This window comes from Dasypus novemcinctus, chromosome 27 (assembly GCF_030445035.2).
Source record: "Dasypus novemcinctus isolate mDasNov1 chromosome 27, mDasNov1.1.hap2, whole genome shotgun sequence".
NCBI classification, from domain to species: Eukaryota; Metazoa; Chordata; class Mammalia; order Cingulata; family Dasypodidae; genus Dasypus; species Dasypus novemcinctus.
In genome coordinates this window covers 24,899,558-24,971,646 of record NC_080699.1, presented here as the reverse complement: position 1 = coordinate 24,971,646, position 72,089 = coordinate 24,899,558, and the positions used below count along the sequence as shown (strand labels likewise).

Here is a 72,089-nt window from a genome sequence, read left to right as displayed (position 1 = left end):
CTCCTCAGGATAGGCACTGTGCTAGATGCCAGGGACATGTGTCGCCCCGTGGCTTACTCTGGGTACCTGTTCTTACTCTGGGGGCTTACTTCCATCTTGTCCCTCGATTATTTCTACCACTGTCCCAATCTAGGAGTTTATTCTCTTGTTTGTCCTTAACATCCTGCTTCAACCCTCCTCCTTTCTAATCCACACTGCCTGAATAATTTTTCCAGTCATAGCACTGTCCTGTTGCAGGGCCTTTAATGATTTCTCTATTACCTACCCCCATGTCTCTTCAGAATAAGGAGGAGGACCCTGGGACCCCCTCACCCCAAACCCCATGAGAGTCAGGTTGGGCCTTTTGACCCTTCAGGTGACTGTTGACATAATGCTCCTCTTAGGATTTTTTTGTCTTTGCATTTCTTGATTCTTCTCATCATTCAAGTTTCAGCTTAACTGTTCCCTTCTCAGAGATGCCCTCCCTCACCAGGCTATTTAAAGGCGTTGCTCCCCTGGGTCACTCTTTACTTCTATCCAGAATTATCTTATTTGTGTGCTTGCTGCCCATGCCCTTTTAAGCAGCAAGTCCAACTCAAATCCTCTTCCACCACTGAGCTTTGCTGATTCATCCCAACTGCTCCGTTGTGCTCTCTACTGCTTTCAGCTCTTTTGGTGCTAAGGTGATGCGATTCAGTTTGTCCAGAACAGCCTGGGTTTATGCCTTGGTTTTTCCAGGGTAATTAATAATCATGCTCCCTTTCATTCTCAAAAGTATCCCAATTCAGACAATAAATTATAAAGTTATTGTATTTATAGCCTTGTATCATAGCCATCTGTACTCAGGCCTTATTTCTAAGCTCATTGAGGTCAGGATCAAAGTCATGTTCATCTTTCTTTTGCCAATAACACCTAGTAAGTTATATTGTATAAATATAGCAGAAACTCAGGAAGTGTTTGTTAAGTTGGAGTGGATCAAAGGTTAAAATAAGAATGTATGTGAAGAGTTTAGTACAATATTCAACACATAGTAAGTGTGTTAGGTTAAAAAGATAGTTCAATAAATGTTACTTTCCCCTCCTCCAGATGACTCCAGACCAATTGGCTCCCAAGCTCTTTATTTATAGACTGTGCCACACAATTTAGTATGCAAGAATGTATCAGCTTGTTTGCTTTTATTTCTTTTTTGTGATCTTGTATCTTCTACTAGATTGGAAGCTCTCTGAGGGTGGGTACTGTGTCTATAATTCTCCATTCCACAGCGCAGAATTTAGTTCTTATTTATCAGTTGGTTGATATCCAGGTGCCCAGTACTTATTTGCAGGAAAGAGTGAAATGATGACAGTAGTAAGAAATATTGGCTTAGGTACCCACAGTCAGAGGCACCAGGCTCCAAGAGCACCCTCCCAGCTTAGAGGTCATGTCTCCGTGTCCTTCCAGCCAGCAAAAGTGGGAACTTCAGATGTCTCTGCTCCTAACATGTTCAGTACCTAAAAGGATACAGGCTAAAATGATCAAGTAATCTTATGCAAGAGTATCATGTCTTTTGGAAGTTGGGGAAGAATGAAAAGTATGCATAGTGCTGAAGTCTGACTTTGGAGTAATAAGACCTGGGTTTGAATTCCTAAGCTATTTAACCTCAATAAGCCTGTTTTCTCAATTGTGAAGTGAGGATGAGGCATCTGCCCCATAGGGTGGCTATTGGAGGAGTAAATGAGAAATTTATGTAAAATGCTTAGAGTAGGGCCTGACTCATTGCAAGCCTCAATAAACTATAGCTATTTTTATAGTGGACAATCTGGGTAGCTTCAAAGCCGGTTTCGATGCTAAAAGTGGGGCTAGCTGAAAATAAAATTAAGTTCTCAAATTTTTAGTTAAATCATGTTTCTAGTGCCATGTTTCATGTTTCAACCGTCCATTCTTTTGTTCACTCAATATTCATTCATTTACTCTAGACTAGGTATACAAAAAAATGCTTTCTAAGTGCTGTTGACTGGATGATAGAATAAAAATGAATTACTTAGGGGAAATGAAGACATTGGGGGCTATGCCCTCAGTGATATCTGGAGGTGCAACTCCAGCTGCCTCACTTTCTGGAACACAGCTGAGAATATAGAGCATACCCTCAAACCTACGAACCCATTACTCACTTGCAACAGATGACCGCCTCATAATTTGGTGGAGAAAATTGAGGTCAGAGAGTTCAGAGTTTCCCAATTTCCCTTCTCCGCCTCTAGACTTACTTTCCAAAGAACCTAGCCTAACTTCCTTCCCTAATAGCTTTCCCACAACCCCATGCCACGTTAATCATCCTCACCTCTCGCCTACCATTGTGCAAATTGCTACCACTGTGCAAAATGCTTTGAACCAGAGTTATTTCGGTTATGGGTTTGTTTCCCACACTGAGTTCCCCTAGAACTGGCTCTATTTAAGCCTAACACCTTGTACATAGCCTGGTTTTTGCTGGGTGCTTAGTAAATGCTCATTGAATGGATTCTTGAATCAAACTCCTTTCATTTAGTCTCCTCTTCAAAAATAACCCCTCTGGGAAGCACATGTGGCTCAAGCAGTTGGCTTCCTGCCTACCACATGGGAGGTCCCAGGTTTGGTTCTTAGTGCCTCCTAAAGAAGACAAGCAAGGCAGCGAGCTGATGCAACAGGCTGGCACAGTGAGCTCATGCAACAAGGTGATGCAACAAGGAGACACAATGAAAGACACAACAAGCAGGGAGTGGAGGTGGCTCAAGCAATTGGGTGCCTCCCTCTCACACGGGAGTTCCCAGGTTCTGTTCCCAGTGCCTCCTACAAAGAAGATGAGCAGACACAGAGAGCACACAATGAGCAGACAGTGAGCCCAAACAATGAGGGGGGGTGGGGGTAAATAAATAAAATAAATCTTAAAAAAAAGAAATAACCCTTCTAAGAAACCTACACATTATCCTAGATCTTTCCCTCATCTTCCATATGCAACCTATCACCAAGTCCTATGGATTTGATCTCTGAAATATTTTCTGAATCTGTCCATTCACCATTGCCCTATTGCTCCACCCTCATCCAAACAGCGTTGTCATTCTCTGGCCTGTCTACAGTAGAGTCTTAACCTGAGCTCTCTGTTTGCCCTCTTGCTTTACTCCATACAGCCTGACAGTTTTTAAGCGAAAATGAAAGCATCACTACCCTGTTTTCAATAGTTTCCCAGTAAGCTGAAAAGATGCTCCAAATTCCTTAGTCTCTGCAGATGGGCATGAACTGACCCTGCCTACCCCTCCAGCTTCAGCTTGTGCCATTCTACTCCCTCGTGCTACCCTGGCCACAGTGACCTTGTGACGTTCTTGAGTCAGTTGAGCTCTTGCCCTCCTCAGGACCTTTCTAAATACTGTTTTCCTAGTCTGAATCTCTCTTCTCCCCTCTCCTCACACGGCTAGCTCCTTTTTATCCTTTCGGTCTCCAAGTAAATGTCATTCCCTCAGACACTCCACCTCCCCACCCCACCTAGTCTCTGTCACAGGATCCATTTATTTTCTTCATAACGAGGATCATGTGCCCTGACTACTTATTTCTCCGTTAAGTGTTTTTGTTGTCTTCCTTGTCAGAATATAAGCTTCAAGAGAGCAGGGACCAAGTAGTCTGTATTCCCCATTATATCCCAAGGGACAGCCCCTAGAGCAAAGACTGTACTAAACAAACATTTACAAGTAAACACCTGGGTCCCCATCACTAGCCTCGATGGCAAATCCTTCACTTCTTCAATGTAGGTATCACTCCCTGGACCAAAATACTCTTCCCGAGACCTTGACTTCTCTCTCAAGCTACTGCCCTATTTTCCTTTCTTTACACTGCTGAAGAGGAATGGATTGTCTGTACAGTCTTCATCAACTCCCACTCTGTGAAAAGGCTCTCACGAGTATCATCAAGGACCTCTTTGTTGTTAAACCCAATGACATATGCTCCAGTTCTCAGCCTACTTGGCTATTCCAAAAGCACATTTCTTCAATTTTGTCCTGCAGAACACTAGTCCCTTGAGCTGCTCTGGTGAAAAACTATACTCCAGGCTCTTCCTTTATACCCTTTTATAGTACCCTGTGTTTCAACTCTGTAGCATTTAACACAATTGAAGTTAATTAATTTCTATAATTAGTTAACATCTGACTTTCTTGAGAGAGGTAAACTCTTGAGGGCAGGAACCATTTCTGTTTTGTTACAGCTCTAGCTCCAGAATTCCTAAAAGATATTTAATATTTGTTGAATTGAGTTAATGAATGAATGAATGTTTCCTTCTGGGAAATCCACAATGAGAATTAACCTATTAAATGTGAAATCCTACATGAGAGAAATTTGTTCACATTTATTGAGGGCAGGATTTCCCAGACTCTACTGCCCATAGCTCCCTTTGCTCCCCCACACCCCCAGGGGAATACCACAAAACTTCCCAGGAGATTCTGTGACGCACACATTGGAACGTGTTGGCTCTCCTGCATCTGACACTATTTCTCCATGTTTCCCTCCCTCGGCTCCCAGGACTCCATCTTTCCTGATTCTCTTTCCTCCTTTGAAGGTTAGCTCTCCTGACTGGCTTCACCAGCCATTAGCAGGGCGACAGCCACCAAGTCCCATAGTCCCAAGCTTGTGTTCCCAGCTCACGACCATATGTCCATCTGCTCTGGCTCCCTCACTGGGAAGCGCCCCCCTCAACAAGACCCCTGTTTTTCTTTTCTTTTTTTAAGATTTATTTATTTATTTCTCCCCCTCCCTCCATTGTCTGCTCTCTCTGTCCATTCACTGTGTGTTCTTCTGTGTCTCCTTGTATTCTCATTAGGCGGCTCTGGGAACTGATTCTGGGACCTTCCAGAGTGGAAGAGAGGTGATCATTCTCGTGTGCCACCTCAGCTCCCTGGTCTGCTGTGTCTTATCATCTCTCCTCTCTGTCTCTTTTTGCTGTGTCATTTTGCTGTGCCAGCCCTCTGTGGGTCAGCACTCCTGCGCAGGGCAGCACTCCTGCATGGAACAGCACCCTTGCGTGGGCCAGCACTCCGCGTGGGCCAGCTTGCCACACAGGCCAGCTTGCCTTCACCAGGCGGCCTTGGGCATCGAACCCTGGACCTCCTATATAGCAGATGGAAGCTCAATTGCTTGAGCCACATCCGCTTCCCTCCCCTGCTCTTCTTGCATTGTGTATCTAATTAATGGTATCACCAGCTATCTAAGTCAGAAACCTGGGGGGCTTGTCCTTGATTCTTCTCATTATCTCTGAATTAAATCAATCTACTTTAATTAAAAAATATCATTTACAACTAAGCTCTTTTCTCTATATCCACTGTTATTATCTATTGCATGCATTATTGCAACAGCCTTCAGAACGTTCTCTCATATACCAATCCCCGTTCCAGTCTACCCTTCGCACTGCTATTAGAAGTGGCTTCCTAAAACAAATTTACCTGTGACGTTCCCCAGCCTGAAGACCCTGCTAGTTCAGGTTTTCCATAGGATTAAATCCAAGCCTCATAGATTGGCATACAAGGTGATTTCTCCCAATCTTTCCAACCTTAGTGCCTGCCTACCCCCCCCCCCCACAGAATCCTCTTTCCCTGTCTCCCTTGTGGCCCCGCTCTATAGAACTTAGGTTCAATTTAATATTAACAGGATATCCACTATGTGTCAAGAACTATACTTGGCTCTGGCAAACAAATATGAATGAAAACGAATACCTGACTTTAAGGAGCTTACATTCTAGTAGTAGCGAAGATAGACATAAAAACAAATGTAGGGAGAAGACAACCAGCAAGATGGCAGGGGAGTAAGGAGCTTCTAGAGTCAGCTCCTGCTACAGGGCAGTCAGTAAACACCCAGAGCAATCAGAGTTAGCTGGAGCACCTGTTTGGGGCTTCAGGAGGCCAGAAGGGCATCCTGCAACATCCTTGAAGGAATGGAAGGAGGAGGCTGCCCATTTGCAGAGAAGACTCGTAAGTAGAGCGCTCCATGCCAGGGAGGCCAGTGCCCATCCTCCACTGGAGGCACAAGCCCCCTCAGGAGCTGTTCCGCAGCTGGAACCGAAAGCTCCCAAAATGGGGAAGAAGAGACGGTTGGGCACCAATTTCAGCTACTGGTGAGTAAATTCAGCAGGCTAAAGTATAATCCTGAGAACAGCGGAAGTTTGAGCCTGTCCAAGTAGAAAGAGGCCAGGAGCCACCATCTTAACTCCACGCCTGGCATGAGGGGAAGCAGGGCAGACTGAGAATTACAGTTCTGGTGGGGACTGGCTTCTTTCCATCCTGGTCAGATTGTAGGCCTAGCCTAAGCTCCAGTGCTACCTCCGACAGGGAGGAAGCTGGGGGACCTGCATCAGCCTCTCCGGGAAATTGCCAGCCAAGCTGCAGAGGCCGATGATTGTCCTACTCTGGTGGCACAAGCCACCCCAGGAGCTGTTCTGTGATTGGAATTGGAAGCTCCATTTCCCAAAAACAGGGGAGGAGGAGATGGTTGGCTGCTGATTCCAGGTACTGGTAGACTCAGATGGCTAAGGAATAACCCAAGGAACAGCTGGGATGTGAATCTGTCCAAGCTGGAAAGGAAAGAGGCCAGTGGCCACCATTTTGACTCCGCCCCCAGCCAGAGGGGATGTCTGGCTGCCCAAATATCACAATGACAGTAGGAACCAGTTTCTTTCACCCAGATCAGCCTGCAGCCCTAGCCTAGGCTTCAGCCCTGCCTCTGGCGGGGAGAAGGCTGGGTAGCTCAGCTCCAGGTAATGCTGGGTACCTTTGGCTGCCACAAACTGAATAATCTGAAATCTACCAGGGCAACTGCGGTCATCTTGGACCCGCACTGCATAGATTGCTGCTCACACCTGCAGCTCCATTCTCACCCCTTTCTCAGGGGAGAAAGGGATGTGAAGCTTTATCAGTCTCTCTGGGCAACTACGGTCTAGGCCTGCATGACTTGGATTAAGCCACACAACTGTGACTCTGTCCCTACCTCTGGAAAAGGAGAAGCTTCATCCGTCCCTGGGGCAATGAGGGCAACTTGAGCCTCCACAGTTCATAGCACCGATTACATCCTTGGCTCCTACCGCAAAACCAGCAAGGGAGAAAGGGCAGGAAGCCCTAAAGTAAAGAGAAAAATTTGCACCCAGAATAAATACTCTAGTAAGCCAGTTGCCAAGACACCAACCAAAAATTACAATCCACACCAAGAAACAGGAAGCTATGGCCCAGTTAAAGGAACAAGATAAGCCTCCAGATGACATGAAGGAGTTCAGACAACTAATCATAGATGTTCAAACAAATCTCCTTAATAAATTCAATGAGATGGCTAAAGAGATTAAGGATATTAAGAAGACACTGGATGAGCACAAAGAAGAATTTGAAAGTGTGCATAGAAAAATAGCAGATCTTATGGGAATGAAAGGCACAATAAGTGAAATTTAAAAAAAACACTGGAATCATATAATAGCAGATTTGAGGAGGCAGAAGAAAGGATTGGTGAGCTTAAAGAAATGGCCTCTGAAAGTGAACATACAAAAGAACAGATGAAGAAAAGAATGGAAAAAATTGAACAAGGTCCCAGGGAACTAAACAACATCAAGAGATGTGCAAACATCTCCTGTCATGGGTGTCCCAGAAGGAGAAGAGAAGGGAAAAAGGGCAGAAGGAATATTTAAAGAAATAATGTTAGAAAATTTCCCAACCCTATGAAGGACATAGATATCTATGTCCAAGAAGCACAATGTACTCCCATCCAAAAAAAATCTGAATAGACCAACTCCAAGACACACACTAATGAGAATGTCAAATGCCAAAGACAAGGAGAGAATTCTGAGAACAGCAAGAGAAAAGCAATCCATAACATATAAGGGATACCCAATAAGATTAAGTGCTGATTTCTCACCAGGAACCATGGAGGCAAGAAGACAGTGGTCTGATATATTTAAGGTACTGTGAGAAAAACTTCCAGTCAAGAATTTTAAATCCAGCAAGACTGTCTTTCAAAAATGAGGGCAAGATTAGAATATTTACAGATAAACAGAAACTGAGAGACTTTCTAAGCAAGAGACCAGATTTTCATGAAATACTAAAGAATGTGCTAGAGCCTGAAAAGAAAAGACAGGAGAGAGATGCCTAAAAGAGAGTCTAGAAATAAAAGATTATTATCAATAAAAGTAACTGAAAGTGTCAAAAGAGTGGTGAAAATAAAATATGACAGATAAAACTCAAATAGGAATAAACTTAACCAATGATGTAAAGCACTTGTATTCAGAAAACTGCAACCCAATGTTAAAAGAAATAAAAAATTTCCTAAATAACTGGAAGAACATTCCATGCTCATGGATTGGAGGACTAAATATCATTAAGATGTCAATTCTACTCAAATTGATATACAGATTCAATGCAACCCTGGTAAAAATTTCACCAGCATTTAAAAAATAAAATTGGAAACACAATTATCAAATTTATTTGGAAGGGTAAGGGGTCCTGAATAGCCAGAAACATCATAAAAGGAAAAGCGAACCCTCATCTCCGGAGTTTACATCATACTACCAAGCTATAGTGGTAAAAACAGCATGGTACTGGCATAAAGACAGACATATAGACCAATGGAACCAAACTGATGGCTCAGAAACAGACCTTCACATATGGTCAAGTGATTTTTGACTAGCCTGTTAAACTCACACAGCTTGGGCAGATCAGTCCAATCAGCAAAATGGTGCTGAAAGAACTGGATATCCATAGCCAAAAGAAGGAAAGAGGACCTCTATCTCATACCTTATCCAAAAATTAACTCAAAATGGATCAAAAACCTAAAAATAAAAGCAAGAACCATAAAACTTCTAGAAGAAATTGTAGGAAAATATCTTCAAGACCTGGTGGTAGGTGATGGATTATTAATGGAGATAAGAGAAGGACTGAGATGGACTAATGATGTTTAATATATGTAGAAGTTTTAATTAGCTTTACTGTAAAAGTGTGGAAATGTAGAGAATGGATGGTAACAAATACTGAGTAATAGCTAGTTTATAAATGGGGATGTGGCTGAAAATAGTCTAGGGATGTAAATGCCAATTGACAGAATGCTAGAGAATAATCTAGGAACTGAATAGCACAGTAAACCAAGAGGTGGATGAGAATTGTGGTTGATGGTACAGATGCAAGAGTGTCCTTTGTGAGCTAGAGCAAATGTATATCACTACTGCAGGGTGTTGGGAACGCATGGGAAAAATAAACTGGAGTGACCTATGGACTGTGTTTAACAGTAATAATATAATATTCTTGTATCTATGCCAAAGATGTACTGTGTTGATAATGGGGCAGTATGGAAAATGTGAGCCAAATGTATACTATGGACATGGTAACAATCAGATATTATCTTATCTGTAACAAATGTTCCATCAGTGTGGTGTGTTGATAGAGGGGTGTTGTTTGGGAATTCTACACATGTGCATGATTGTTTTATAAGTTTACAACTTCTATCATAAAAAATATATTTAAAAAAAAATAATAGGGTGGGTTGGGGAAAAACACACCAAATGTAAGATAAGGACTATGATTAGTCATAAGATTTTGACAATATTTTTTCATAATTTATAATGAACACTTCATGACAATGCAAGGTGCTGGTGGAGGGGTGAGGTATAGGACCCCTGTATGATGTTATGCATGTATGCTTTGTAAGTTCACAACTTTTACTATACACTTAATTGTTTATATATTTTATATATAAATGATATAAAGAATAATAATAGGGAGGGTTAGGGGAAATACTTTGGTTAGTAGTAATATTTGACAATGTTCTTTAATCATTAGTTAAAAAGGTTTAACAACAATGTAAGGTGTTCGTGGTAGGGTGAGTTATGAGAGTTCTGTATGATGTTATATATGTTTGCTTTGTAAGTTCACAACTATTACTATACACTTACTGTTTATGTATGTTTGTGTGTGGGTTATATATTGTAATAAATTAACTTTAAAATATATACATATTATTATGGTAAAAAAACAACAACAAACAAATGTAGGGAAGCAGATGTGGCTCAAGCAATTTGGCTCCCATCTACCATATAGGGGGTCCAGGGTTTGATGCCCAGGGCCTCCTGGTGAAGGCAAACTGGCCCATGCGGTGAGCTGGCCCACGCAGAGTGCCACCCCATGCAGGAGTGCCAGCTAACGTGAATAGCTGATGCAGCAAGATGACGCAACAAAGAGACACAGGGAGAGAGAATAAGAGGCTTAGCAGACCAGGGAGCTGAGGTGGCGCAAGAAAATGATCACCTCTCTCCTACTCTGGAAGGTCCCAGGATTGGTTCCTGGAGCTGCCTAATGAGAATACAAGCAGACACAGAAGAACACACAGTGAATGAACACAGAGAGCAGACAAGGAGAGAAGGGGGGAGAAATAAATAAAGCAAAACAAAACATAGAAAAAACAAATGTAATACAATGATGCATTCTTGTATTCTGTAATATGCTGTAAAAAGAAATACAGACAAGATAGTGTTACTATGGCTAAGAGACTTAAAATGGAGTCCCAAGGCCATTCCGGCCTTTCACTCTTACGCACACCTCAGCCAGCTATCACAAACTGCCAAAGAGTGCAGAGCCACAAGCAACAATGTACCCCAAAACCCAAAGGACATTGGAACACCATAAACACACAGTCACACTGAGACACAACACCGAACAGAAAAAAAGAAATCAGTAAACTAACCTGAAGAACATTTGAAGCACCCCAAATCAATCAAACAACTTATATAATCTTTTTCTTTACAAACCCTTGCCTGGAAGCACCAAGACGGGACACAATTTGGGTTGCTAGCTGAATCTGTCCTCCCCAAACTGCACTTCTAAGACTCCCAATAAATGCCTTTTGCTGCCTCGCAGCTCAGTGTGTTATTTCTCAGTTGACAGTACCAAGCCGAGGAGTGCTGAGGAGGGAGCCATTAATTCTGCAAGGGGGCAGGGCTGCAGTGTTTCAGGGAAGGTGTCACAGATCAAATCCTGAGCAGGACTTTGAAGGTTGAACAGGAATTGATCAGGTGGCCTGAGGAAGGAAGAGCATGCCTGGCAGAGCCAAGAGCTGGGGAGGGGGAGGGGACCCCACAGGCGGCTAAGGTGTGGATGTGTGTGTGGGGAGAGAGGTGAGAGCTGGAGCTGAAGGGCCAATTAAGCCTGTGCATCAGACTGTTGTAATTTGTAATGTAATTTGTACATTTCCTGTAAGTGAAAGGGAACTGCTGAAGATGTTGAGGATGAGGGTGACTTAATGGGACTTCAGGAGTATAACTCTGACAGCTGAGCAGAGGATAGATCAGATGAGGTCAGTTAGGAGGAGCTATCAATGGACGCTCATCATTTCTCACTTAAACAATTGCAAGTACCTCCTCCCTGAATTCCTTGGTCCCTCTAATCTCCCCAGCAAGAAGGTTGAAGAAGAGAGGGCAGATTTGGAGACAAAGAGTAAGTGAAACACACACAGTGAATGGACAGAGAGCAGACAACTGGGGGGGGGGGGGGGGGGAAGGGAAGAGAAATTTAAAAAAAAAACCAGTAAGTGAAAGGACAGGACATGGGGATAGACTGGATTTGGGGACAAGGGGTTGAATAATGTCTAGATTTCTATGTCTGTAGACCTGGTAAAATTGGAGGCAACAGCAATTATCAGAGGAAATCTAGGAGGAAAAACAGGTTTTAGGAGTAGAAGGTAAGTAGTACTTTCAGAGATGGATAAGGTGAGTGCTGGGGCTGCAGTGCCCCTCGGGTATTCACGTGGAGACATGGGCCTCCAGGCTCAGGGGAAAGGTCAGGAGTGGAGACAGGGGAGCTGTCCTCTGCATAGAGAGGACAAGTAAAACAACAGCAGTGGTTTCTATTGGATTAACATACGTTCTTGCTAATAATTCAATGTAGATCTGAAAATGAATTTTCTTAGAAGCATTATACTTATTGTACTCTATTGCTTTATGTCTCATTTTAAATTGAGCATTATTAGGGGAGCACAGTATTTGCAATTCTGCCAATATCTATAGAGGCCTGTTGCCATTTTTGTCTTAGGAACTTTTTGTCCCCAAGAAAGGAATACATGTTTTTCCCGAGATTGTGTCATGTATTCTTGGTTATCACAATACCTCATGGCTTTGGGGCTTTGAATTGGTGTGAATTGTGTGAAAAAGATGATACATTCTGTGAGATCTTCACTAGATAAAAATGTATGCTCAGTTGTGTGCATACACACACAGGACCTAGAAGTTTATGTCAAACTAAACTGCTTGTGATTCTGGATGACTTTATTTATTTATTTATTTTATTCCCCTCCCTCCCCCTTGCCACTTGCTTGCTGTCTGCTCTCTGTGTCTATTTGCTGTGTGCTCTTCTGTGTTTTTTTACTTGTCTCCCTTTTTGTTGCGTCACCTTGCTGAGTTGGCTCTTTGTGGTGCTTGCGGGCCGGGTGGCGAGCCCGCCTTCACAAGGAGGCCCCGGGACGTGAACCCAGGGCCTCCCATATGGTAGATGGGAGCCCAACTGATTGAGCCACAGCCGCTTCCCTAGATGACTTTTGTGTTCTTTGCTTCTTGTGTTTTTCAGTTTTCTATATTGCACAATTAAAAGTTTGAAAAAAATAAATGTTACTTTAAAAACCGTGAGAAAAAAACAACAGCAGTGGATGTGATCTCCCAGCAAAGGTGGGGGAGCAAAGGCTGGAAGGAAAAGGATGAGCTCAGGCACGAACAACAGCAGGCAGAGGGAGGCAGAGGGAGGTGATCTAGCGCAGGAAGGCAAGGCAGGAGGACAAGGACAGAGTGATGTTCCAGCAGCCAAACGAGAGGGAATTGGCGACTAGAAAGTCATTGAAAATCTTGGCAAGAGCACCTTTAGTAGAGTACTGGGACAGGAGACCAATTTTAGTGGGCTTGTTAATACTGATAATAATATCTAGTATTTATTGAGTACTTATTATTCACCAGGCATGTGTTAAATATTTTAAATATGAATTCTCATTTAATCCTGACAACAGCCTCCAAAGTGAGGCAGGTATAGTTATTGTCTCTTTTTGCAAGTAAGGAAATTGAAAGTTGGTTGCATGTAAACCCAAGTATGGTCTAACAATAAAGTCCATAGTCTTAACCACTCTTCCTTAGCCCGTCGTTCAAGTGAATGGAAGGTGAGGAAGTGGAGACATACTTTTGTAAGAATTTGACTGAGCAGAGGAGAAAAAGGGTAACTGTGAGAAGGGAAAATAGGGTGAACAATTATTTTAAGGTGCGCAAGGCTAGAGTATATTTATGTGCTCAGGGTTATTATGTATGAAAAAAAAGGAGGACTAAATATTTATAAGAGATTTCTCTGCATCCTCTGCAGGAAATCTGCTATTGTCTCTAAGTACTTATAGGAATTATCTATATCTTTTGCAGGAGATGTGCTGTTGCATTATATCATATCATGTAATGCCTGGCTTTTCAGTAACCATCTGTTGAATGAATGAGAACGATGGTTTAAAAGTGCAAGGGTTGGACAGCGAATGGACACAGAGAGCAGACAACTGGGAGGGGGAGGGGAGAGAAAAAATAAATCTTTAAAAAAAACAAAATTGGAAGGGTTGGGAGTAGATGTAGCTCAAATGGTTGAGTGCCTGCTTCTCATGTACAAGGTCCCCGGTTCAATCTCTGGTACTAACTGAAAACAAAAACGAAAACACCAACTCTCATTGTGGGGTGGATATAGCTCAGTGGTTGAGCATCTGTTTCCCACATACAAGGTCCTGGGTTCAATCCCTGGAACCTCCTTTAAAAATAGAAGTGGAAGGGTTTTTTCTAGAAGGTGGAATGATAGTGGTATAGGGTTGCCAAATAAAAGACAGAACATCCAGTTAAGCTGAACTTTAGAAAAATAGTGAATATTTTCTGGTATAACTGTATTCTAAATATTGCATGGGAAATGCTTATGTTAAAATTTTTTTTGTGGTTGATGGTGTGAGATGCTTCAGGGCTCCATCCCACTACAGAAGCTTTGAACAACTAGCAAGAACTGGCAGAGATATCTTTCTCAAAATTTCAGAAAATAGTTAAGGACTGCAGTAACAGGATGTACTGAATTAAGAAAATGGCTATGTAAAGGTGGTCGGATCTTGTGGTGCTCTGGCTGGCACCTCCTTCATTCTTTACTGGCTTTGTGTGGCACTGTCCCACATTTCCAGTGTAGATCTCTGGACCCTGTTCCTGAGGGAGCAGACTAATTCTCATGCATATACTGGGAGCATGGATGCCTGGCCTAGCCTGCCCGGTGGTGACCTGAGGAACTCGTTGACCCAGAACTTGCCCTGCCTGAATGTCTAAGGTAGGTCACTATGCTCTCCTACAGAATGCTGAGGGAGAGCGGTCAAGTTATGCTGCTTGGGGCAAGGGATTGCAGATTGCAGGACGTACAGCACAGTGCCCTGGACTGTGAAAAAACTGTTTCCTAGGGAGGAGGGAATTTTGGGAACCATGGAAATGGGAGGATTTCTAGGGTCAGTTGTGATGCATCTGCAGAAAGGATCAGGAGAGGCCCCTATACATTGATCTGGAGCTATTCTCTAAACTCATTGTATGGATAAGCCTGGAAGGAGGAACATTTGCACAGGTCAACCTGCAAGGACTGGGAAAGGGGTTTTCGTCTTTTTTCTTTTTCTTTTCTTTTTTCTTCCTCTCTCTCTGTCTCTCTGCCTCTCTTTTTCTCTTTCTCCTTTTCTCTCTCCTTCTCTCTCTCTCTTTCAGCTGCTGGCATTCAAGGGACGCTCTATCATTATACTTCATGGATATAAACTTAAGGAACAAACTACTCACAATCTAAATTCCAGTGATAATACATTAAAATATCAAAATGAACCAATCCAAGGTCCACAGAGAAAAGGTGGCATTGGAGTGGAGTGGGAAAAGTGGACATGGTGGCTGATATGGGTATGGGGAATGGCAGGAAGAGATGAGATGTGGAGGCGCCTTTGGGACTTGGAGTTGCCCTGGATGGTGCTGCAGGGGCAATCACCGGACATTGTAAATCCTCCCAGGGCCCACTGGATGGAATGGGGGAGAGTATGGGCCATGATGTGGACCATTGACCATGAGGTGCAGAGATGCCCAGAGATGTATTTACCAAATGCAATGGATGTATCATGATGATGGGAGTGAGTGTTGCTGGGGGGGGGAAGTGGTGGGGTGGGGGTGGTGGGGTTGAATGGGACCTCATATTGTTTTTTTAATGTAATATTTTTACAAAAAAAAAAAAATTAAATAGAAAAAAAAAATCAAAATGTCCAGGTTTCAATAAAAGAATACAAACATAGAAAGAAGCAGAACACGATGTCCCAGACAAAGGAGACAATGAGCGCATTAGAAACCTTCAAGAGGAGGGTCAGTTCTGGGTCATTCCAGACAAAGACTTCTTTTTTTTTTTTGGAGGTACTGGGTTCAGTCATACATGGGAAGCAGGCACTCAAACCACTGAACCATACCCCCTCCCCTCAGACAAAGACTTTTAAAAAATGGTCCCACTGTGTTCAAAGAACATGAACAAAGAAAAAAGGAAATTAGGGAAATGACAGAGGAACACAAAGAGAACATCAATAGATAGATGAAATTTATGAAAAGGAACCAAACAGAGCTGAAGACCACAGTAACAGTGATTTAAAATTCCCTAGAGATTTTAACAGCAGATTGGAGATGGCAGAATAAAGTAATCAGAGAACTTGAAGATGAGACCATTGAAATCATTCCATCTGAGGAGCAGAAAGAGGAAAGAATGAAGAAAAGCAAACGAAGCCTGAAGAACCCATGATGCATCATCAAGCATACCAATGTCTGCACTGTGGGAGTCCCAGAAGGAGTGAAATAGAGAAAGCACAGAGAGAATATTCAAGGAAATAATGGTTGAAAACTTCCCAAATTTAACGAAAGACATGAATATATATATATCCAATACACTGAACAAACTCTAAATGGGATAAATCCAAATAGTCCCACACCATTGCATACTAAAATCAAACTATCAGGGGAGCAGATGTGGCTCGAGCAGTAGAGTGCCTGCCACCCACATGGGAGATGCCGGGTTCAAGTCCTGGTTCCTCCTAAGGAAAAAACAGACAATGAGCAAAAACAATGAGCAAACAGGTGAGGGAGCCATCTTGGAAGACTCAAACTGTTAAGGGCAGCAGGTGTAGCTCAGTGTTTGAGTGCCTGCTTTGCATATACTAGGTCCCAGGTTCAATTCCTGGTACCCCCTAAAAAAAAAAATCAGACTGTCAAATGCCAAAGATAAAGTGAGAATTCTGAAAGCTACAAGGGAGAAACATGCTTCAATAAAAGTAAATACTGATTTCTCATTAGAAACCAGGGAGACCAGAAGGCAGTGCTGAAAGCAAAAAAAAAAAAAAAACAACACACACAAAACCTGCCAACCAAGAATTCTCTATCTGGCAAAACTGTTTTCCAAAAATGAGGGAGAAATTAAGACACTCCCAGATAAAATGAAAGCTGAAAGAATTTGTCACTACTAGACTGTCCCTATAAGAAATACTAAACAGAGTTCTGCAGGTTGAGAGGAAAGGACAATAGACAAAAGACTGAAGCTGCATGCAAAAATAAAAATCTCCAGTAAGGGTAATGGGAAAATATAAATGCCAGGACTATTACATTTTTGGTTTGTAACTCCACTTTTTACTTCTGACAGGATCCAAAAGGCAAATGCATAAAATGTAATGATAAATTAGTGGTTTTGAGCTCATAATATATAAACATGTAATTTGTGGCAAGAACTACATAAAGGTGGGGAGGACAGAAGAGTATAGGAATGTAGTTTGCCTATGTAACTATTCAAGTTAGGTTGGGGAGTGGCTGTAGCTTAGTGGTTGAGTGCCTGCTTTGCAGGTGGGAGATCCTGGGTTCAATCCCTACTATCTCTTAGAGAAGAAAAAAAAGTTGGTATCAAAGCAAATGAGATTATCACAGATTTAGGATGTTAAATTTAAGCCTCACGTTAACTATAAAGAAAATATTGGAGAATATGCAAGCTCATAGAGACAAAAAAGAGTACAGGTTGCCAAGAGCAGTGGACAGGGGAAATGGGGAATTAATGCACAATGGGTGTAGGCCTCCTATTGGGGCAAATGGTCAAGTTTTAGTAATGGAAGGTGGGAAGGCACTACAATCTTGTGAATGTGATGAATCCCACTGAATAGTACGCTTGAGAAGGGTTGAGATGGGAAAGCTTATCTTGCATATATGTTCCCATAATTTAAAAAAAAATAGGAGCAGCTAAAGAGACAATAACATTTAAAGGCAGTATATGATCTTGGATGAGATCTAGCAATGGAGGAGAAAAGCTCAAAGGGACATTATTAGAACACTTGAAAAAATTAGATTATATACTGTCAGCTTTATATCAATGTTAAATGAAATTAGTAACTGCACATGGGGTGGTTATATGAATGAATATCCTTATTCTAAGGAAATGTACATGGCATTATTAAGTGTTCAAGGAGCATGATGTATACAGTCTACATTTGTGTACAGAAAATGGAATGATAAATAGATGGATAACTAGATAGGTGATAGAATGATATGGCAAATGTGGCAAAATGTTAAAATTGGTGGATCTGGGTATCCAGGGGTATTTTGGAGTTCTCTGTCTGGGTTTTATATTATTTTTGTAACTGTCCTGTAAGTTTTAAAAGTATTTCAATATAAAAAGTTAAAAGAAATTTTTGTAGTTTATCTAAAACTCCAATGTAACTGAGCTTCTTGTATTTTCCATTTGCTAAATCTGGCAGCTTGATCTGGGAGAGGGTGTGGGATGCCACGCAAAAGCTGCATAGCCGCTGGACCTTGTGAACAATGGGGGATGAAAGAATGAGGGGTCTTCTTGCAAGAGGACCATGACAGTGTGTTCCTGGGGCAAGCCAGGTCTCAGTCCAGGAAGGAGGAGACGGTCATTTCCTGAACAGAGATTCAAGTGGTGAGAGAAACAGTGGAGCTAAACAGTTCAGAGCACAGGTTTCCGTGTCAGATTCCTGTTTTTGAATCCTGGATCTGTCACTTAATGGCTATTTGATCTTAGGCAAGTTGCTTTATATTTTTAAGATTTAATTTCCTCACATGGAAAATAAGTACAATAACAGTACCTTGATCTACAGTTACTGTGAGGATAAAAGGAGATAATGTATACTTACAAATGCTTATCCCAGGGCCTGGCCTATCATAAGCTACTTAGCAAACGCCCTTATTAATTAAAAAATACTTACTGAGGGTCTCCTATGTGTCAAATATTGAGTTAAGTTCTGGGGATATAACAATAACATAATAAGTAAGTAATTACCCTATTGTATGATAAATAAGTGCTATTGTAGAGGAAGTAGAGAGCCCAGTGAGAACCTGTATCTGACATGGCTTCCAAAGAAACTTATGTCTAAATTGAGACCTGAAAAATGAGTCAGAATCAGCCAGATGAATGAAGAATGGGTAGGAGGGATTGATATATAAATATACATATACACATATATACACATATAGACAAGATAGAGAGTTGGACAAATTTGAGGAAATAAAAATAGTTCAGGGAAGCAGATGTGGCTCAACCAATTGGGCACCTGCCTATCACAAGGGAGGTCCTGGGTTTGGGTCCCAATGCCTCCTAAAGAAGACGAGCAGATGCTGCAACAAGCTAGATGCTGCAACTGCCACAATGAGCAGATGCCACAGGCCAGCAGAGGCCACAGCCCATGGGGAATGGATGTGGCTCAGGCTGTTGGGCACTTGCCTCCCATGTGGGAGGTCTTAGTTCCCAGTGCCTCCTGAAGAAAAGGTGAGCAAACAATGAGCAGACAGATGAGGGAACCATCTGGCGGGGAGCGGGGGTAGGATAAATCTTAAAACTAAATAAAGTAAATTTAAAGAAATAATTCAGGTTGTTGGTTGTAGAATAGAGTTATGGGGGAAAAGGAAGGGCCCTGTAGTCCCATTAAAGAGTTTTCACTTTATCCATCTGGCAGTGGCAGGGCCGTTAAAGCAGGGAAACAAGCTCAAACGCCTTCAGGGCCAAGGCCCACGACAGAAATGACTGTCATACAAGCGGGAGCCAGGCCTACAAACACTTGGAGAGCACAGGCTCCTCTGTCAAAGCATTCAACTTCAAATTTTAAAACCATAACCCTAGGGAAGGGTTTTAAACAGTGGCTTGACATGACTGCATCTGCATTTTAGAAAAAGGGATGAGAATGAATAGGAATGAGGCTAGACCAGAAGCAGAAAGCCCAGAAGGTAATCTAGGTAAGAAATGAAGGTTTGAGCTAGAATCACATGTGGAGGGAGAGATGTGACAGAATATAGATATTTAAGAGGAAGAATCAGGGAAGTGGATTTGGCCCAAGGGATAGGGTGTCTGCTTACCACATGGGAGGTCCAAGGTTCAAACCCCCGGCCTCCTTGGCCCGTGTGGTGAGCTGGCCCATGCGCAGTGCTGATGTGCACAAGGAGTGCCCTGCCACTCAGGGGTGTCCCCCACGTAGGGGAACCCCATGTGTAAGGAGTGTGCCCCATAACGAGAGCCGCCCAGTGCGAAAAAAGTGCAGCCTGCCCAGGAATGGTGCAGCACACACGGAGAGCTGATGCAGCAAGATGACTCAACAAAACAAGACACAGATTTCCGGTGCCGATGACCAGAATACAAGCAGACACAGAAGAACACATAGGGAATGGACACAAAGCAAACAACAGTGGGGGCAGGGAAGGGGAGAGAAATAAAACAAATCTTTAAAAAAAAAAAAAGAAAAGAGGAAGAATCAACAGGCTTTGGGGGTAAATTTTGTGTGAAGTAAAGGAGGAGAAGTCAAGATTTCCTCATGGCAATTGTTGTCACAGTGGGGATTGCATAGGCCACAGTAAAATAAGATAGTAAAGAGGTCAAGGGTAAGAGGGACCAAAAGGAAGGAAATACAAAGAAGTGAAAGACGGAAGGATTAAAAGGTTTTGTGACTCAAAAGAATGGCATTTGGGGAGAGAGGTCTAGAGGCAAGTAAAAGCCTGATATTTCAAATTGGAGTTCCAGTAAGCGATGAAACTCCACTAAAATGGCAAGGAGAAGAGAAGAGAGCTGAATGGTAACTGAGTGCGCAGAACCAGGAAACCTGCTTCCTAAGCGAATAGAAGGGAAAGCCAGGAAGCAAACTGCTCCCACCAAAGAACTTCCAAAAGGCCCAGGAACTGATGGCACAGGTGCCTCCGAAAGTTGGGGTGAGATGGGGCTACAAAAAGGAGGATGGGTTGAAAGTTTGCCTAATATGTCATGGGACCTCCAGATCGTCTCACTCTCTCTCTAAGCAGCTGGCAACTGCTCCTCCTTCGTCCCAGCAGTAAACTGGACGTTTACTTTCTGAAATAAGAAAAACAGACAAGACCTGAAGATACTGCCTTTGGAAGTTCCTCAAGAAACAGTCCAACCAGATCAGTAAAGGGCCCAGTTGATAAGCAACTCCCCCACCCAGGCCACGCCCCACCCATCACCACACCCACAGGCTGCCAAGAATCCAGCAAGCCCTCTTATATGAAAGCGAGACCAAAACAAACAGAAAAAAAAGTGACTTAAAATGAACTAAGGAGGGGAGCTGGTGTAGCTCAGTGGTTGAGTGCCAAAACAAACAAAAGACGAAGTCAAAGACTCCTTTCTTCCTTCTTTTCTTCCTCTTTCCTTCCCTTCCTTTCTCTTCCCTTCCTCTTGAATAATTCCCTCCAAAAGCCATTAGGCATACAAGTGGGCGTTGGTGGGAGGCGTCAGAGCTGCAGCAGCAGGATCAGAACTTCTGTGGGGTGGGGGGAGGACTGATGGCAGTGGTGGCCAGGAGTGGGTGCTGGAGCCTGGTCCACACAGGTGTTGAGCCCAAATGGGGTAAAGAGGGGTGGGCAGCAAACTAAGTAAAGCCTAAGGTAATTAGATTAGACCAGGAGATCCAGCATCTAAATAATAGGTGTTCAGGTGAAAGAGAACAGAGAAAATACAGGGGAGGAAATCACCAAATGAATAATTCTAGGAAATTTCCCAAAATCAAAGGACAGGAGTTTCCAGATTGAAATGTGGTGAAAATCGACCCACAAGGCACATCATTAAGGAATATCAGAAAATCAGGGATAAAGAGAAGAAAAGGTTCTAGAAGGGGAAGGGGGGACATAAAACAAACAACATACAAAAGCTTAGTAAACAACATGACTTCAGACCTATTAATAGCCAGTAGAAACTCAGGCCTGGAGGAAAACATCATTCTATAGATGACTCTCAGACCTTGAAATCTAATGGAGTATTCCCTGCAGGGTTTCTAAATTGTTTGGAACTCATGACCCTTGTTTCCTTCCAGTTTCTCCCTTCTGACATAGAAATGTTTATCCTATGACTATCCCTCTGTTGTATACTGAAAGCAAATAACTTGTTCTCTAAGTTTCACCCATCCACAGACAGGGAAATGGTGTCCCAGGACAGACCATACTTATAACCATTTTTTTTTTTTTTTTTTTGAGGTTCAGGGCCTTGGATTGAACCCAGGACCTCGTATGTGGTAAGCTGGTGCTCAACCATTGGGCCACATTGGCTTTCCCGATAACTGATTTTGAGACTTGGTACCTAGTATTCTTCCTGAAATGATTTAAGGCTTTTCGGATATTGTGAGGGAATGAATGTATTTTACATATGGAAAAAACATATCCTTTTGGGTCCGGAGGGTGGAGTGTGGTGGTTTAGAATTGTACCAAACCCAGAAAATCATGTTCTTAAAGCTAACCCATACCTGTGGGTATAAACCCTTTATAAGTAGGACCTTTTTGATGAGGTTACTTCAGTTAAGACATGGCCCAATGTGAGTCTTAGACTCTTACAGGAGTCCTTTATATACAAGATGAATACAGAGAAAGAGAAAGAGAGAAAGAGAGACAGCCATAGAAGCAAGAAGCTGAAATCAGCAAAATCCAGAACAGAAGGGAGAAGTCAGCAGACGCTGCCATGTGCCCTGCCATGTGACAGAGGAGCCCAGGATGGTTGGGCAGCCAGTTTTCAGGGAGAAAGCATTGTTTTGATGATGTCTTGATTTGGACATTTTTCTCAGCTTCAAAACTGTAAGCTAATAAATTCCCATTGCTAAGCCAACCCATTTCATGGTATTTGCTTGGAGCAGCCTAGGAAAAGAAAATAGCACCCAAAACACTTAATGTATTGAGTGAAGAGTTCATGGTTGGCGGAGAGTTTGGACTGAATTAATGATAAGTACTCAGAAAACTAGGCATTCAAACAAGGAAAAAATATAATTATTAACTTCAGGAAAACAAAGTTTTGAAAGGAAGGGAAAATGATATGATTCACTTGTGAATAGCATTTACATAATCTTAATGATGTAAAAATTAAATATTATTATATCCAAAATTATATTGGGAAAATGAGGGAAGGGGCATATAAATTTGGTGGTGGTGGTGGTGGTATGTGTTGAAAGAGATAAATCCTCAACTTCCACAGTGGGGAAGCTAATAGATAATACCCAAAAAAGACAAATCAGTAAGTAGCAATATAGCTGTTACTTAAGATTTGCTGGAAAATACAAAGGAATTAGCTAAAAGAGTACAAAGTGTTGATTCTGGGGAAGCAGGTAAATGCAGTGGGAAGAGCAAGGGACTACTGTTTGTGTTTTTTAAATAAGTCTTGTAGATGCTGTTAATATAGAAAGAAAAACAAAATTAAAAGAAAAGCAAAAAATCTTCAGGCATTGGGGGGAAAATGTTCAAATTGAAACTCTGTTGAAAACTTGGTTAGGGTGCTTTGTTTTAGGAATCTGTCCCCTAGATATTCCTGAAGGCCCACTGACTGGAATCTTTCATTACATGTTGGAAAGTTCTGGCACGCTGTAGGATGCAGAGGAAGGAGTCTGGCCTCAGCAAATCTATTCCCCAAGTGCCCACGACGCATTGAATACATTCCATGATGTCTTACCTCTGGGCCCTTTTTCCAAACGCACTTTCGCTGGTTTTACATGCAATTTAAAAAATACATTTGGGGGAAACAGATGTGGTTCAAGCAGTTAAGTACCTGCTTCCTACATGGGAGGTCCTGGGTTCGGTTCCCAGTGCCTCCTGAAAAAACAGAAACAAACAACAAGCAAAGCGAAAAAACCAACTCAAGGACGCCTATGTGCTCAGTGATTGAGTGCAAGCTTCCTGCACACTAGGTGCTTCCTTCAACCATCAGCTCCTGGTACTTCAAAAAAAAAGGGAACAATACACTTGGTTATTTGGAAAGCAATTTAGCATAGTGAACAAAACTCTAGATTAAGACATGTGAGCCTGGATTGAGGTCTGTTCTCTATTTATGATTAACTATTAATTTATGCAGTCACTGGTTTCTCAATCAATAGAAACAATAACAGTATCCCTATGATCTCAAAGTGTTGATGTGAAGTTTGCACTTGTTAGAATTCTTTTGGTTATAAATGACAGAAATCCACCTCAAGGTTGATGTGTGTGGTTGTGGGATGGGGTGGCTCCTGCAAGCTGAAAAGGCCAGGATTCAGTTATTCAAATAATGCTGTCTGGTTGGTTCAGCTGTTTTCTTTCCTATATTATACCTCATTGTTATCCTGGTTATCTATTTTGAAAAGTTTTATATACACTAAAGAATTAGTGCTTAGAGAATCCCATCCTTGCCTACTTGTTTAACTTATCTACCCAGAACGGCTTTTCCCAAAATTCCCAGAACCCTAGATGAGAGTTCATCTTAAAGGGAAGATGGTGTCAGTTTATTACAAGATGTAGATAATGAGAACTAAAGCAATCGTTCACACAGTAAGCGATATAAAATAATTGTGTTTTTGTTTCCACTCTCAAAGACAGAGCATTGAATTGGGTGGGTCTATTGAAGTAGGGCAATTCTCATGTTTTCATGTTAAGCTTGCTTGCCCAGAATGTGCTACCCTAAAAATACACTTACTCTACCCACATATAAGATGTAAACATATTCTTCACTGTAGAACTGTGCTTAATCTTTTGAGTTCTCTTTTGCAATTTCCTCATCAGTAGGGTGTGTGTTGACGGAACTTGTCCCCCTAGCACCAAACACAAGGAGGTGCCTAAAACACAGATTTTCAAGCTGACAACACTTATCACAGAAGTATCTCCCCCATTTTCCCTTTCAGGAACAGCAGTTAGACCTAGTATCCTGTTGCTTCAGGACATTCCAGAGCCAAATCTCCTCCCAGCTGATCCACACTGCATCCCATAGTTCATTCAGTCTTTTCTCAAGTTATGAAAATAAGAGGAAGAAGGAGGAGAAGAGAATAATTAACATATAGGTCATTTATGACTCTCCGGGTCTCAATTTCTCCCCCCGAATCTATTTCCTTTGTGTTGGGCTGCAAGGTAGCCTAAATTCTTATTTTTACCTCGGTCCTTCATTGTTTGGGTTACCATTTTGTATCAATTTGTATAAATCCCACTACCTCCTTGAAGATCTGTTCTTTTATATTCCTACTCATAAAGATCAATTACTATTTTCTTGACAGCTACTTTATAGGAAACAAAATGTCAGTCCCCGAGGTATTCCTAATTCCAATGACCCATCAATACAATACAACAGCATTAAAAAAAAAAAACTTCACTGAGTGTTTGCAGGAGTTAGTTCCACTGGTGGAAGGTTGGTTTGCACACAGAATTCATAGGCTGGAAGGCAAATACTCATGGATCTCCACATACATTCTGGAGTGCGAACACTCCAGGAAAAGATTAGAAGAGAAAGGGAGTTGGTGAATTAGTGGAAGAAGACAAAGGCTTACTGAAATGTCCTGAGGAGGGGGCAGTGAGGAGAAACCAGAGGGGTAGAGCTAAGGGTGGAATTTAGCAGTCCAATTATAGAGGAATTAGTTGTATTTGTTTATGTTTCCATGGCAACCAAAGTACCTTAGAAACAGGAAATAGGCCAGGTGAAGAAATAAAGAGAAATGCACATCCCTAAATTAAGTCTTTAACTGGACCTCAAGAGAGCAGTTTGCAGTTTCATTGTATTAATCTTTATGGAGATCCCTTGTTTTTACATTTAATACTTTAAATCTTGTTTTTCTTGCAGAACACCTATTTGTCTGGGAAAGCCAAGAACTTGCTGAAGGAAAAGGACTGGAAAATTGACTTCATTTCTATTCAGTGTTGGAATTCTAGAAAATAGACATAGCTAAAAGAAGGCACACCCCCTCTTCATTTTATTTCTTCTAGAAAGTCTAAGACCAGAGGAAAGTTGGTCACAGCCACGTTACTGCTGACATGTTTAGATAAACACACTCTTATCAACTCAGAATTAAACTGCAATCTTCTAGTAAGGAATATATATTTACACTTAGCCTACTCCACCTTTTCTGTGGTTATCCATCCTTCACACTGACACAGGAGTCATACCACACAAACTCTTTAATCGCATTCCATTGCCTACAGAACTGGTCACTCATTAAATGCATTCCGAACCCTCACTGAGCTATTGTTAAATCCTTGTCTATTAGAGTGTTCATCTTCCTTCACTCTCTACTATTCCTTTAAGGTTCATACCAAAGCCATCACCTTAAAGTCTTTTGTTCAGTTATTTCCAAGTCTGTTTCCCCTATTAGAATGGGAGGTTTTAGCCCTGGAAGGATTTCTAGGTGAGAAGGGGCAGCTATTTTATATTCCACTTATGGAGGTCTAATTTTTGTTCATTTTGTCATGATCTTAACAAGGCCTCTCTTGAAAGTAATGATCTATTTGTGGGTCCAAATCCCTTTTCTTTGTCTGGTCCCATTTCTTGAGTGATCTAGGGAAAGAGACCCCAACAAGGAGTCACTACATTCCTGCTACTGGGGAAGATGAGCAGGCAAACAAGTCTTTACACATTGTCATTTTATTGAGAAACCACTTAGCCAACTTCTCTCCAGGATGGCCACAAGGTTCAGGGTTATTCCCGTCCCTGAGTGGGTGGTTTTCATATTTGGGTAGGAGGTGACAATGCTACAAATTTGGAATTAAAAAAAATTGTTAAGTGGAATCTTCTTTTTAATTTCAAGAATTAGCTTTTTCACACTTACCCACCACCTTAGACGACCAAATAGGAACAAACAGGCTGTTTTTTCAGAGCAAGGGAGTCAGCCACCATCACTTGGTTTGATAGAGCCTCAAAGAGCAGGCAAGAAGCGGAAAAGCTCTACGTGGAGAAAGGGGAAAGCTCCAGGTATGCTCTGACTGGAGGTTGTTGGCCTGGGGAAGCTGGAGGCAGGCTAACTGGAAGCGGAGCAATCTACGTGATTGGTTTGGGGAGCAGATTTGGCTTTCTCCGATTGGTCCCGAGTTGGAGGTGGGGGGACAAAAACAGGGAAGCAGGCAGTCATTGACCAAATCCTGACGGTCCTGGGCCCATCGCTGGGTGTGCTGTGGTTTGGCCTCCCTGGCTGGTTGCTGCTGGAGTTCTAGTGTCATGTATGATCTGACCGTCGTCTTGTCTGTACATTCAGTCTCTCAGCTGGGTGAGACCCAAGTTTATATTTTCCTCTGACCTAGTTAGCTTCCTAGCTCCAAATTTTTGTTTCCCCTGGAACAGAACAGCATCCCTGTTATTTCTGTTAAGGATAAAGACGGACATAAGGAGCAGGTATATGAAAAGTAATTATGGGAACAAATACATACTTGTCATTCTAGTGAGGGTCAGGCAGGAGAAAGCAGCAGCCACTGCCTTCTGGTTCCGCCTTTTCTTACAGAACTCCTATTTCCATTAGAGCGGACTCCTCAGAAGCCTTCGCCCTTCTGTGCGGAAGGCCTGCCGACTGGGGCAGGGAGAGGAGAGTCACGGGCCCGGCCCCCGGCCCCCGGGCGCAGCGCCCCCGTGCTGTCCCCGGGGCCCGGTCCCCCGCTCGCCAGCTCCCCCCAGGAGTGCTCGCGGGCCCCGCCCAGCGGCTCCCCCGGGGCTCTCCGGGGTCCGTGGCGGCCCCCCACCCCCCAGGCGCGCCTCCGCCGCCCGGCCCGCCCCCCTTCCGGCCCCCACCCCCGGGCGCGCGCCGGCGCCGCCGGGACACTCGCTCCGCGCGGCCCTGGACCGAGGCGCGCCCAGCAGGGTCTCGGTCGCGGCTCCCGAGGTCCAGCAGCAGCTTCCCGGCCCGTGGGAGAGGTCAGGTCAGCTCTCCCGTCCCCGAGCCGCTGCCCGCACAGGCCGTTCTTGGAACGTGTCCTTGGTCGGGAATAAGCAGATCTCCTCCTGTCACGACCCCTCGATTTTCAGCTGTGTGGGGCGAAGAGAAGGCGCACTCTCCCTAGCTCGCATTCCCCAACCATTTCTCCTCGGCTGTGGAAAAAGAACCCCTCCTTTCTCCTCAAAAGAGAAACCATATTTCCCCTTCAAGTTACTGTCCACTTGGGTCCCCGCTGGTCCCCCTCGTCGGTGGGAGAGAACGGGCCTCCATTTTCTCCTCAGTGGGGTTCCCGGGCGCGGATTCCTCCCGCTGCGAAGCAGGAGAGGCCGTGACGCCGCCGCGCTGTCAGCGGCGGCCCTCTCGCCATCTTGAGTGGAGGAGGAGCCGCGGCCGCCGCCATGCGGAGAGGCAGGGAAAGAGGGAGGGAGCGAGGGAGGGGGCAGAGGAGCCGAGTTAGCGCAGCCCGGGCGGCGACTTCGGCGGCGCCATGAGAGCAGGCAGCGGCGGAGGTAGGGCGGGCCAGGCCCGGGGATCCGGCGACGCGGGCTGCTCGGCCGAGCGGCCCCCCGCGCGGGGCGGAGGCCGGGGCGGGAGGAGGCCGCAGCGAGGGGCCCGGGTGGGGGCGGGCGGAGGTTTCCGAGGAGGAAGGAGCCGCCGCCATTTTGGGAGCTTCGAGTCAACAATAAAGGACCGAGGGTGCCGAACGGGAGTGGCCTCGGCGGTAGGACTCGGGCCCGATCCCGGGGAGTGGGGTGAGGCGGCGGGGCCGAGGCCGCGGCCGCGGGAAGCCTCGGGCCGGCGTGGGGGGCGCGCTGAGGCGGAAGCCTGCGGCCTGGTCTGGGGGCAAGGCGGCCGGCGGGCCGGCAACCGTGTGGGGTGGGGGCGCCTGAGGGGAGTAGAAGATGGGAATTTCTTCCCGGCGGGGCCGGAGCCGGCAGGACTTACTGAAAACGACGAACTAGGGAGCCGTAGGGGGGCGGCAAGGACTAGGGGTGGTGGTTAGAGGGTACGAGGCGGCCATACGGGGGGCGGCAGGGCTATGCAGTCCTGAGGGCCCTCTTAAGAGAACCGGCAGCTGCTGGGTTGGGTTGGGCCTCCTAGGTCGGTAACAAGGGGGTGTTTGTGGAGTCCCCGAGTCTTGGGGGGAAAGGGCGAGGTGAGTTCGGGGCGTCTCTTTGGGGCCTTTTCGGGGGAGTCCCTATTGTTTCTTACCCGCGGAGCCGGTTCCGGGCTCATGTTGCGCAGATACGATTGCGGGGTCCCTTCCCCTCTGTGTTTATGACCGGAGGAAGCTGACTTCAAGAGTGTGTGTGTGTGTGTGTGTGTGTGTGTGTGTGTGTGTGTGTTTGTGTTGGGAGAGGGAAGACCAGAAATTATTGCCTCCCAATTCCGGGGCTCAAATCCTTGGCTTATCTCATTTATCCCTCTTCTCTCTCACCATTCCCTTTAACTCTCTGAATAAAACCCGGTGGCTCCAACTTGTACGGAGAAACTGCGCTGCATTTGCAAACAAAAGCTCTTGATAGGGATGACGCTAAAGTGTTGGGTGTGAAACTGTCAATTGCTAACTACAGTCTGGGAAGTGCTGTAATTAACTCCATCAGGGGCTCCTCCCAACTAGCCAACGTTTCCTTCATGTTTTTGAAAATGTAGAAATATAACTTGCAAATCCAAGTTGAGAAGTGGTAGGAGGAATGTTTCCTTCTCTGAGACAGAAAGCTGCAGTGCAGGACTCAGTTTAATTAAGAGAGGAGCAGTTATCGCACAGTCACATTTAGGAGCCGGGAAGAAATGAGCTCCTATTCTACGTGATGGACAGTGTAACAGTGATCTTTAGAGGTGTTCCCCTTCATCCTCTTAGTGCTTTGCACACAAATAATGTCTCCCTGTGTGAACTACATGATATTGTTGATCGTAATAATGTAAACCTGTCAATACAGGGAACCATTTACTGCCTTGAGACTGAATTTAGGTGTTAACCTTGGCCTGCTTAAGTGGTCAGTCAGATTCAGGGAAACTATAAAAATATACAGCTTTGTGTATGTGGTAATTTTGTGAGTAACCTGATTTTTAATCTAAAAAAAAAAGACATAATCAAGGAGCATTTTCTAGTAAGTTTTAATTGAATTTGAGAATCCTTGGTGTATGGCAAAAATAGTGATAAATCAGCTAGTGTATTTTTGGTAAGAAACATGAAGGAGTTTTTAAAAAAACTTATTATATGCCTTTATTCTCTGGTTTTTGTAAATTTTTATTTCCAAAATTTCAAATAAGAATTCAATTCTGAAACAATTTTAAAACAGATGAGGTTGACTAGTTTAAAAAATATATATGTGTATATATATTAATTAGATTTAATATTCTGGGTTTCTTGGAAGGTTTTATTAATGTCTGTAGTGTGCTTAGCCTTCCACAGATATTTCTTTTACACAGGAAGTTTTATTGTGTTTTCGTTTTTTTAAACAATAATGCTACTTTAAGTTAGGATGTACTTTTTGAAAAATGTTATTAAAATGTAGCTAATAGTTTTTAAGTATTCAGATTTTATTAATGTAATTGTTTTCTTGGCTGTTTTTCAAGCAGCCAAATGTTTGACAGGTAGACCTGTGTATGTTCCTTGACTGCTTCAACTTCTGTTTTAAAGGGCAAAAACTTAAGGGAAAAAGAAGATATACATTTTTCTTCATTTTTCTGTAGTTGAGATTTGTAAGGGCACAAAACTTTTTTTTTTTTTTCTTTCTGAAAGCGTCAAGTTCAAGTCAGAACACTCACTTGCTGTCAGAAGATTAAAAAAATGAATTGGCTTTGCCTTATTCATATGTAGATTTATATTAGGTAAATTGTGTGATACTTCATTGAGTTGTAATGAATTAGGTATAATGAATCATTCACTTTTAGAGGTGGCTTAGGTTTTTAGAGAATTCAGGGAGGAACCTGAAGTGGAGAGATTGTCATTTGACAGCTAATGCTAATTTAGTCATACTATCTTCCTAACTAATCCTCTCTGGGTTACTTTGAACTGAGTATTTGTTTGAGATTGGTCTGAATGTAGATTTGGTGGTAGTTCATCTTTCTCTGTCTGTCCTAGCCTGGCTAAGAGTGTCCTTATATTCTTATTTAATTTAAAGGATTAATGTAAAGGATTCTTTAAAAGGGAAAGTTTTTTCTAATTTTCCTGTGTTTGCTAATTTAGTTTTTTCTTTGTTTCAGATTGAAGTGAGTGAATTCAGATATAATTCAACCTTGTTAGAGGGCTTTTTAAAAATACAAGTTGATTCCGTGCATGAGAGCAAGTTACTGCTGCTTAACATTCAGAGACTTACAGGTGCTTGCCTGCATTGCAATAAAGGACTCAATATATTGAGCAAGACTTATATTTATCTCTTCGTTTTGGAGAGCCTAATAAACTGTTATTACAGTTTCTCTACTGACTTTCAAAAGTTTTAAAGTTTGAAAGAGACATCTTTACAATTAACATGAGCACGGCCAGAACAGAGAACCCTGTTATAATGGGTCTGTCCAGTCAAAATGGTCAGCTGAGGGGCCCTGTGAAGCCCAGTGGTGGCCCTGGAGGAGGAGGAACACAGACACAGCAACAGATGAACCAGCTGAAAAACACCAACACAATCAATAATGGCACTCAACAGCAAGCACAGAGTATGACCACCACTATAAAGTAAGTGTTAGCATAAAAAACACACTTGGGGGGGTCCCAGAACATTTCTGTTTGTTGATTTGTTGTTGACTACTTTGTGTGTGCCTTAATTTAACCATTTTGTTTGTAGAGGACAGGTGACTTTGTTTTATATCCACAAATATTTTGCAATAAAATAATTTTTACTGCCGTCTTAATTAATTGAGGTTTATTCGGTGATGAACCATAGGCACAAGTGATATATATTAATACTGTATAGATTATTTTTAAACCTTTCTGATTTTGATAATTAGCTCAGTGTAGCAATTACTAGGTTTATCTTGTTTTTGCCCATATAGTTTTCCTAGTGTTATAACTGCTTATTACTCTAGGTGAAGCATCAGTTAAAACCAATTTCAAGTTTTGAATTTAAAGACTCACACTTGCCCTAGCCTTCTGAACTACAAGTATATTCACTCTTAGAATATTTTTCTGTAGTTTTATTTTAGTTATTATTTTGCCTTTTTTTTTTTTTTTTTAAGCTTTCTCCTCCACAAAACCAAGACCTAATTATAAGTAGTAGGGAACTCAGGATTTTGAACCTTTGGAAGTGTGCATTTTGAGGGGTGCCAAACCATTTGGCTGGCTCTAAAATCTATAGAATTCTTTTTTTATTTAAAGCTGAAAGTTTGTAGGTTATATGTCATCTTTAAGTACATATTTTAGATAATTTTAATGGTAATTGCCACTAAAAATATAGGAAATTAATATTTAAGACTCTTCACCCTGTTTGAGGTTTGGCTTTTGTTGTTAGGAATCTGGCCATATAAATTGATTTTATCTCTAGAAATCTTCATAAGGTGATAAAACTTTGGTTCACTAAACCTAGTAGTAGTATGTTTTATTATAATCTAGATTTTCTTCCATGTTTAAGAAGTATAGCCTAAAGAAATACAAACCTTATAAACTACCGGATGCTGTATAGGTAGTTTCTGCTATGATTCTCTCTAGTGACCAGAAGAATTAATTCCCAACAGAATTGGTTTGGACACCAGGAAAACTGTCATTAATGCGTGCGCTATTATTTTTAAAGGGGACCCTTTAATTAGTATAGATATAGAAATATTAAATTGTTTTTTTACAAACTAAAATTTAGGCTACTTTTAATCCTTAAGGATGGAAACATAAATCCATGTTACTTTGTAATGACACAGTATTTTCTATATTAAAAATTCTAATTAGAGACTACACTGGCGTTTGCTTCTTTTTTGTTTTTCCAAGAATTAATGGTCTGTTTTCATTTTCTTCTTCAATTGTCAATTCAGATGTCATCTCTTCCATAAAGCCTTCTAAATCCTTTCAGCTGAGAATTCTTCTAATACTCTATCACTTATTTTCTCATTTTAAATTTTTTTTTTTTTCACCTCACAAGATTTAAGTTCCTTGTGAGCAGATTTTGCATTGTGTCTTCTGCATTTTTATTTGCTGATTGTTCAATTTGGCAACGTGGGAAGCTAGCCTACTAGGATGTTGAAATGACATGTTTGCTCAAAAATGTTGATGGTATAGACTGAAGTAAAAGGCTTTTTTCAGTATGCTCGAACTAGTAGTAGATAGTTATCTGTGTTAGAGTAGCTTGGGTTATATGGGTCCTAGCTTTAAGTTAAAAAGTGCTTATCTTTAAAAGGACAGATTCAGATGTTTTGGGGCCCTGATTATATAAGAATAGCTACAATGAAATTAGCAAAAACTATTTTAAAGAATACATATTTGAAAGCATTATTGTCTGCAAATATTTCTTGACAATCTTTATTTTTTTATTTTATTAGAGACATTGTACATTTACAGAAAAATCATGTAGGCAATACAGAGTTCCTACAACTTCTACCCTCCCACGCACACATAGTTTTCATTATTATTAACACTGCATTAGTGTGGTACCTTTGTTACAGTTGCTCAAACAATATTACTGTAATCTGTTTACTGTAGTCCATGGTTTATATTAGGGTTCACTATGTTGTACAGTCTTATGATTTTAATTCTAGTAACATAAAATTTCCCTTTTTAAGTGCATTCAAATATATAATTCATCGGTATTCATTACTCTACAATGTTGTACTATCATCACCACTGTCCATATCCAAACTTTGCCATCACCTCAGAAAGAAACTGTACCAATGAAACATTAACTTTCCATTCTCTACCCTTACCCTGGCCAGCCTCTGGTAACTTGTGTACTAGTTTCTGACTATGAATTTGCTTATTTTAATTTCATATCACTGAGATTACACAGTATTTGTCTTTTTGTGTCTGGCTTATTTCCCTCAATATGATGTCTTAAAGGTTCATCCATGTTGTTGCATGTATGAGAACTTCCTTTTTATGACTGAATAATTCCATTATACATATATATACTACAATTTATTGTTCCATTCACCAGTTCACACATGGACATTTTGGGTTGCTTCCATTTTTGCAATTGTAAATAATGCTGCTTTGAACATAGGCATGCGAGTTTCTGTTGGAGTCCCTGTTTTCTATTCTTTTGAATACATACCTAGAAGTGGGATTGCCAGGTCGTAAGGTAGTTCAGTCCTTTTTGAGGAACTGCGGAACCATTTTCTACTATGGCTGCACCATTTCACATCCCCACCAATGAATGAGTGTTCCTGTTTCTCCATATACTCTCTCTCACTTGTTATTTTACATTTTTTAAATAGTAGCCATTTTAGTGCGTGCAAAATAGTATCTCACTGTTTTGATTGGCATTTTCCTAATAGCTAAAGATGTTGAGCATCTTTTCATGTGCTTATTACAAAGATATACAAAGATGTATATATCATCTTTGGAGAAATCTGACAGTCTTTTTTTATTAAATGCTCTGGATATTAATTTTGTTACTTAATGTTTTAATCTGACCAACAAGATAAGTTTAGTTATATTTTCCTTTTTATTCACTTTCGTGGTTTCAAGCATTTCTATAAGAGGATTGAGAGATATTAATTAACAGCTAATAATGAGTTTTTATTTAAGCACTGTGTGGAGTGTTTTATGTAAATTATTTTATATAATTCTTAATAATTCATTTTATGTATGAGAAAATGGAAATTCAGAAAAGCACCTGGTTGAAGGTTAATAGCACTAGAAGGGAGAGTCAGGACATGTACTCAAGTCTGAAATTTCAGAGCCCTTGGAATTTGGTATATAATCACATAGTGGTATATTCATCACCTCAGTCATGATTAGAGCGTTTTCATTATTTCAATAATAAAAAACCAAACATCTCCTAATTTTTAAATATTGGCAATTTAAATTAGAACACACGTACACACACTATATAGAGCAAACAAAACATAAATGGATTGCCAGTTGTGACAGCTGCATTATACTACATTTTCTCAAGAGGATAGATGCCTTACTCCCTTATATTTTTTATTTTTGATCCTCCATAGATTGTAGTTCCTTGTAAGAATATTTTTTCTAAAGTTGTTTACCTTTGTTAACTATATTCTCATGTCAATGGCAATATTTTAAATTTACTGTGCTTGTTTAGAGCTTAGTTATAATTGAGATTAAATATATTATTAGAATAGTGATGGTGTGAATTCTGGTACTTCAGTTTTACTATATTCTCTCTAGACCTGGTGATGACTGGAAAAAGACTTTAAAACTCCCTCCAAAGGATCTAAGAATCAAAACTTCGGTAAGTTGGTTGCAAAATTCAAGTGGAAAAAATAGTGTGGAACTTTATAAGTGAAGTAGTTACTCATAATGACAATTGACAATGTGTGTTTACTTATAAGTAGGTTGAAATGTTTGAAATTAAATAAGCTACATATAGTGAATTGCCAAACATTACCACCATTCTTTGAAATATTTAATTATTATTTTTATAATTATGTAAGTGTGTATATATATATACATTATGTAAAGTATGTTACATCTTACCTAACTTGGGGAGTACTTTTATGGTTTTTAAGGCATTCTTTCAAACTTCTTTTTTGTTCCCAACAATCCTGTACAATATTCAGGTTAGGTTTTATCCCCAGTTTATGGAAGAGAAACAAAGTTTTCAGAGGTTAGTTCGCAGTAGCCCAGTGTTCTCAACTGGAGGTAGGGGCAGTTTTGCCCCACAGGGGACGTCGAGCAATGTCTAAAGACATTTTTGGTTATCACAGTTGTGGGATGCTATAGGACAGCCCACTACAACAAAAATTTTCTGGCCTAAAACATCAGTAGTGCTACTGAGCTTGAGAAACCCTGACCTAGCCAAGGATATTTGTGACTGAGTGGTTGAGCCAGGATTAGACTTTATATCTTACGACTTTCGATCCATAGCCTTACACAGAAGTATTCCACCAGTCCTTAGACCAATATGACCAGAGGGTAGCCTTTCCCCAAAACATAGTTTTTAAATGGCTTGTATATATTGAAAGGACAATGGTTATCTCCAGAAGTAGTTGAAATACAGATCAAGACAAGTAGTCTACATATATTTTTATTTTAAGATGGGATGGGTAAAGAATTAAAATCTCTCAAAAAATTTTAAGCATGCTAACTACCAAAGGAACATAGTTCTAATTTATCATTTTTGTTGTATATTTTATTTGTATAACTAGGATGTGACCTCCACAAAAGGAAATGAGTTTGAAGATTACTGTTTGAAACGGGAGTTACTGATGGGAATTTTTGAAATGGGCTGGGAAAAGCCATCTCCTATTCAGGTGTGTTTTCCCTTTTAATCACATACATAATGTTAAGTACAAAGCATTACATACTTTACTCTTTTTTTTTTCAGGTACTGGGGCTGGGAATTGAACCTAGGACTTCATGTGGGAAGCCAGTGCTCAACCACAGAGCCACATCAGCTCCCCTGAGTTGATTTTTTTTTTTTTTTTTTCCATTCGTTTGCTTGTTTTTTGTTTGTTTTGGGAGGCACTAGGGCCCAAACCTGGGACCTCCTGTCTGGGAAGCAAGCGCTCAACTACTTGAGCCACATCTACTCCCCAGCATACATACTTTACTTTCATCTGTGGGGATGGTATGATGAACCTATATTTCTCTACGTGTATAGATGTTTATATACATATATATACACACAAGCATATGCAGTCACTTTCATTTTTCAGATCCTTTTAAGAATAAATTATAAAATCATGGCCTTTTATCCCTAAATATTTCCAGTATATATATATATCCTAAAAATAGGATGTTCTCTTTTATAACCACTGTACATTTACTGTCTTCGGTCAATTTAACATCCTCTATCATTTGCATTCCAATTTTCAGTTTTCCCCCGTATGTCATTTTTGGTATTTTTTCTCTTGTTATAAAGAGGATCTAGTTTAGAGTCATCAGGTTTGTGTACAGTTATGTCTCTTTAAACTCTTTTAATCTTGACCCTTGCCCTCGTCTTTTTTTAAGGGGGAGGTGCCTTTTATGACATTCAGAAAAATACAGTACGCGCTTCCCTCCCACCCCCAATTTAATAGAACATTCCTTATTTTGGGTATGTCTGGTGTTTTTTACTCAAGTTATGTGTTCTCAGATGGCATGGTACAGGAGTAATGTTGTGGCCTTCTCAGGAATCACATTTGGAGGTGGACACTGTCCATCTCTTCCTAACTGGTGATGTTCATTTTTATTACCCAGTTAAGCAAGGTGTTGTCTGATTTTCCTATTATTACTACTGCCCTCCCCCCCAAAAAAGAAACTATTAAGTAGTCTGTGGAGAGCACTTTAAGGCCATATAAATATCCTAATCTTTCATCAAAATAGCCTCTTAGTTTTTAAAGCACCCTATGATGATTCTTGCTTGAGCTAATTTTTACTAGGATGACTACAAAATGGGGAGTTTCCAATTCTGTTACTCCCTCCACAGTGTGCTTTATTTCCCCCTTGTTTAGCTCCATTATTAGTATGGATTCATAAATTCCTATGATTTTTTTTCCTTTGATATTTTTGTGCTTAAACTGTCCTTTGGTCAGTTGGGAACCCCTTCAAGCTGGTGCCTGTGTTTTTTTTGATGTGCCCCTTTCATTTTTCTTGTGCACTTCCTTTCTTTCTGCTTTAATATGATGTCTTGCTTATCTTGTCACTACTTTGCTCCAGCTTTGGTATCAGCCGTTTCTCCAAGGAGCCCTGATTCCTGTTGGGGAAGTATTAGTGACTAAGATATGGGCACTAGGTATTATGTTTACTACTTGGCCTGACAGTGGAAAAAGCAAGGATATACATGGATGTGTATGTACACACACATACTAACTTACAAGTATATACATGTACATTATAAACATTATTATACATCTCCAAATTGGTTAAACACATGCTTGTTGCCTTCAGATCAGTTGAATGCAAGCTAATATATACAAATCCTGTGGCATCACTGAGTACTTTCTCATTGAGCAAACACATATTAAATGATCTAGGAGGTATTAGGCACTGGGAATGTTGTGATGAACAAGACAGATAGGCTTCCTGCCCTCACAGTCTGGTGGAAAGGTAATTGTATGTGGAGTCTGAATATAGCATGATGGGCACCTTTCCAGTTAAAATTGCAAAGATACATAGTCATTAGGGGAAAGTGATAAAACTGGGAGCAGTGTTCCTTGTTGCAAGCACAGGGGTAGTGATTGCCCAGAGGTGAAAGTGTGCCTTTGTGGATGAACTGAAAGAAGTTTTATTATGGCTGGGAGAAAGTACAAAAATGAGGCTATGGATCATCAGCTGTATAGACAGTTAGAATTAGATATTAAAAATATTTAGGGAAAAAAAAAAATATTTAGAGGTCTGCTTTTTTATGATGTAGCCTGTGTTAATGCATTTGTCTTAGTTTTCTGATTAATAAGGCAAATACCACATAATGGGTTGGCTTAAACAATGGGAATTTATTGGCGCACAGTTTTGAAGCTAGGAAAGTACAAAATCAAGGCATCATCAAGGTGATGTTTTTTCCCCGAAGATTTTGATGCTCTGGTGCTGGCTGCTAGCTCTCCTTGAGTCTTTGATTTTTCTGTCAGATGGTAATCAGTGCGCATGACTGTGTCCTCTCTTTTCTCTTCTGGATTCCATTGACTTTCAGCATCTTTTTCCGTGTGACTTTCTCATCATAAAGCCTCCAGTAATAGGATTATGGTCCAATTTCATTCCATTGGGGCACACTATAACTAAAAATAACATCTTCAAAAGGTCTTGCATATTGTGGGTTCACACCCACAGGAATGGATTAAGAATAAGAACATGTAATTTTTCTGGGGTTCATAATTCAGTCTACCACACCATTTTATCTGCAAGGAATACAGAGACATGATGAACTCTTCTGTAGGATCTATGTCATTCATCTCCAATACTTAGCCCAGTGCAAGTTCAATTGAATTTTAGAATGCCTTGATAAAATTAAGATAATGTATTTCCATAGACAAACTTGGTCTAGAGTGTTTAAGAGCATTAGCTGTGCAGTCAGATGGACCTGGCTGAATCCAACTCTGTTCCTTTCTAAAGAAAGTTGGTTATTTGGGGTACTTCTCTAAGCCTCAATTTCCTCACCTGTAAAATGTGAATAATAGTATATACCTTGGGGTTATTATAAAGAATGTGAGGTAATTAATATAAGTATGCTTAGTATCTCGTACATGATAAATGTTCAATAAATGTTAATGGGCTTTTATTTCATTTAGTAGTTCTTTCAAGAAAGGTAATTGGGTTAATTTAGCAGACCTATTTCTTAATGGACCCTAGTATTAAAATTTTAAATTGACTTTACTTGTACTCGTTGGTGAGACATAAAAGCAATTAGCTCTCCAGTAACTTAGCCAGTCTAGCTTTTTCTGTAAAGTAAAAATAAGTAACCTTCCTCACAGGATTTTTAATTGTGATGAGCAAATATAACATGTAAACAAAGTATTTTGAAAAAACAGAGCACCATACAAATACAAAGTATTATTTTAGATACCCAATACCATCATTCATAATTGCCTTTCTTCCCCATTGTTTTGTCCTGAGATTCATGGAAAGCACAAGCTTATGTGTTTCTTAGGATCATTGGGTGTAACAAATGATAATAAATACATGGATTTTAGAACCAAAAAGGAATTTAGAGACCTTCTAGTAAAATTCAACCTCATGGCTGGCTGCCTTCTATTCTTTTCATTCTTGTCTACTTTCTCTCCTTAATTGGTTTTCCTGTTTTGTTTTTTTCTTAAAATGTACTTATTGTCTTCTATAGTACTTGGTTTATTGTTTTATCCAGGCATTCTGCCCCTACCACCTGCCCCCCAAAATAATAGTTTAAAGCCTTGATCAGAGGGGTAAGTCTTCTGTGTGTGAATCTTAAGAGCTGGAACTTAGTTGCAATTTGGCTAGAAGAGTTTTGGAGAATGAGGCACTTAGAATTGTATTCTCACAAAAGAGGATTTTACACTGACAGGCTAGAACCAGATACACTTCAGAGATCTTCCATACATCTCCTTTGGTATAGTCATCTGTGACTATAGTTCTGGGTCTGAGTGTCATGACCAGTAGCATAATTATGCCATTCTAAAGGCATAGCTTTAAGGAACACAGACTTCTTTCGAGGGTCTAAGAAAACCTACTGTTTTATTCTGCTTAATATTGCAAAAGTTCCTATTAACTTTGAGATTATGATTGAGAGGTGGCAGCTCTTGATGCTTCCGGAAACTAGGCATACATACCTTTCAAAGACTTTTTAGATAAGAATTAGGTTAAGAAATGGCCCATAATCCATTAGTGAGGGAAGTATGGAAGTTCCTCACTGTTAGCAACAATACTTCATACCAGGACAAGAATCTCAAATTATTTTGCCAACCAGGTACCTGACAGGATTCAGGAACTGCAGCAGCTCCACCATTTAACATTCCCACCAGTAGTGTATGAGGTTGATTCCTCCACACCCTCACCAACATTTGTTATTATCTGCAGACCTAAGCTTGAACGCTGGTTCTGGCAGTTTTTGCTTTGTGACCTCAGGCAAAATCTCTGAGGATCCATTTTGTCAATTGTAAAACAAATGTAAAATGCCTAACTTGAAAGGGTGTATTAATAACAAAGTATGTAAGTACCTAGCATAATGCCCAGCACATAGTAAGTGTTAAACAAGTTTTAGTTTCCTTCCTCTTTTCCCTCCTCCCTGGCATTTCCCCATGATTACCTTTGGGATTCAGAGCTGTCTAAGCCTGACTTGAATTCTCTTCCTTCATATTACCTAATCTTCTTAGAAAACGGTTATAAGAAACAGCATGGATGTGTTGAATTCTCTGACTGCTAATCATAATGGCCACCATATGGGGCAAAATATCAATGCTTCTTCATGGTGAAATAGGTGAACAGACTGGCCTACTTACTTTGTTACAGCATTATCCTTAAACAGTTTCTGTAGGGCGTAGTCCCTGTCAGAGAGGACAGAGGAATAAAAATGGTTTTAATCCAAGTTAGTTAAGAAGTGAACCAAAAATGGGTTCAGAATTCAAAAATTAGAATACCCACATTCTAATTCTGCCTTGCCTCACTTCATTTAAAATTTTAAGAATCTGACCCAACTAGTCATTGGGAGATCATTGGAGACCATCCCATCACCTTTCTGAATGCTGTAGAACTTAGTAGAATTTGTAGTAGTCCTCAAAAAACCACAGAAGGGAATGAACCCGTGGGGTTCACGGGAGCCTTCAGAACAATTGAAGACAGAGTTGACCTTAAGAAGGTGGAAAGAGATTAAGACCAGAGTGTCAAAGCCAAGATTTTCTTTGATCTGTCCTACCATATTAAGCAGACTATTTTAAGCTGACTGTAGGAAGACGATAAGAGTATTGTCACTGGACCAATTTCACAGTTGTTCAGACAGCTGTGTTTCTCTGATCATATGGACCCTATCTGATCCCTGGGTAGAATGGGTGTCATGGTAGAAGATGGTAGTCATGATGCTTATGACTTAGATGTTTCTCCAATAAGTATAGAGTGCCTAGAATATTTCTTTTGGTTATTTGCCCAGCCAGCCATAGGAGGAATTAATTGAGTGATTATGAATCTGTTTCCTAATTTATTTTCCTGATTTTTTGTGTGGTTTTAGAAATGAAAAACTCCACATCATTTCCTTTAACAGTGAACCAGTAGTTGAACTTTCCTAGTCATCTGTTGTGGTTTAATTTCCAGGTCGGGATGTGGTTTAATTTCTCGGTCGGATAGGTGAATGGACTGGGACTTTTCCTTACTCTAGTTTGTTGCTATCAACAAGATACTTAAAATTCAACAAATAGCTTTTTCAGCCTGTAGGAAGTCTTGTTAAAGATTAAAAATGTCCCTTATTTTTTAAGACTGAGGATTTTGTTTCTTGTTGTGATCTTTCATAGTGAGTGCTAGTGTGAAAATTCTATTTTAACAGTGACACGTGATGTATTTTGAGCATGTGGCATTTTTAAGCAGTAAACGGAACCAGTCTATAAGCCCTTTTTTACAAATATGACTACTGGTAGGGTATATGCTTTAATTTTTACATATTAGTAATGATTAGCAAAACTATGGTTTGAAGCTGAAAGAAAAGGAAAAGGAGTATTTCCTTTATTATAATTGTATGGAGGATTTTGAAGAAAAACTAACATTTTAAAAGTATCTTTAAGGTGTTTTTTTGTTGACTTTTTTTTATCTCTAAGGTTTCTAAAGTAACCTTTACAGGCGGACCATCACCTTCAAATTTAGGAATGTAAAAATGTGTTAGATGTAATTATTAAAAATTATTAGCCTTTTATTAAAGAAATGTTGAATTATATTTGACTTTCAAACTGAAGAGGTTAATTGCAAAACTAATACAGAACCCAGGAAAGAGAGCTCCAATATACCTCATCCACTCACCCAGGTACCCAGATTCACCAGTTAACACTTCACTTAAAAATTATGTTGTTTCTCATGCTTTTAGTTTTTAATATGAGAAGGCTAAGGGGTGGCCTTATAAGACGGAAAAAAGGTTTCCCAAAATCTGTGAAATTTCTAGCCTACATGTTTGATGTAATGGTAGAAGCAGCAGCTTGTACTGAGCTATTGACATTGTCTTTTCTATTCTTCCTTTATGATGAAGGCATGGGTTTTAAAATGACTTGTTAGGGTCCAGTGCTTTACCATAATCACCAATAGATCTGCCACATTCTTGAGTGAAGTTTGAATTTGTGCCTTATTACTACTATTTACTAATTGGAGCCAAATTAAGAAACCTGAATCACCTAGAATTTAATAGCTATTGTTTGTCTCAGAAATGTAGCTACTTCATTGATTCATTATTTAGGCTTTAGAATCACAAGTGAGGAGGCAAATTTTGTTTAGCTAAATTTGGAGTGGCAGAATATAATTTTTTGAATTGATATTTGATCAAGGGATTAGGTACCAGTCTGATTGTTACAGAGAATTGTAGAGACTTTTTTTTTTTTTTTTAAGATTTATTTATTTTTCTCCCCTTCCCTCCACACCCCTGTTGTCTATTTGCTGTGTCTTCTTTGTCTGCTTCTGTTGTTGTCAGCGTATGGGAATCTGTGTCTCTTTTTGTTGAGTCATCTTGTGTCAGCTCTCCGTGTGTGTGGCCCCATTCCTGGGCAGGCTGCACTTTCTTTTGTGCGGAGTGGCTCTCCTTACAGGGTGCACTCCTTGCGCGTGGGGCTCCCCTGCGCGTGGACACCCCTGCGTGGCATGGCACTCCTTGCGCGCATCAGCACTGCGTATGGGCCAGCTGCACATGGGTCAAGGAGGCCCAGGGTTTGAACCATGCACCTCCCATATGGTAGATGGACACCCTAACCACTGGGCCAAGCCCTCTGCCAGAGACTTCTTTTTGTTTGTGTTTGTTTGTTTTTTTAGCAATTTTCATGGTGTTGGCACCTTAATTCTTTTCAGATAAATAATACCCTTCTCAGGCTCTGAGCTTAGAACTGTCTTAAAGGGAGAGAGCTTATTTTCGAGTGACTGGAATGTCTTTTGGATAAGGTGGTACTGTCATTTGTCTTTAGAGATTGCTTTTTCAAACTGTCAGTTTTCTCCATTTGTACTTCTTCACCCTTTTTAATTTCAGTAACTGTTGGGAATCCTTTGCTGTTGTCTGGGAAAGTTGCCCTAGTATGACAAAGTAAGCTAAAATATGAAAATGAGAAGTCATCCTCAGTGAAGTGACCATGGGTTGAGATGAACATTTCATCTCAATTTCAGAACATATTCAGGACAGAAGTTTGTGAGACTTTGGACATTTATGTAATATAGTAAATGTCAAATAGGCCCTTAGGTAAAACTTTTCGAGTCTATTCCTGTTTTTTCTGCAACCTACAGTTTTTCACTGCAGTCTAATTGGTATACTAGTCTCAAAATATCATATGGTCTTTCCTTTGTATTGTTCGAGCTGTTCTTCCTGCTCCTCCCCCTTCTCCCCACCCCACTCCCTTTTTTTTTTTTTTTTTTTTTGAGGTACCAGTGCTGGGAGTTAAACCTGGAGACCTCATGTGGGAAGCTGGTGTCAACCACTGAGCCTCATGGCCTCTGCTGAGTTGGATTTTTCATTTGTTTGTTTTGTTTTTAGGAGGCACCAGGAACCTCCCATGTGGGAAACAGATGCTCACCTACTTGAGTCACATCTATTCCCTTTCCTCCATTTTTAATTGTGAAATATCTTTTTCTCCTTTCACCTCCATATATTTAAATTCTATTTATGGGTCAGCCCAAGTTTTTCCTTTCTTTAAGCTTTCCCTTGTTTGTTATTGATTCTCAGATTCCTTACACTCACACCCACATTCGTACTCAACACACTTTTTATTACATTGGAATACAGGTTAAAATATTTTTTTTATAAGCAGTTATGGTAAATATTGGTTGATAATGATTATGATGTTGGCTGGTCAATTCTGCACTTATTCATGTAAAATGCAAATCTAGAGCACATCAGAGCAACACCAGAGAAGTGTCCCTCTGTGTATTTTAGAGAAGAATTTCCTTGTGTTCTATTTTTATTCAAAAGTCATTTTGCATTGTCTTGTCTCTTTTAGGAGGAGAGCATTCCCATTGCTTTATCTGGTAGGGATATCTTAGCTAGAGCAAAAAATGGAACAGGCAAGAGTGGTGCCTACCTCATTCCCTTACTTGAACGGCTAGACCTGAAGAAGGACAATATACAAGGTTAGTTGGAGAAAAGATTTTGTTTGTTTGTGTAAACTAAAAATTGCAGTTCAAGCCTCGGAGCTAATGTACAAGATACTGATTTTTTTTTCCAGTTAGAATGTACATAATCTGGAATTAATATTCACAGCTTTTGATCTGCTTGTCTTTTAAAGATGATTCCCTGCTTTATTATAAAGAAATTTCCAGTTTTTCAAATTATTTTAATGTGATACACAGTTTTGACAGCATTCCAGAGAAATAGGAATATATTAAAACAATATATCATTTTTAATATTAATATATTATTGCCCTATAGATAGGAAGGCTAAGATCATGAGACATTGAATTATCTGACATTGCTGCTTATAAATCATCAGACTGAATTGTTCCTTACGGCATTTGTGTGCCTGCACAGTTCCTTGTAGAAACACCCAACTTGTTCTCTTTAAAGGCTTGTGGTTTTGGAATTTTAAGTTATTGTAGGGGGGAACAGATGTGGCTCAGCCAGATGGGCTCCCATCTACCATATAGGAGGTCCAGGGTTTGATGCCCAGGGCCTCCTGGTGACGGCAAGCTGGCCCATGTGGCATGCTGGCCTACATGGGAATGCCACCCCGTGCAGCAGTGCCGCCCAGTGTGGGAATGCTGCCCAACTCAAGAAAGCCTCCCTACGCAGGATTGCTAGCCAATGCGGAGAACTGACGCAGCAAGATGACACAACAAGAGACACAGGAGAGAAAATAAGACGTAGCAGAATAGGGAGTTGAGGTAGCGCAAGGGAGTAATCGCCTCTCCCACTCTGGAAGGTCCCAGGATCAGTTCCTGAAGCCACCTAATGAGAGTACAAAGAATATAAACAGACACAGAAGAACACACAGCAAATGGACACAGAAATCAGACAACAGGTGTGGGGGGGAATACATTAAAAATCTTTAATGAAAAAAAAAAGTTATTGTACCCAGGGTAAGCTATAAGCTTTAAGTTTCTTGATGTACAATTGTTGTTTCTTTCAACTTTTCTTTACTTGCACTTCTATGATGTAAATAGAACCTGGGAAAGAGTTTTCCTACTTTGGTGTTTTAGACAGTGAATTTTTTACTGTCAAGCTAATGTAGTTAGGACATCTTAGAAATATTAACTAGATTAATACACTTGGCGTTAACGGTCACCAACTCAACCCTTTAAAGGTTTGCAGCTAAAGAAGACTACAGTCTTTATACGGCAGTATTGCTGAAGGGGATGTCTAAATCTGGAACACTCTAAAAGGTTCTCTTTTTTTAAGGAAGGTTAATTTATCTCTTCAAAATATTCTTTAGGCCTATTATAAAGCTATTATAAATTTTTAATGTGTCTGAATATTCAGATTACAAGAGGCATATTTTGTAACTTTTAAACTCCTAAAATATGACATATTCTTTTTTTTTTTCCTATTTCTCTGTCCTTGATATTTCTAGCAATGGTGATTGTTCCCACTAGAGAACTTGCTCTACAGGTCAGTCAAATTTGCATCCAGGTCAGCAAACACATGGGAGGGGCCAAAGTGATGGCAACCACAGGAGGAACCAATTTACGGGATGACATAATGAGGCTTGATGATACAGGTAGGAAATGATTTATATAGTGTGGTGTAGCTCCCTGGTTATAATTCCAGTCACAGATGCTTCCTTTTGGTAACTTATTAAAAATTAATAAGGAGCAGAGAAATACTGCAGTAGAAAAATTAATAAAGGAAATGAGCACTTCAAAAAAAAAAAAAGAAAAATTGCTAGTAATTCTTGGAAGGATATTCATCCTCTTACTAGTAATTGAAGAAATGTAAACCAAAACAGTAAACTGGTAATATTTGTGCCTGTCTGATTGGCAAGGCTAAAAAAAAAATCTTGTGAGCAGTAATGTGATTTTGTAGAGAAATAGGCTGTTTTACAAGGTGGGAGTATAAATTGGTAAAATCTCTGTAGTGGGCCTTTGTCAGTATACTTCAAAATTATAAATGTATACTCTCAGTATATTTTGGAAAAATAATTGGGCACATGTAGGATCAAATGTATAAGGTTGTTTACTGTAGCGTGGTTTATAGAACGGAAAACTTAGATCAACCAAATATCAGTCAGAGATTGGCTAAATATATTGTATAGTCCAAATGAAATTCCACATAGCCATTGAAGAATAAAGCTGATCTATATTCATTTTCATGGAGAGATATCCTTGATACATTATTGCATGAAAAAGAAGGTAAAGAAATGGCAGAAATAAGATCCAGTTGTATAAAATTATACATTGTATGATAGCTACTATTTGGTTACTTGAATTGATACATTCTTGATACTGCACAGTTCTTTAAAATGATAATCTCATTTGATCCTTGTAACAATCTTGTGAAGACCAATGCTTTAGATCAGAGGCAAGTTGCTGCTGTGTTAGAGGCCTGGTGTTGCTTTCCACAAGGAAGTAGGCCCCCTGTTTGGAACAAGTTATTTAGGAAACTCTAGTCCACTTACTGTAGAGGTGAAAGAAATAAGTGTTCTTTTGACAATCTGAGGTAAAATGGAAATCTATATCCTAAAACACATCTTTGTGCCTGTTTGTAGTTGTATCTCTGCAGCAAAGTTTCTGATAAAAAGTGTTTATGACAAACCTCTACTATATACTTTCTCCTCAAATAAAGTTAATGAGAACATATGTTTTCTAAATCTTGTGTAGTGCACGTGGTGATAGCTACCCCTGGGAGAATCCTGGATCTTATCAAGAAAGGAGTTGCGAAGGTTGATCATGTCCAGATGATAGTATTGGATGAGGTAATAAGTTGATTTGGAAAGATGCTCTTCTGTACTATTCTGTCCTTTGCTTATAACTGCCAGTGAGTGAGGCAAAAGCTGTTTTTGTGTTTATGATCTTCTAATAAATACACAGTTCTTGTTGGTTCAAACTGATATGCTTGTGAAACATGTTTTGCCCTTCAAAGCCAATAGATGATATGGGGTATGTAGGAGTTCAGTCTTATCTCTCTCTTAGGGAGATTAAGAGGAGTTACTAAATAACTTCAAGGCCAAGTTCATTCAAAGTCTCTCTTTAAAAAACATATATCTACCCCCTCATTTAGCATATATAGCTTTGTATTATTTGGATTTTGGTCTCTGTTACATGTACTATGTCACCAAATTATTATTATTTTAAAGATTTATTTATTTCTCCCCACCCCCATCCCCCCATTGTCCACTCTCTTGTGTCCATTTGCTGTGTATTCTTCTGTGTCCGGTTGCATTCTCGGCGGCTCTGGGAATCTGTGTCTCTTTTTCTTGTTGGATCATCTTGCTGTGTCAGCTCTCCGTGTGTGCAGTGCCTCTCCTGGGTGGGCTGCGCTTTTTGCATGGGGCGGCTCTCTTTGCGGGGGGCACTCCTTGCACATGGGACTCCTGTACGCAGGGGACATGTCTGCGTGGCATGGCACTCCTTGTGCATGGCACCACTGCGCATGGGCCAGCTCACCACATGGACCAGGAAGCCCTGGGTTTGAACCCTGGACCTCCTATATGGTTGGCGGACGCTCTATCAGTTGAGCCACATCCGCTTCCCTGTTACCAAATTATAAGTGTCTTTTAGTATTTTATTCAACTCTCTGTCCCCAGAATCTAACAGTATTTTATACAGAAAGCACATCAGTGTTGTTAATGCTTTGAAATAACATTACTTTCCCATTTGGTGTATATTTGAGATAAATAGTTCAAGGTTGTTCATTGTCTGAATCAGATGAGGCTTTTTTCTTTGATAATTAGAGGTAACATTTATTAATTTCTGTGTGCCAGCACTGTAAGTGCTTTGCATGGTTTTTTATTTACTCTTCACAGCAACTCTGTGAGGCTGGTGCTATTGCTACATTAAACTTCACAGTTTTATAGTTAACAGAAACTGAAATACATAAGAGTTGATTAAGTAGTCTCCCAACACAGGTAATAAGTGAAGGGGATAAGTTTTCAACCCAGGTAGTTTGACTCCAGAGCCTATGTATCAATAAATTATTTAAATTTTGTTACAGAAGCAAGGATTATATCTGTCTAGATTTTTTTTCCCTAGAAGATAGAGATTATACACTTTTTCCCCTTGTGAGTTACCGGAAATGTCTCTTGATGCCATTGGACAATATGCAGTGTAAAGGGGAACTTAGTGCTTGCAACAGGAGCATTCATTCCATGGATGCTTTTGTTGGGTGATGCCTTGTTTTTGACCCTATGTTAACTAAAAGCCTTGTACATTCATTTCGTTGTTTTGTAAAGTAGTGTTGTCTTTATACTGCAGGCTGATAAGTTGCTGTCCCAGGATTTTGTGCAGATAATGGAGGACATTATTCTCACGCTACCTAAAAACAGGCAGATTTTACTATATTCCGCTACTTTCCCTCTTAGTGTACAGAAGTTCATGGTGAGTAAACTGTACTTGAAAGCACTGCCATCCTGTTACCTATGAGTATGCTTTTGACCTATAATTCCATCCTGTTATCAGTGTATACTGATTAGTTCAAGGTTTTGTCTTCTTCATTTGATGAATCAAGATTTCTAGTGCATAAATTGATTTTTAAAAAATTTAGAACAGTAATTTGATGAAAGCCTTCATTGTTCATAGCTTTCATATACCACCCCACCACCAACACCCTGCATTGGTGTTGAACATTTGTTATATTTGATGATAGCACATTTTTATAAATGTAATATAAATTAAAGTCCATGGTTTAACTTAGGTTCCCTGTTTGTGTAGTATAGTTCCATGGATTTAAAAAGAAATTTTTTTTTTCTGTTACCATATATATACTCTCACATTGCCCCTTTTAATCATATTCAGATATTTATTTCAGTGCTGTTAATTGTATTCATAATGTTGTGCCACCATTACTACCATCCATTACCAAAACATTTCTGTTATTCCAAAGAAGAACCCTGTTGATTTTAAGCTTTAACTTCCTGTTCCCTGTCGTCATCCCCTGGTAACCTACATTCTAGATTCTGACTCTGTGAGTTTCCCTATTATATTGTTTCAAATCAGTGAGATCATACAGTATTTGCCCTTTTGTGTCTGGCTTATTTCAGCATGATTCAGGGTTCATCCATGTTGTCAAGAGTGTCAGGACTTCATTCCTTTTTATGGCTGAATAATATTCCATTGCTTGTATATACCATATTTTATTTTTCCATTCATAGGTTGATGGATGCTTGAATTGCTGTCATCTTTTGGCAATTATGAATAATGCCATTATGAACATCAGTGTGCACATAATCTGCTCGAGTCCCTATTTTTAATCCTTTAGGTTATTTAGCTAATAGTGGGACTGTCGTGTCACGTGGTAGTTCTATTCTTAGCTTTCTGAGGAACTGCCAAACTGTCTTCTTCCTCAGCATCTGCACCATTTCACATTGTCACCAGCAATGAATGAGTGTTCCCATTTCTCTCTATCCTCTCCAACACTTGTAATTTTCCTTTTTTTCAAAATAGCATCCTTTCTACTGGGTGTGAAGTGGTATCTCATTGTAGTTTTGATTTGCGTTTCTCTGATGGATATTGATGTTAATAACATCTTTTCATGTGCTTTCTGGTCATTCGTATATCTAAAGGGATGTCTTTACAGGTGTTTTGCCTATTTTTCAATTTGGTTGTTTGTCTTTTTGTTAAGTTGAAAGATTTCTTCATGTATATTGGATATTAATCCTTTATCAGATGTAGAATCCAAATATTTTCTCCCATTGTGTAGGTTGGTTTTTTACTTTCATGATTAAATGCTTTGAGGAACAAAAGTTTTTTTTATTTTGAGGAGGTCCCATTTATCTATTTTTTATTGCTTTGGATGTAAAATCTAAGTAACACAGGGGACCTGATGATGCTTCCCTGTTTTCTCCTAGGATTTAGGTTTTTGATCCATTCTGAATTGATTTTTCTATATGGTGTGATGTATGGGTCCTCTTTTTTTTTTTTTGGCTAATGGAGATCCAGTTTTCCCAGCATCATTTTTGAAGGGAATATTCTTTCCCAGTTGAGTGGTCTTTACCACCTTGTCAAAAATTAGTTGGCCATAAATGTGAAGGTTAATTTCTGAACTCATAATTTTATTCCACTGGTCTGTTTGTTCTTGTGCCAGTACCATGCTTGTTTGCATCACAGTGGCTTTGTGATAGTTTTAAAGATCAGGAAGTGTGAGTACTCCAACTTCATTGTTCTTTTTCAAGATGGTATTAGCTATTCAGGGCCCCTTACCCTTGCATATAAATTTGATGGTTGGCTTTTCCATTTCTGCAAAGAAGGTAGTTGGAATTCTGATTGGCATTACGTTGGATCTGTAAATTGCTTTGGGTAGTATTGATATCTTAAAGATGCTTAGTCTTCCAATCCATGAGCATGGAATATCTTTTCATTTATTTAGTACGTCTTTTAATTTCTTTTAGCAGTGTTTTGTAGTTTTCTATGTAAGTTCTTTGCATCCTTGGTTAGATTTATTCTTACATATTTGATTATTTTACTTGCTATTGTGAATGGTATTTTTTTTTCTTGATTTCTTCTGATCTTTTTTTTATGTATAGAAACACTAATTTGTATGTGTTGATCTTTTTTGTTTTGTTTTGTTTTAAAGATTTTTTTTAATTTTTAAATTAATTTCTCTCCCCTTCCCCTCCCCCCCAGTTGTTGCTCTGTGTCCATCCACTTTGTGTTCTTCTGTGTCTGCTTCTACTGTCAGTGACCTGTTTCTCTTTTGTTGTTGCATCATCTTGCTGCATCAGCTCTCCGTGTGCGCGGCGCCACTCCTGAGCAAGTTGGACTTTCTTGTGTGCTGGGCGGCTCTCCTTACGGGGTGCACTCCTTGCATGTGGGGCTCCCCTATGCAGGAGCACCCCTGCATGGCACAGCACTCCTTGGATGCATCCGTGCTGCACGTGGGCCAGCTCCACACAGGTCAAGGAGGTCCTGGGTTTGAACCTCCCATGTGGTAGGCAGCCACTCTTATCTGTTGAGCCAAGTCCGCTTCCCGTAGGTGTTGATCTTGAACCCTGCCAGTTTGCTGAATTTACCTGTTCTAGAAGCTTTGTTGTGTATTTTTCAGGATTTTCTGTATATAGGGTCATGTCATCAACAATAGGGAAGGTTTTATTCTTTCTCAATTTGGATGCTTTTTATTTCTTTTTCTTGCCTAATTGCTCTGACAAGAGCTTCTGGTATATGCTGAGCAACAGTAACAGTGGACATCCTTGTCTTGTTCCTAATCTTAGAAGAAAAGCTTTCAGTCTTTCACCATTAAGTAGGATGTTAGCTGTGGACTCTTTGTATATGCTTTTTATTGTGTGGAGGAAATTTTCCTTTATTCCTAGTGTTCTAAGTGTTTTTATCAATAAACGGTGCTGTATTTTGCCACATCCTTTTTCTTCGTTGAGATGATCGTGTGGTCTTATTAATGTGGTGTATTATATTAATTGATTATATTATGTTGATCCAATCTTGAATACCAGGCATAAATCCCACTTGATCATGATGTATCATAGTACATATTTTGAGTTTAAGCAGTATACTCGCTTTCATTTAAGTATAAGATTCTTCTTTTTTCAGAATTCCCATTTGCAAAAACCCTATGAGATTAACTTGATGGAGGAATTAACTCTGAAGGGAGTAACCCAGTACTACGCATATGTAACTGAGCGCCAAAAAGTACACTGCCTCAACACACTTTTTTCCAGGGTAAGTAATAGGTTAATCCACCACTTACTCCCTCCCCCAGACAGATAATTGTATCAATTTCTCCACCTTAACTGTTTAAAAAAAAAAAAAAAGTCCTTAACTTTCCTGATAGGCATTTTCATTTGTTGATCTGTTTGATGACAAGTCACAGGTGCTTTTAATTTGATTCGACCTTGATTATTATACTCTTGTTGGCAGTTACATGGCCTATATGAAATATCATCTTCTATGATAAAACATATTATCTGCAACTATTAAGTAACAAAAAAAAGTATTCACAGCTTTTACAGCTCTGCATCTCCATTGTGTCGTAAGATTCTAAGCCTTTTTAAGTTTCTTGTTTGTTCCATATTTTTAAGATTTGGCAAACTAAAGAAAGGTTTTATTTTTCTTTCTTGTGCTTTTTTTCCGGTGTTTAGCTTCAGATAAATCAGTCAATCATTTTCTGTAACTCCTCTCAACGAGTTGAATTGCTAGCCAAGAAGATTTCCCAGCTGGGTTATTCTTGCTTCTATATCCACGCTAAAATGAGGCAGGTGAGTGTGAAACTAAAACTTGTACAGATTCAAAAAAAAACGTTTTTCCTAAATATTTCTTGTTTTTTGTTTTAACACTCCTCCAAATGCCCTGAATTTGAGAATGAACTTTTCCTTAACAGCCTAAGTGCCCTCTAGGAGGTTCAATTTTATAATTTATAAAGTAGGGGTAATGCATTCTTAAAACCAACAAGGTCCCTTAGGAACGTTGAGATAATGTATAAATGAGTACTTTATAAACTATCAAGCATGATACAAACCAGATTCCCTTACAGGGACTCTCTAGATTGACACAGTTTAATACAGCAACCTAACCACATGTGGCAATATCAGTTTAACATTAACTGGAATTAAAAATCAGTTCCTTAGTCATACTAACCACATTTCAAGTTCAGTTAGCCACATGTGGCTGGTGAATACTGGTATTGGCCATTGCAGATAGAGAGCATTTCTGTCATTGCAGAAGGTTCTGTCAGACATTACTGCTGTAGATATTTAATTCTGTATATATCTCAGCTAATACATTTTTATCTTTGTTCACCTGAAAAAAGATTGTAATCTCTAAATTTCAGAACTTGATTTAACAGAAAATAAACTCAAAACTATAAAAAGACAACGTTTTTTGTTGTGCTAACTACAACTTTTTGAAATTTCATGGAGAGAATGCAGTTTATATACAGTAATGGATTAAGAACTGGGAAATGTACACATATTTGCTTTTGAGAGAAGCTTAACTTCATGTCTCAGATACCGGAACATAAGAAGGAACCCAGTATGAGAAATTTTCATAAGAAATTAATGTGTTAAGTTGAAGAGATTACTTCAGGATGGAAAACATATTGAAAAGAAAGACCATATTGCAACGTGCTAGTGTCACTTTTTGTTGTTACTTTTCAAAGTGTACAATCGATGGTATTTGGTATAATTACATAACTGCATTCTTCACTTCATTATTAAGATCATTTTCATTATTTCATCAATAATAATTATAATAATCAGACAAATGAGAAAATTCTTCACCTCTCAGTTTCTCTTATGTTTCCCCTGTTATACATAGCTGCTACTTCTGGCTATTCATTTATTTATTAGGCAGTTTTACTGAGATATATTCACATACCATATGATATATTCAAAATGTATAATCAGTGACTTTTTTTTTTTTTCAATATTTTGATTACATAAATGTTAACAGAGTGTATGTAGGGGATTCTCATATGCCCTGCTTCCCACACCTCCCACATTTTCCCACGTTAACAACATCTTTCATCAGTGTGGTACAGTCATCACAATTGTTAAACACATTTTGGAGCATTACTCCCAAGCATGGATTATAATTTACATTGTAGTTTACACTCTTTCCCATTCAACTCTGTAGGTTATGGCCGGATATATAATGGCCTGTACCGGTTGTTGTAATGTCATTCCGGATGATTCCCAGTTCTGGAAAATGCCCCTCCATTATACCTGTTTTTCCCTTTCCCTAACCCCGGAACATCCATGGGTCACTGCCTTCACAAAAATGATATTTCTTCCATTACTAGAATAACAGTAAGTCTGTAGTAGAATAATGGCTTTTCGTAAAATCACAGTGTTGTGCATTCATCACCCCAAAAAAACTTAGAAGTATTTCATTATAGAGTGTCACTTTTGGCAAAAGTCTAGAGTCAATGTGTATGCTTTTGTGTTTGTTTTCTTGGTTTGTTTATTTTTTTTTAAGGAGGTACTGGATATTGAACTCAGGACCTCAAACATGAAAGGCAGATGCTCAACCACTTGAGCTACATCCACTCTTCTGTGCTTGTTTTTTAATTGGAAAGTAGTTTTCTTTTATTGTGTATAATAACCACATTGAGTTTGCTGAACTGCAAAGTTAGAATAGGTTCCCACAAGACCACACCTCACTTCTGACACCTATTACAAGTTCAAGGGGTTTCCAGTTTTGATAATTCACTGGGAGGACTCACAGAAGTCATGGAGATCAGTTTTATTCAGGGTTTATTATAGGGAAAGGATACATTAAAATTAGCAAAAGGAAGAGATGCATCATGCAGAATCTAGGAAGGATCCAAGCACAGAAGTTATGGTTTGTCCTTTCCACATGCAGTCCTAGACAGCATTACTTCCTTCCTGCCACAATGTATAACAATACACAGAGTATTGTCAAACAGGGAAGCTCACCCAAGCCTTTGGTGTCCAGAGTTTTGATTAGGGCTTGATCACATACTGTCCTTGAGTGACTGACCTTTAGTCTTCAGTCCCTCCTAGAGGTTGTGCTACTATCTAGTCTCCATTTCCTTCAAAGGTCAGAATTGATAGGACATAAACAAAGACCCTCCTTCACTTCCCAGTAGCTTAGGGCAAATGCCAGACCTTTTCTGTGTAAGATTAATTCTTTTTTTTTTTTTTTTTTTTAAGTAATAAATATGGTTAAAAGGGGAAGTGTATGGTTGTATTGTAATGAATTTAAAAAATCTATGGAACAGCATTACACAGTGAACCCTAAGTTAACCGCAGGTGTTATAAAAATGCGCTTTCATCAGTCAACAAATGTACCACTCTAATGCAAGGTGTTACTAATAGACTGGTATATGGGAACCCTGTATTTTATAAACCCACAGCTTCCTAATTAAAAAAGTGATAAATGTCTTGGTCATGCCAAACTTTGGGCTTCTTCTGTTTGAAGCATTTAAGCAGTAAATCAACATACATACACATGGTAAAAATTGTCACTTAAAATTCAGTTCAGCATAAAGATAAGTCAGCTTTAAGAGTTAAGGCAAATACTGCATATAGATATGCATAGATATTTAATAGTTGCTTATTCCATGGGAAACAAACTTTATCGTTATTTTTACTTTTTGGTTTTAATTTCTCTATTGGATTGGCTCATCTTTCATTGTGAAAATGAATTTCGAGTATAAAGGACTGATTGGATAGGAGAAACCATGTTGGAAAATTTGGGGCTTTATTTGAGCTTTAGTCTAATCAAATGTATTGCTTTGCTCCTAGGAACATCGAAATCGTGTATTTCATGATTTTCGAAATGGCTTATGCCGCAATCTTGTTTGCACTGGTAAGTATTTTTTATTTCCTTTACCTGTTTTTTTCCTCTCTATATCTTTCTGATTTCTTGGTCCCTATTACATAGTATATAGTCTGATATAGTTCAGTCCATTCTGTCACCACTTTCAGAATTTCTGAAGTTGAGAATGAAATCCTGTTTGAAATTAGGTTCCATATCTGAAACTGCAGAATACTTGTTCTGGCATTCATACCTCATCTCTACATTTTAAAGCAGTTTTTATTTTTTCCTAAATAGTTAAAGCATAAAAGAATGAGCCAACAGAAATTAAGAAACTATGGTTTGGAATTTTTATTGTAGCTTTTTAACTTTTTTCTTAGAAGCAGACTATTCTATAATTTTGGTTTATTTCACTACATGCAGAAAAACAAATTTGGGAGGTGGTCAGGCAGGTAGACACTCAGATCAAAGAAAACACATGGATATTATTGTCCTCCTATCTCTACACTGGGTGTATCATCTTAGTTGTTAAAAAAGTATGGATTTTTAAAGATGATGCTTTAAAATTAAATTACAGTTTTTTCCAGCAGAATATTAAATTTGCTACTTCACAAAAATCACTCAAGGAAAAGGGACTATAAAGTATCTTGCGGGAAACGGACTTTGGCCCAGTGGTTAGGGCGTCCGTCTACCATATGGGAGGTCCGTGGTTCAAACCCCGGGCCTCCTTGACCCGTGTGGAGCTGGCCCATGCGCAGTGCTGATGCGTGCAAGGAGTGCCGTGCCACGCAAGGGTGTCCCCCGCGTGGGGGAGCCCCACGCGCAAGGAGTGCGCCCATGAGGAAAGCCGCCCAGCGTGAAAAGAAAGTGCAGCCTGCCCAGGAATGGCGCCGCCCACACTTCCCGTGCCGCTGACGACAACAGAAGCGGACAAAGAAACAAGACGCAGCAAATAGACACCAAGAACAGACAACCAGGGGAGGGGGAGAAATTAAATAAATAAATAAATCTTTAAAAAAAAAAAAAAAAAAAAAAAAAAGTATCTTGCATACTTGTAGTTTATCTTGTTTCTCTGCCTTACATCTGCTGAAAGGACAGTTATAATATAGCAATTAATTCATACATAAAAATATATTGAAGCACTCAAAATATAAAATATCTGTAGTTTAGTGAGAGAAGATCAGACTCCTAGAGTTTTAAGACTAGGGTCCAAGGCTTAATATTTTGACATCTAGTTATATGACCATCTTGGGCAAGTCGTATTGTCTCCTTTAGCTGATTTTGTCTTCTATAAAATGGGGGTGCTTTGTAAACTAAATTCTGAACCACTTATCTGTTATAGTTTACTCATTTATTCAACGTATATTTATTGAGCACTTACTATTTACCAGATACTTTTGGTACATGCTGCAAAAACACATATACTCCCTACATTTGGGGGAGCCTATATTCCACTAGAAGAAATGGTTCACCGATGAAAGTTTGAGCTACTATATGCATTTAAAATATATAGTCAACTAGAGAATGCCATTTACTATCACAGCAACCCTTTTGGGGAATGGGGATAAAATTGTTCTTGGGATTTATCATATTTAGACGTTGATATAAATTGTTAACTGTTGTTAACTGGCTTGATTTTTAATAATTATTTACAAGGTTGCCCTCAGATAAGTGTCAATATTTTCTCCTCTTGATTTTTTTAGAACAACTTGTAATATGTTATTAAATGATAGTAGTGAATAACATAAGTATAAAATTTATAAGTAAATGTTAAAAAAAATACATATGAAGTGTATCCCTTTCAAGGAGCTATAGTTTAGATAGGGTGGTAAAAGATGAACAATAAGAGTCTAAGGCATTAAAAAAAAAATCTAAGACAGGGTTCTGCAAACTTTTTCTGTAAAGGGCCAGAAAGTAAATAAGTAAATATTTTAGACTTTGTGCCGCATAGAGTTTGCTACAGGTACTCTTGTCATTGTAGCTCAAAGTAGCCTTACATAATACATGAACAGTAAAAATTTATGTGTAGGCATTGGACTAGATCTAATAAGGGAGTGAGGTGTGAATAGTGAGTAACCTAAGTATTTGTGTGAGAGAGAAATAATGGACTGAGGCAGTCTGAGAAAGATGGAATTTTAACTGGCTTTAAAAGCTGACTAAAACTTCAGACATGCAGAAGAGGGAATTTTAAGTTAGGGGACTGGGATGAAAAATGGGCTAAGTGAATATGTTTAAGGAAGTATAAACAAATGAGTTTGGTGGATATGGAAGGTTTGAGGAAGTATGTTAGAGAGGTAAATTAGGGCCAAATTAGAGAATGGGGGACCCTGATGACAAGGCTAAATTCTAGCTGGAGGCAATTTTAAATAATGAGTTAAAAATTTAAAGTAGTTTTTTAGAAATATTAGTCTGACTGGCCATCATGGATCATTTTGTAGAAAGGAACCTGATAGAAGCAAGAAAACCTATTTCTTAGCCTGTTGTATTTGCTTTTATTTACAAGTTTAAAAAAGCCTAAATTAACTAGCGTAGTAATTATGGGAAAAGAATAGAATAAAAGGGATGGCCCTGCTTAGCAAGTTCACCTCAGATTTGTGGTAAATCTTTCTATAGAATGGGATGAATACATTTTAAACAAAGCAAAAATTACTGCTAGTGAATTACCACTTTTTAAATTATTTTGAGTTTATACAATAAACTTCATTAAATGATTGGATATTTTAATTTTTTATTAAATACTAGAAAGTAGACTAAAGAAAACTATGAATTATTCCTGAAACTAATTTATTATGAGTTTATAGTTTACCAGTCTTCTAGTCTTTTCCTGGATTTGCACATTTACCATAGACAATTTTAAAAATCTTCCTTACAGGAAAAAGGGAACTTGTGAGCAGAAGGTTTTTTATGATAATGTATATGGAAGATAATGACAGTAGCTCATAAATGTGTTTCAATAACTGAGTGAAATGAAGAAACTTTGGCTAAACAAGGAATATATGTTAAAGTGTATGGTGGTACCAAGAGGCATGTTAAAATTGAAAAGTATAAAAATTACCTTTTTTTTTTTTTTTTTTAAGATCTGTTTACCCGAGGTATTGATATACAAGCTGTGAATGTGGTGATAAACTTTGACTTCCCAAAGCTGGCAGAGACCTATCTCCATCGTATTGGAAGATCAGGTAAGGAAAAAGAAGATGTTCTTCATGAAAGTTGTTTTTTGAGAAGTGTAATCCCTAAATTTTGTTCCTTTGTGAAACAGAGTACAGCTGTTGTGAGAACAGTGAATTAAACTAATTTAATAGTTTGATATTTAAGACTAATTTTTAATTCTTGGAAAGCATTTTTTGAGAAAAGTTAAAGTAACTTTACTATATACTTAAGATAAAATTATCACATGAGAACTTCTTTGCTCATAGGTGGTAAAATCTATAACTATTATTAATAGGTGATTTTGGTAACTTTTGATGCATATGAGCATCCATTTGTCATTTGAAAAAGGTAAAAGTATGATTTTGGGCTGTGAAACCTGAAGTTATAGGGTCATGTGTGTGTAGATACTGTAAAGAAGCATTTTCATACACATTTTGCACTCAACAGAAATATTAATCCTGTGTGGTTTTGCCACTTAGAGAATTACATATTCATTCTCATAGTTAACTTGTGTTTTTGTTTTTATTTTGGTTAGGTCGCTTTGGTCACCTTGGCTTGGCCATCAATTTGATCACGTATGATGATCGCTTCAACCTGAAAAGTATTGAAGAACAGCTGGGAACAGAAATTAAACCCATCCCAAGCAACATTGACAAGAGCCTTTATGTGGCAGAATACCACAGTGAGCCTGTAGAAGATGAGAAACCTTAACAAGCATGTGCGTACCTCACAGAATATCTGTGTGAGCAGAATATTTAATGAAAGTAAAGAAATCAAGAGCCTCTTTTTCCTGGGGGAAAATTGCCCTCCCCCATGTAAATAGGCTAAAACACCTGTTGGCATAAATGACCATAAAGAACAAATAGCTCTTGAATGAGGTGGTGGTCTCATTAGAGAACTCAGAAATGCTGTTCCTAAATACAGTCTTCTTGAGTAATATGATATGTGAGCAATACTTAAATTCAACTCCCAGAACAATGAAGCAAAAAAGAACCTTTTATTATTTAAAGCCATTCCTCTGTTTTTAGCATTCATTTGTAATTTCTAATAGATACACTAATAAATCAGGTAAAATTGGCAGTATTACCTTATAATTAAATGTATAGCTTGCTGTCTTTTTAAAAATGCCCACTCTGATTTCCTGCACAGCCTTTCATTTCATCTTGCAGTTTTGGGTGACTGTTGGGCTCTGGGAGAAATGCTCAAAACAAGGCTCAATAAAAAGGAATATAGGTGAGCAGATGTGGCTCAAGCAGTTGAATGCCTGTTTCCCACATGGGAGGTCCTGAGTTTGGTTTCTGATGCCTCCTTAAAACAGAAAAAGCAAACAAATGGAAAAACCAACTCAGGGGGCCCATGTGGCTCAGTGATTGAGTGCCAGCTTCTTACATGCAAGATCCTGGGTTCAATCACTGGTACATTAAAAAAAAAAAAAAAAGTGTAGGCTAGTCAGAGCTTTTTTTTAAGGAACATCTGATTTGAGAGGTGGTAATTTCCAAATTGTCATTGAGTTTTTTGCCTGTTTTTATTGCTTAACTTTGTAAAAATTATTCTTTTCACTTCAACCTTTTTTAAAAATTTAAGTGTCAAACATAAATCTTTTAAAAATGATTTTTATTTTCTTCTGACAATTTTATTTTTTTTTTAAAATGTATTTATCACCTCTCCCCCATTTTTTTGCGCTCGCTGTCTGCTTTCTGTGTCCATTCACTGTGCATTCTTCTGTGTCTGATCCTGGGACCTTCTGGAGTGGGAGGAGTGCTCAATTTCTTGTGCCACCTCAGCTCCCTGGTCTGCTGCATCTCTTATGGTCTCTCCTGTGTCTCTTTTTGTTGTATCATCTTCCTGCACCAGCTCTCTGCTTGGGCCAGCTTGCCTTCATGAGGAGGCCTCTGGAATCAAACCCTGGACCTTCCATTTGGTAGACAGGAGCCCAGTCGTTTGAGCCACATCCACTTACCTCAAACATAAATCTTTTAAACAAACATAAAACTAGTCAGCGTTTGCTAGTATATTGGCAGGTTATTGAGTTCATGTAAGGTAGATTTAAAAATAATCGTATAGATGAGTGTTGCCAACAACTAGAACTCTTTATAAAAGTCTGTTTTGCCTAGCAGAAATTCTTTAATCAGTGGAGCCTATAGTAGGCAAGGGCTCAGTGGAAACTACCAGAGACAGCATTTGGGGTGAACTAGGATAGATTGTGATGTATTTTAGTTCATGTTGCTTTCACAAATGTTAATTTCAGGTTTCTTCCTCATCTTTCTTTAGGCTTTTACAAACTACAGAAGGCTCATTCGGATCTGTGTCACATCGTTTGGGGGGGGATGCTCTTCTCTTTGTGGGTTTTTCATCTTCTTTTATTTTGGAACTATATGAAGACTTAAGAGCTCAGACTTTTTTTTTTCTTTTTTTTAACTGGTGAAGAGAAAAAAGCTGAAAAGAAGGAATATACCTTTTTTGTTCCACTTGTTTGCACTGTGTGCTGACTGAACATTAGTTGCACTAACTGCTGGTTTTTAAAAATGTTTTCTGGGAAAGGGGGACAAGGAAGGAGGAGAAAGACGAGAAGGGGAGAAACCCTGAAAAGAGAAGAATCTTGATGAACACACAAGCTTGTCTACAGTTTCAGAATTCTTCAACAGCTGACTTCCGAGTGCATTTCAACTTCTCCCTGATTACTCATCCGTTTTTTAAGCCTGAAGAGCTTATTACTTATTTGTGCGAAGTGCCTTATGCTATGAGACCATTCAGAATATCATCTTTCAGACACAGCCCAAGTTATCAACAGTAGTAATTCTTTTCTTTTTTCTTACCTCTTTTTTTTTTTTTTGGGTTAATTTTTTTTCTTTTCATTTTGATTTTAAGTTGAAGTTTCTCTTCCCTTTCTACCCGAGTACTCAAGCCCAGGGCTGGAAGATGCAACGTATTAGTAATGTTAAATACCTTTTTCTTTTTCTTTATGTGGAGGAGTTGATATGCAACTGCAGTTCATCCGCACTGTAAATACATGTATTTAAAAAGAAAAAAATCCCAAGTAAAAATTTCTTCTGGGCTGAGTAGATACATCATCGCTCCCAAAGGAAAGAGCAGTCTGTCATTGCAGGAGCCATATGACAAGCCTTTGTGCTCTATCACAGAACACTAAAGACTGGTTTACATACGCCTCCATTAGCAGTTATGGCGCTTGATGTGTAGACATGTCATAGCCTCGACCCTCTTTCCTCTGTGGTAAAGCGTGTCCCATAGAAATTGGGTGTGTATACTTGTATAAACTTTGTAAATAAGTTTTTTTTCCCCGGGTTCTTGTGTGTGTGTGTGGGTGTGTGTGTATGTATGTGTATATATATATATACACACACACACATATAAATTTTTTTTTTGATGAAGGTTGCTGGGATTAAGGGGATTAGAGTGATTATGGGAGCAGCTAAAGATGAGAGGGGCTCAGTTTTCTGCAACACTAAATTCTAAAAGTACTTCGCCTCTTACTGTAGAGAGCAGACCTCTATGGGGATCCTCTGTTGGAAAGGGGACCTAGAAGTCTGGGATTCACTGCTGCCACACTGTCTTACCTAGTACCTTCAGAGGAGGTCTACCAGAGAACAAGGAAGCTTCGAAAATCTGTAAGATGTTTTCTTGAGAGGCTCTCAGATTTTTACTTCCCCCTTTATAACAATTTGAGGAACTTTTCGAGCTCTGCAAAAGGGGGCAGGGATTAATCTACCTTGCAGTGTGGGAATTCTGTTGGGTAGCAGTGTGTTTGAGCAGTATATGTATAAAGCATGGATTTGCCTTTGAGTATTAGCCAGTACCAGCTTTGGTAATGTTAGCGGTTCTGGAGCTTACCTTTTGTGGATCTCTTCCTCTATTGTGTAAATGTGTTGCCCTCTACCCACCTTGATACATAAACTTTTGCAGGAATGGGCAACCCCTGAGAGCTGTTAACTTTAATGCTACAGAAAGCTGCTTGCCATCCTCTGCGTTGTGACAAGAATTATCTGTCATTTTGCATTGTAAATTGCTGGCAAATGCTTTACAGTCAGTAGTGTTGCTTTAAATTGTGCCCCTCCCAACATGCTTGATGTTTGGCCTGATCTCCAGGCAAAAGGAGTGAGATGAATCAAAACCAGTGAACTTTTTTGTTGTTGTGTTTTTGTTTTGTTTTGTTTTGTTTTGTTTTTTGTTTTTATGTTTTTAATTCCCTTTTAACCTCTATAAGGTTGATCAGGAGGCATCTGGAAGAAATAAAAGCAAAAAACAAAATAAAAAAATTAATTTCCATATTGTTTTCAAAACCCTAAAATATTACAGGAATAAGTCCTGCATTTGCTTTCATGCTCCAGTTACCTGGATAAGGAAATAAGTTATTCAAAGTTTCTTTTTTGACTCTGCTTAATTCTAAGCAAAACTGTTTAAGACTCACCCAAAATTCCCAGATGATCTTTAATCCTGCAGATGCCTTCTGATCAGACATAGCCCAAACTCCTTACCAACTGTAGCAAGAGCTGCACAGTACAAACTTTTAAAAAAGCAAGCTCATTTATTTGGCGTACAAACCACATATGTCCTATCCAACTAGTGTTGGTTACTAAATGCAAACCCTAATACGGAAATAACTTTTCCCAGGGAGGGGTTGGGGGAGGGAATTTTAAAAGGCATCAAATTTTGACCAAAAAAATCTTGTCCTTGTACTGATGCAGCTCTTTTCTCCCACCTACCCACCTCTGGCAAGATTAGAGGGATCGTTCATAAAATAAAAGCAAGAAAGGAGTACAAATTAATTTTGTATCTCGCTGGAGAACATGTGGGTGACTAAACGGCACAGTCTTTTCTCGCCAGCCTTGGACTGTGCTCTGCCTAGTGCCACATGCTTGCGGGTCCCTCTTAAAGCACAGACTTAAATTTGAAAGTATTACTGAGGTACAGCCTCTGATGAGGAGTGGCACTTATACTATCTGGGGCACCACTATTGGACATACATTGTCTTGTAGAGGCAGTTGTCCAGTTCTGGTGCTTGACTGTTGAATAGGAATTGTTAAATGGAAAGATGCTCTAAAGACTAGGGTAAAGCCTGGTCGTTTTTTTTTTTTGTTTTGTTTTGTTTTGTTTTGTTTTTAATCCCCCTTACAGTAAGGAGCATTGTTACTGGAAGTTGTTTTCAGATTCTTTCCAAAATTCTATTTTTTAAAAAGTAATGCTAATATTTTTCCAGTGGTCCATTAGGATGAGAACTAGTCCCTATTTTTCATATTTAAACTACATCCAACTCACTGTTTGGCCTGTGGTTGTATAGTTGTGGACTGTTACACACCTTGCTGCCTCTTGGCCTTTCTCTCCCCACAGGTTCTTTCAGTAGGAAAGAACGTTTCATGCCCTTCCTTAGGGATAGGATAAATTGATTGTAAAATTATCTTTCATGGGAAGAGTAAGGGAGAGGAAAATCAAAACATTTCTCTAAATTATTTTCAAGCTAGTCCCAGCATCATAATATAGGTTGGCCCCAAAGGCTTGGGGGGTGGGGGGAGTATCAATAATTGTTTTCAGAATGAGATGAGAGCATCTTTCCTTTGCCATGTGCTTTGTGTATGATACCATCATGCTTGGATTAGAACCAGACTACTTGACACAAAGCCTTGAATGTATATTGGAATCAAAACATCTCATTCTGATCACTTGATTTAATTTTTTTTTTTTTTTTTTTTTTACTAGGGGTGGGAGGGAGGGTACTGTGCCCCAAAAGGGAGGGTGTCTGCACTAAGGATTTAGAAACACTTTGGAAGCTCATAACCTCATCAGAAACTTCCTTTAGCCACACTCCTGCCCTTACAGATGAGTAACAAAAAGATGAAATAAGTTCTTGGGAAGTAAGCCATGTTATTTTAATTTGTTACTTTCAACATGCTGTGTATCTTAAAAAGTTCTTGTGAAATTTTCTGGCAAAAAAACCTTTGTCAAGGAAAATTATTGGCCTCATAGGAGCGGAAGTCAGTCAACTTTCGGGTAAACTTAAGTGGACTTAGGTAAACTCAAAGTTCTCCTTTATCCCTAAAGGTAGTTTAAGAAAAAAAACTCTCAAAGAAAATTCACTTGCCTTTCTGATCTAAAAACTCATCTTTGGGGTACAGAGTAGTGTCCAAAGGTTATAACAGTTCAAGAGGTCAGAGGGAGCTAGCTTGGCACCTGGACTCTGCCCCTCCTCCATAGCTGTCAGATTGCAACACAAGTGTATTTAAATTCTCCAGTAGACAATGCTGGGCAGGGCAAGGGAGGGGTAGGGTTGGGTTATTAAGATACAGGCTGCTGTATTTTAACCAGTGGTTGTGGGGGAGGGGTGCCTGGAGAAAAAGTCGCTGTTCCCTTTACTAAAATAAATGAAACTTGGGAAAAAAAATTACTTTTTGTTTGGTGAAAAAGGGAGAGTTCCAGTGTCCCTAGCCACAAGGGATCAGTTCCACTGAGGAGTGAACAGTGGGAACTCAAAATTTGGAAAACATTTGGGGAAGGGGAAAATTGGCTTTCTGTTAATTGGCAAATGTTCCAGTGGGGCTATGTTTTTGTTGGGATGTGTTGTTGTATGTACACGTATATGGGCCTGAATCTGCTAAGTTTATAAAGTTCAGAAAAGATGGTTGGTAAAATCTTGATTTTTGTTGATTTATCTCAATAAAAACCCACTGGAACTCCATATGTGTTTGTGGTATGTCCTTAGCAGCAAGCTCTTTAGGAATCCCTGCTTTTGAGAATATTTTACTAGTCATTTACTTTACAGTGATGGATGGTCAGATATTCTCAGCACTACTTCTGGGAGCCCAGTTGAATAAAATATGAGAGCACCTTTATTCTGCCTCAACATTATTCCAAGTTACACTTTGTCAGTTTTTGTAGCTTAAGTAGAAAGCTGAAATGGTCAGCTGGGAAGGAGTGAGATGGTGGCCAATGATATGTCCAGAAGGGATTATGAGCTGTTTCAGAAAACTGATATGAACAAATTTTGTATGCCGAAAACAAAATACTAATGAAAGAAATTAGGCCTGAGTACATGAGCGAGGTTCAGATGCTTAAGAAAGCTGGCACACCATCCCACCCCACTCGTACCCACCCCCCATCTCAAAATAGGTATCTCTCTCAAAATATTGGGAAGTAGACTTGGCTCAACAGATAGAGCGTCTGCCTACCACATATGAGGTCCACAGTTCAAACCCAGGACCACCTTGACCCATGCGGAGCTGGCCCACGCGCGGTGCTGATGCATGCAATGAGTGCTGTGCCATGCAGGGGTCCCCCCGCATAGGGGAGCCCCATGTGCAAGGAGTACACCCCATAAGGAGAGCCACCCAGATGAACGAAAGTCCAGCCTGCCCAGGAGTGGCGCCGCACACATGGAGAGCTGATGCAGCAAGATGATGCAACAAAAAAAGGGACACAGATTCCTGGGCCACTGACAAGAATAGAAGAGGACACAGAAGAACACACAGTGGATAGACACAAGAGAGCAGACAACTGGGGGGGAAGGGGAGAAAAATAAATCTTTTAAGAAAAAACATCTGCAAGATCTGGGAAGTGGATGTGGCTCAAGTGATAAGACCTCCACCTACCATATGGGAGGATCCAGCTTCAATCCTTGGGGTCTCCTAGTGAAAAAGGAGAAAGCGTGCCTGCACTATGAACCAGTGCCCGTGCAAGTTCCTGCGTGGTGAGCCAAGTGCCTGTGCAAGTGTATCGTGCAGCAAGAAGACGCAACAAAAAAACGGGTGAGTCAAAGCGAAGCACAGCAGAGACCAGGAACTGAGGTGGCACAATTGACATGGGACCTCTCTCCACATCAGAGGTCCCCAGGATCTAATCCCTCTGAATCCTAAAAAGGAGAAAGATGAGAAGACAAAGAAGAGAAATAGAGAATACACAGTGAATGGACACAGGAAAAATATATATGTATCTGCAAGATCTATATGCTGAAAACTACAAAACACTGATGAAAGAAATCAGGCCTAAATAAATGAGATATGCCACATTCATGGATTGGAAGACTATATTAAAATGTTAGTTCCCTATAAATTCAGTGCATTTCCAATAAAAATCCTAGCAAACTTTTTTTTGTAGAAACTTACAAGCTGATTGTTACATTTATATGGGAAAGCAAACTGACCTAACAATTTTGGGGAAAAAAATTGGATGACTACCTGATTTCAAGGCTCATTATAAACTACAGTAAACAAAAAAGTGGTATTGAAAGAATGATAGGTACATTGCTGGAAAAGAATAGCCCATAGATAGGTGTACACAAATATAGTCAATTGAGCATTGACAGTTGGAAAGGCATGCCACTGGAGAAGGGATGGTCTTCCCAAAGTGCTGAAACAATTGTACATCCACATGGAAAACACACCACCACCTCTCTGTACCCTTTCCAGTCACATCTCACACCTAAAACAAAAATTACTCAAAGTGGATCATAGACTTAAATGTAAAATTATAAAACTTGTGGGAGAAAAAAAGAGAATGTTGGTGACCTTGGTTGGGTTTGACAACTGTGCATGTATTATGAAGAAGACAGATGAGCAGTGCTTAACAATCTCCTCTTGGGAAGCGCATGTACTAGGTGAGATGTGGACACAGAACAAGTGGTGTCTTAGAATAATAGGAACTACAATTACTTAGTTAAATCCAGAATTTAAATGAGATTGTCCAAGATTAAAGGATTGCACATGGTGGAAAAGTCTTCAAATTCAATTCACCATGCTAGTCTATGATGAATCTACAAAAGGTTTAGGGAAACAGTACCAAGCACTCAACAGAGCTGGAAATAGTGCTAACTAGAAAACCTCTAGATTCTTGAGGCAGTGGGTAGAATACTCTGAAGGGTTTTGCCTTAATAGTGGTGAATAGACCTAGAATAAATACAGATGTGGTTCCATCTAACATCTTAAAAAGCAAGACTCAAAAAACAAAAAAAAGCAAGACTGAAAAGGATCAAACTGCACTCAAGTATCTAACTGCAAACCAGAAAGATTCAAGAATGTTCATCAGATCTAAGCCCCCTCTTGATGTAGAGGTGGACTGGACATAACGACCCCAGGGTCCACAGGATGGAGGAATAGAATATGGATTAGAGTGAACTTACTGGTGTTCTGCTGGGTAACTATTGTGATTAGTAATGGAAGAAATTGTATTGATAAGAATGTGTCACGGTAGTTGCTGATGGTAGGGAGAGGGAAGAAGAGATATGATGTGGGGGCATTTTCAGAATTTGGAGTTGTCCTGGGTGGTGCTGCAGGGACAGATGCTGGACATTGTGTGTCCTGTCATGGCCCACTGGGTGGACTGGGGGAAGAGTATAGACTACAGTGTAGACCACTGTCCATGTGCTGCAGCAGTGCTCCAAAATGTATTCAACAGGTGCAGTAAATGTGCCACGATGATGGAAGAAGTTGTTGATGTGGGAGGGTGGGGTGAGGGGGTGGGGGGTATATGGGGACCTCATTTTTTGAATGTAACATTTAAAAGAAAAAATATATATATATATATATATATAAATGCTCATAGGAATTAAAAAAAAAAAAATCCAGCACCCAGCAAGGTAAGATACACAGTTCATTAAAAATTACAGGGGGAAGCAGATGTGGCTCAACTGATAGAGCATCCACCTACCATATAGGAGGTCCAGGGTTCAAACTCAGGGCCTCCTGGCCCATGTGGTGAGCTGGCCCACACACAGTGCTGCTGTGTGCACAAGGAATGCCATGCCACACAGGAGTATCCCCTGAATAGGGGAGCCCCACATGCAAGGAGTGCACCCCGGAAGGAGAGCTGCCCTGCACAAAAAAAGCACAGCCCTCCCAGGAGTGGCATCACACACACGGAGAGCTGATGCAGCAAGATGATGTAACAAAAAGAGACAGAATCCCAGTGCCACTGACAAAAATGCAAGTGGACACAGAAGAACACACAGCGAATGGACAAAGAAAGCAGACAACGGTGGAGTGGGGCGAGCAGGGGAGAGAAATAAATAATAATTTTTAAAAAATTACAGGGGGAAGCAGACATGGCTCAACTGATAGAGCATCTGCCTACCATATGCGAGGGCCCAGGGTTCAATATACCGGCCTCCTGACCCATATGGTAAATTGGCCCATGCACAGAGCTATTGTGTGCTAGGAGTGCCGTGCCTTGCAGGGGCACCCCCACGTGGGGTTACCCCACTTGTAAGGAGTGCACCCTGCAAGGAGAGCCACCCCACGTGAAAAAAACCACAGCCTGCTCAGGAGTGGCACCGCACACACGGAGAGCTGACACAGCAAGTTGATGCAACAAAAAAGAGACACAGTTTCCCAGTGCCACTAAGGGTGCAAATGGACACAGAAGAACACACAGCAAATGGACACAGAGAGCAGACAATGGGGAGGGGGAGGGAAAATAAATCAAATAAATCTTTTAAAGAATGTGATGTGACTCTGATTGAGGGTTGCCTTCCCACATAGGAGGCCCCAGGCTCAATCCCTGGCCCCAGTACCTCAAAAAAATTAAATCAGAGAGCTGATGTGGCTCAAGTGGTTGAGCACCTGCCTCTCATATGGGAGGTCCTAAGTTTGGTTCCAGGAGACTCCTAAAAACAAAACAAACAAGCAAATAAATGAAAAAACTAACTCAGAGAATCCAGTATAGCTCAGTGGTTGTGTGCCAGCTTCCCATCTATGAGGCCCTGGGTTCAAATTCCAGCCCCAGTACCTAAAAAAAAAAAAAATTATAGGCATCCAAAGAAACAGAAAAATGTAACCCATAATACAGAGAACAATCCTTCAGAACTGTCAGACATGTTAGAATTATTAGACAAGGATATAAAAACAGTAATAACTATATTATATATATTCAACAAGTAGAAACATGGAACATGTAAGAAAGACCCAAATCAAACTTTTAAAGCTAAAAACTGCAATGTTGGAGATGAAAAGTATCCTAGAGAGGATTAATGACAGATCAGATATTTCAGGAAAAAAAAAAAGATTTGTGAATTTCAAGGCCTTTCCAAAATGAAAACTTTTAAAAATATTTAATGAACAGAGCATCCATGAGCTGTAGGGCCAACTTCAAGTTGCTTAATATATGTGTAACAGCCTGCAATAAGAAGAAGGCCTAGAGTAGCATTGTGCCTGGGGGTTTCCTCCTGACAGCCTTCATGTTACTCAAATGTGGCCACTCTCACAGCCAAACTCAGCGTGTAGATGCGATGCATTCCCCCCAGCGTGGGACACGACACCCGGGGATGAGCCTCCCTGGCACCGAGGGATCACTACCACATACCAGCTGAAGAAGCAACTAGAAAATGACCTTGAATTAAAGATTCAATGCGGAACAGCAGAATATACCTGTCTACATATAATAACATGACTTCGGGAAGCGGTTTGACCTAATGTAAGGGGGAAATGGAAAGGAGAAATGAGATTATAAGGCTGTGAGTCTCTAAAAAAGAGTCTGGAGGTTGTCAGAAGAATACCCCTATGTACAACTGAACAGAGTCTAAGAGACAGATAAGGTAGATACAACCCCAGGTATTGGTTCTTTTGAGGGATAAAGAGACCCACCGGTTCTATGGTCATGGCAGAAGGGGTTCACTGCCATGACAGATGGCCCTTCTTTGGAGCTGGTGTTTCTGCGTGATGGAATTGGACTCAGAGGGGATCTCTTTTCACAAGACTTGCATGCTACTTTATTGGAATTGTAGTTGGTTCTGGGTTTAAGATATATGTAGGGGATTTGAATCTCTGGACTGATAATATGACACCCAGGCCCAGAGCCTCAACAGACTTCAGCTCCTACACTTTGATTTATTGGACTTACTCCACTCAGCTAACATGGAGTTGAAGAAGGTCAACCACCACAACATGGAGCCTAGAGTGTCTACAACTAGAAGCAGGAGGAGTGCATCCAGTACCCATGTGGAATCTAAGCCCTCACTTGACATAGGTGTGCAATGGACACAACCAATCCAATGTCCACAGAGAAAATGTGGAATGGGTGTGGGAACGGTAGCCATGGGGGCTGCTGGGTGTGGGGAACGGGAGGAAGAGATGAGATGTGGAGGCGTTTTCGGGACGTGGAGTTGTCCTGGATAGTGCTTCACGGACAATTACGGGACACTGTAGATCCCCCCAGGGCCCACTGGATGGAATGGGAGAGAGTCTGGGCTATGATGTGGACCATTGACTATGGGGTGCAGTGATGCTCAGAGATGAACTTTACCAGGTGCAATGGATGTGTCATGATGATGGGAGAGAGTGTTGCTGTGGGGGGAGTGGGGGGCGGGGGCAGTGGGGTTGAATGGGACCTCATATATTTTTTTAATGTAATAATGTAATAAATAATTTAAAAAAAAAAAAGAAATACTGGGAAAAAAATATATATATATATGTGTAACAGGACTTCCCAAAGGAGAAGGAGAGATGGGGAAAATATTTCAGGAAAGAATGGCTGAAAATTTTTAATATGATGGATACTATAAACCCACAGATCCAAGAAGCTCAGTGAATTTCAAGCATGAGAAATACAAAAAAAACTACAAAGTATATTATAATTAAATTGCTCAAAATCAGTGATTAAGACAAAATCTTTTTTTTCAAGATTTATTTTATTTTTATTTATTTCTCCACACTTCCCCCCCCCTCATTGTTTGTACTCACTGTCTGTTCTCTGTGTCTGTCTATTGTGTGCACTCTGTGTCTGTTCACCTTTTTAGGAGGCACCGGGAACCAAACCTGGGACCTCCCATGTGGTAGGCGGGCTCCCAACTGCTTGAGCCACATCCTCTTCCCAAGACAATATTTTAAATAAAAGCAGCCAGAGGAAAAAAGACATCTTACATACAGAGGAAAAAAAGATAAAAAATGACAGTAGATACCTTGTCAGAAACAATGCAAGGAAGACTATAGAGCAATCTCTTTAAAGCACTGGGGGAAAAAAACTGTCAATTTAGTATTGCATACATATGAAAATTCATTTCCAAAATAAAGGCTAAATGAAGATATATTCAGCCATACAAAGGCTGAAGCAATTCATCAACAGCAGACCCATACTGTAAGGAATGTTAAAGGAAGTCATTCAGCCAAAAGCAAAATGATATCATGGTGTTTACATGGTAACCTCATAGGTAATTAAGGTATTTTTCTTATTATTTTATTATCTTTAAAGGACAATCGACAGTTTAAACAAAAATAATAAAAATGTGGTGTGGGGTTTGTAACATGTATAAAAGTAATATGTAAGTCAATAATAGCAAAAAGGAGAGGAGATATAGAAGTATACTGTTATTAGAATCTTTTTTTTTTAAGATTTATTTTATTTATTTCTCTCCCCTTCCCTCCTATTGTCTGCTCTCTGTGTCCATTCGCTGTGTGTTCTTCTGCATCCGCTTGCATTATCAGGTGGCACTGGGAAACTGCATCTCTTTTTTGTTGCATCATCTCGCTGTGTCAGCTCTCCATGTGTGCGGCGCCACTCCTGGGCGGGTTGTGCTGGGGCAGCTCTCCTTGTGGGGCACACACCTTGTGTGTGGGGCACCCCTACGTGGGGGCACCCCTGCGTGGCACAGCACTCCTGGCGTGCGACAGCACTGCACATGGGCCAGCTCACTACATGGGTCAGGAGGCCCTGGGGATCGAACCCTGGACCCTCCATATGGTAGGCGGATGCTCTATCAGTTGAAAAATCATTATAAAATTGGTTAAGAAAGATCAAACTATGCTACCTAAAA

The 72,089-nt window shown here is 39.9% G+C and overlaps 1 protein-coding gene and 1 long non-coding RNA gene across 5 annotated transcripts; one reads left to right on the top strand and one right to left on the bottom strand.

Annotated features, from left to right (window-relative positions):
* The first annotated feature begins 26,973 nt into the window (after positions 1-26,973).
* DDX6 (DEAD-box helicase 6) lies at positions 26,974-65,030 on the top strand. 4 transcript variants are annotated; one of them, XM_058289011.2, is made up of 14 exons: positions 26,974-27,139; positions 30,367-30,832; positions 34,430-34,493; positions 35,410-35,514; positions 43,816-43,945; positions 45,382-45,528; positions 46,628-46,722; positions 48,221-48,343; positions 51,506-51,634; positions 52,054-52,170; positions 55,180-55,243; positions 58,270-58,371; positions 58,878-59,060; positions 60,614-65,030. In XM_058289011.2, exons 2-13 carry the CDS (start codon positions 30,633-30,635, stop codon positions 59,051-59,053), a joined length of 1,452 nt encoding a protein of 483 aa, XP_058144994.1. In that variant the 5' UTR covers positions 26,974-27,139; positions 30,367-30,632; the 3' UTR covers positions 59,054-59,060; positions 60,614-65,030. The 4 variants fall into 4 exon arrangements, with proteins under 4 accessions (XP_058144994.1, XP_058144995.1, XP_058144993.1 ...); XM_058289012.2 differs by having other exon boundaries at positions 27,006-27,134; XM_058289010.2 differs by lacking the exon at positions 26,974-27,139 and adding an exon at positions 27,251-27,665.
* On the bottom strand, positions 27,206-28,460 carry LOC111763650 (uncharacterized). Its single transcript, XR_011647639.1, has 2 exons — positions 28,369-28,460; positions 27,206-27,245 (listed from the first exon to the last, which is right to left on the bottom strand). It is a non-coding gene; the product is annotated as an uncharacterized lncRNA (long non-coding RNA).
* Positions 65,031-72,089: the final 7,059 nt, after the last annotated feature.

Coding starts and splice junctions, on each gene's coding strand:
- DDX6 (XM_058289011.2), top strand. CDS start 30,633: ATGAGCACGGCCAGAACAGAGAACCCTGTTATAATGGGTCTGTCCAGT. Junction 34,494..35,409: donor ATCTAAGAATCAAAACTTCG/GTAAGTTGGTTG, acceptor TTGTATAACTAG/GATGTGACCTCCACAAAAGG. Junction 52,171..55,179: donor TCCACGCTAAAATGAGGCAG/GTGAGTGTGAAA, acceptor CTTTGCTCCTAG/GAACATCGAAATCGTGTATT.